The 72,089-nt window shown below is 37.5% G+C and overlaps 1 protein-coding gene across 1 annotated transcript; it reads left to right on the forward strand.

The window, feature by feature from the left end:
- Positions 1-12,849: 12,849 nt before the first annotated feature.
- On the forward strand, positions 12,850-18,057 carry mycn (MYCN proto-oncogene, bHLH transcription factor). The gene is made up of 3 exons (XM_048207022.1): positions 12,850-13,219; positions 13,891-14,548; positions 16,338-18,057. Exons 2-3 carry the CDS (start codon positions 13,900-13,902, stop codon positions 17,048-17,050), a joined length of 1,362 nt encoding a protein of 453 aa, XP_048062979.1. The 5' UTR covers positions 12,850-13,219; positions 13,891-13,899; the 3' UTR covers positions 17,051-18,057.
- The last annotated feature ends 54,032 nt before the right edge of the window (positions 18,058-72,089 follow it).

Below are 72,089 nucleotides of genomic sequence, written 5' to 3' on the forward strand. Positions count from 1 at the left end.
TTTAAATCAGTACAATCCAGCTCTTAAACTAGGCCTTGCGGCATCCAGTCAGGTCAGGAGAACAAAGGGCGTCCTTTGCCATATAGGAGAGGACACAGTCTGACCTTCATCTACATTCTAATGGCCATTCAGTCAGGTAGTTTGTGTGTGTGTTGAGTGGAAAAAGTCTTGGACACATTCCTGTCAATACTCTCATTTCACCCAATACATCAGAGACCTTGTACTGACAACAGTGGGGTGTCACTTTGGAAGAGAAGAACATGATGACAACAACTGCACTTCATTGACACACACACACACACACACACACACACACACACACACGCACACACAGGTTTGTTTTGCTATCTTAGTGAGGAAACTGTACATTCTATCATCCTACATTACCCCTACCTCTAAACCTACCCATCACAAAGACATTCTGCATTTTTACATTTTTAATAAAACATTGTTTAGTATGATTTTAAAGCTATTTTAAATATGAGGACTCATGAAATGTCCTCATAAAACATGTTTACCAGTGTAATACCCATGTCATTATACAAATTTGTGTCATCATAAATCATGAAAACAAGCACACACACACACACACATACAAAACAGCATATTAGTTACCATAATAAAGAAAAGACATCTCTTTAAAGCTGCAGTCTGCCATTTTTCCTCTTTGTCGCCATCTCTGTTTGAAACCTGTAATTGCAGTCATATGCGGAATTGTTATCATTATGTGCGTTGTGCATCGGCACGGCTCCTTAGCGCAGATGAATCTAATGTTTGCTGTCAGTCACCGCACCGGTGTGGATACTGTACTTCAGAATCACAGATTCTACGTCTTGAAAGTATGACCAATATAAGAATTTTCACTGGAAAATGTCATCTTTACAAGTAAGTAACACTTCTGCTAATTTTGTTCTGACCAACTTAGCATTAGGCCTACAATAAATCGTGCTGTCAATGATGATTAAATCTAACGATCGCTTAGCCTGAATTATTATTACTGCGCTACAAATTATTATTACTGTTATACTTTGTTTTCAAATCGTTAATGTTAACAACATCAGCATTGCGTGACTGTGTATTTAGTGTATATTAGCGTTACCTGTAGATTTCAATTTGTGTAACCACTCTGCCGTCTGAAGACTTTTGCTTTTGACTACGGGTGAATCTCCAGTTGATGATTGTCAGTGTCAGATTGACGTTTAATTATTCCAGCTGCTCTGGGAACAGGCTATAAATGATCGCTACAAGCAGCATAATATAGTCGATAAAATCGACTAGCCTGGACTCCTTTTTTCTGTTTACAGACGTGACGTAATGATGCAAAGATGAACGGCTGCACGCTCGATTTTTGCACGCTATTCTCTTCCGGAATCCTTTCCATTGAATTGATTCCACTGAATTGATTCCATTGAATCCTTTCATCTGTCGGCGTTGGTAATGCACTTTTACGTCGTTGTTTTTGGCGATTAGGACATCCGTGACATGCACACTTACGCACCATTTTAAAAAAATAGCTTGAATACAGCGTGCGTCTCCCTCAGACTGTAAACGAAATTCTGGCGCACCGGATAACACGTCAGCAGCGTCTTACGTCAGCAGTGCGCTGCGGTTCACTGAACCCGAGTCGTGAACCCGGATGAACAACAGACCCGGAAGAGAAGACAATGCTGAATAAAGTCGTAGTTTTTGTTATTTTTGGACCAAAATGTATTTTAGATGCTTCAAAAACTTCTAACTAACCCACTGATGTCACATGGACTACTTTGATGATGTTTTTATTACCTTTATGGACATGGACAGTCTACCGTACATACATTTTCAATGGAGGGACAGAAAGCTCTCGGACTAAATCTAAAATATCTTAAACTGTGTTCCGAAGATGAACGGAGCTCTTACGGGTTTGGAACGACATCAGGGTGAGTCATTAATGACATAATTTTCATTTTTTGGGTGAACTAACCCTTTAAAATAAAAAATAAAAAAACATAATTTCACAATTATTGATTTTACTGTATTTTTGATCAAATGTTGAGTATAAGAGACTTCTTTCAAAAACATGTAAACATATTACCGACCCTATGTAAAAAATGGTCACATTTGCTACAATTACAATTTTTCCCAAGGAGAAACATCTGAGAGAAAGCTGAAATTTCAACAAAACATACTCCATGAGTTAAGAAAGAGCCATCACAGAGCAAAAATATTTCCCCTGGGGCTCATACAGCTGAAAATATTGTTTTCAAAATGAAGTCATAAACATCAGACTTCAAGCCAAAAAATGACATGACCACTCCAATTCAGTATTTGGTATGGTGCAATGTTAACCATAATTCAGCCTGAGTCATGACTGATAATCACACTCAAACACCAGCATGCCCAGAACATCTAGTCAGTCTTGTTCTTTCACATCTTATTTGCTCGAATGAGTAGAGACAAACAAGCAAGCGTTTAATCTTTAACACTTACATAAAACACTCACCAAACCGGCTCATTACTTCTGCCTCTCTTGTGCTTGTGTTCAGCAAATCTTTGAAGAGAAAATGGAGACTTTTACTTAAACCTCCTAAAGAAAAGTCCCATGTATTCTCACATGTCTCCTTCAGAGGAGATCTCAACAACATCTGCAATCAAAAGTCAGAGATTTCAATATGAACTTAATACATTTTCACAACATACTTTAAACGAAATCGAAGAACAAACTAGTGTGAGCTCATTTTGAACAAAATCAGACCAAAATGAAGTTTGCAGAACTTTGTGGAAATCTTCTCCTGTTCATTTGTGAGTAAAAACATGAACACATTGGAGAGCTGCTTTATTGTAGAAATTGAAGTTATAATTCTAATTGAAAGTGACACTGACACTGTTTTTTCATGTTAAATACTGTAAAGCTGCTGGCTTTATAGCAATCTATTGTATAATAAACGTGAAGTGCTGAATTGCAGAGCTTGTGCAAACATATCCAAGTCGCTATGATATGATGCTTTCTTAACTGCTGTTTTCTCACCACTGTCATTTTTGTTGTGTTTATTTTGTTATTGAGAGAAAAGCATGCAGCACATATTTACATATTCATCTAAACACTGCTCTCAGCAGTTCAGTAACATTATAACGCAGCTCACGTATTTCTAACTTCTTTTTATCCCTAAGCAAAGACTGAAAAAGAACTTTGCTGTGAGTATATCAGGGCCTTAAAGGTGCAGTGTGTACATTTTAGCGGCATCTAGAGGTGAGGTTGCGAAATGCAATATATAGAAGCTATGGTGGCCAACACAGGACAAACATGTCATCATCTGAGACAGCAGATTTATTACAAATGGTTAAAAACGGTTTATTATGCAAGGTCTTTATACACCACTGAAAACAGTTATGTATATTATATTGCATTTCTGTCAATAGATCCTCCTAAAAATTTACATATTGCACCTTTAAGTACGCTTAAGTACCACAAGGGGAGCTATAGCTACATATAAGCTATAGAAACTGATGAAATGTATACCTTGAATCAGTGTTGCCAAGTCTGTGATTTTCCCGCGGAATGGGGCTATTTTAACATTGTTGCCGTGGGTTGTTTTTCATTTCCGTGGGTTGAAGCGACCCCAAATAACATGATATTTAGCCCCTGGAATGCGAATATTACCTGGGGAACCCTGTTAAAAATGCGGATTTTGCGTTTGGGCTACTTTTGGGCTAGTTTTGAGAAGCAATTGGATGGGTTTTGTTGTGAAAACCTGCTTTGAATACAATGGAAGTTGCTTTAGATAAAAGTGTCAGCCGAGTGCATAAATGTAAAATCAGTGCAAAGCAACAGTTGGAAGAGAATCTTGCTTAGCAAGTTAGTTAAACCGTCAAGCTGAATAATAATACACGCAATTTAACAGTTAACTCTATATCGGCTCATTGAGTACTGAGGTTTTGTTACGGCCACATCAATGCAAGCTTGCAACGAGTTGTTTCAGGCTTTAGTGTAATTGTTTCAAATTGATTCATAAGGAAAAACAGGCGACCAGACCAACCTTCATGTGCTCGGTTTCTCTTTCATGTCTTGTCTCTGCATGTTAGTTCTTATTACAAATTGGATACTGATTCTGAGGTCTTTGAAGAGATTGAAGAATTAAAAGATAATTTAAGATCATTTCTGAAGATTATATATTGGATCTGTTGGATCCTTATTATGTCTAATAAGGTAATTTTCACTTTCAACTTTGTTTTTTTGTGTGTGTATGTGTGTGTGTGTGTGTGTTTGGGTTTTTAATTGTTATTATTTTAGGTTTTCAAATACTTTACAAACTGTTCCAGTGGAGTTAATCTCCCTCTGTTTCTCACAGACACACTCACATTACACACACACACACACAAGTCCTATAAGAGCTAAAATTATGGCCGTTATTTAAAATTAAAATTATTATACGTTAGCTTTTAGAGGAGATCAGAGGTGGCAGGAAGGTGGCAGTCAGTCCAGACAGGAGTGGAGTTCTCAAAAGCCAGATAACCCGACACACACACACAATCTTCCTGTTTATGCATGTCCTCACATCCCATTCACAGTCTACCCAGCCCAAACCCGTAACACTTTCCTCTATGTGGACAATCTGCTCGGCACTCACTGTGTCTTATCTCTCGCCTCCTCTAAGTTTTTTTTTTCTCTCCTCTCTCTTTTTTTCCGCTCCCACTTCCCATAAGCGAATAAGATCTGATGCAGGCAAGATTGGGCACGTTGGCAGGAAGTGTTGCAGTTCTGGTTTGGGCTCTTTTTCCTCTTCTCTCTCCATTTCTCAGTTTAAGGTGGTGAGATGTATGTCGGTGTGAGATGTACAAGAAGGGGGACCCTCTGTGTGCACAATGACACACACTAATGGAGGCGTTGAAACATATTAACCATCCCTGCCTTTGTGATCAGGCAAATGTTTAGTCCCCTAATGACCCCCACTGATCCAAACAAACACACTCAGATAAAGAGAGAACCAGTGGGAGGACAGAGAGAAAGAAAGAGAGAGGGACTGCTCCTCCATGACCTCTAGGAACAAGCCACTGGGTTCAAGTGAGTCGCAGCAGAACATGGCCTGTTTGAGTCCATGAAAACAGAAAAACTGGATTATTGCATCCTTAAATGGCACACGCAAACATAGCAACTATTTCCAAAGGTCTTATCTTCACCTCTTATCCGTAGGACATGAAGCCATGTCTTTTAAACCATATCATCAAAGCGAAGCACTTACTCATAAGTGGGGGGTTCCTCTCATATCTAGACAGGTCTTATCTATTGGAAAACAAACATCTGTAATTGTTAGCGATGTGCGTCCAGCTATTAGTTAATAAAAAAGGAAAAATTAAAGGAAAAAATCTGTCATCATTTACTCACCCTCATGTCCTTCTAATCCCATATGACTTTGTTTCTTCCACTGACCACAAAATAAGAATTGTTGAAAAATGTCACTATTTTCCATGCATAGTAATAATGCCTAGAGCTTAAAAAAAGATGCAGAAGCACCAGAAATACCAATGATGATGTTCCCTCTTTGAGCTGTTAACGAATAACAGTGAGTATGTGAACAAATCAGACTGGTTTATTGAACTAAATCAGCTGATTCATTGGTCTAACTCAAAAAACTTGAGTTTTCATCTGTTCCTCATGCAAAACTGTTGTATGGCTTCAGAAGACTTACCTCATTTATGATACTTTCATAATGTTTATTATCAGTTTGGAGCTTGAAATTCCCTTCACTTCATTGTTTGGAAAGGAATATACAGGATAGGCTTCAAAAATTCACATTTTGTGAATTTTCACAACATGAAAGTGAGTAAATAATTGCATTTCATTTTTGGGAACTATTATACAATTATTGAATGAATTACTGTTTGTGTATATTTTTAATGATATTGGTTAGTGGTATTTAATTCAAATGTTATGAAGGTATGTAGGTAAAAGCACATCAAAAACAGTTTGAAATTTCTGTCATTAATTACTCACCTTCATGTCGTTCCACACACGCAAAACCTTCGTTCATCTCCGGAACACAAATTAAGATATTTTTTTGATGAAGTCCGAGAGGTTTTTTAATCTCTATTGTTGAATAAAGTCGTTATTTTTGTTTCGTTTTTGTGCACAAAAAGTATTCTCGTTGCTTCATAACATTAAGGTTGAACCACTGTAGTCACGTTGACTATTTTAACGATGTCTTTACTACTTCTCTGGACCTTGAATGTTGTAATTTCGTTGCCTTCTATGGGGGATAAAAAACAAACAAACTTGGATTTCATCAAAAATATCTTAATTTGTGTTCCGAAGATGAATGAAGGTCTTGCGGGTTTGGAACGATATGAGGGTGAGTGATTAATGACAGAAATTTCATTTTTGGGTGAACTAACCCTTTAAGAATATTTTGCTTTTAATATGGTATAATTGACATGAACATATATACATATGTAGACTCACAAAATATAAGTTAACCAACATTGACAAGAGATTCGTGGCGAGTCAGAGGATTGTGCCTCATGGTTTTTAGACTGCAACAATAGGGTCATTAACCTGCCTGTCCAAGGCCAAATTTACACACACTCAGTTTACACGCCGCCTTTAAAGCTTTCCGCTCTGGTCTATCAGGGCCTCTTAAACTGAACATATTTCGCCAGAGCTATAACTCAAGCTGTCAGAGTGGCTGGACAAACAAGTTTCTAAAATGACTGACAGGATTACTCAAGGGCCTTGGTTTTGTGGATCCACTCTCACAATGTGAAAGAAACGGATAAGATTGTTCAAAGACAGACAAAGATAAACACAACAGAGGCTTTCGACATCGACCTCCAAGCATCCACTATACATTTCAGTGTAAGAATGGATAAACAAATAATTTACATCTGAGCATTTGCCATTAGTTCTTGAAAAGTCCACATGTGGCAAGTGAGAGCTTGTATTTAAACCCATCAAAGCACAATTGATGTGACAAACAAAAATGTAGGATTATTTGTGTTTCTTTTACGTGGCTGATTTATGTGAATGTTTGCATGAACGAACTGGCTATGTGCTGTGCTGTAGGGAGGTCCATTATGTTAGACGCCAATGACAGTGCTACAGGTAGACAGGAAGGACAGCTGATCGCAAACGCAGTGCCAAACCATGTGTAACCATATGTCACCCCAAATGTGTTCGAGAACATGCAGGTGATTTGGTGGAAGAGTGGATTAACATCTCACAGAACTGGCAAATCTGGTGCAGTCCATGATGATGAGATGCACTGTAGTACTTAAAGCAGCTGGTGGCCACACCACATACTGACAACTGTTTTCAACATTGATAATAATAGGAAATGTTTCTTAAATCAGTATATTAGAATGAATTCTGAAGGATCATGTGACATTGAAGACTGAAGTAATGGCTGCTGAAAATCCACTTTTGCCATCACAGGAATGAATTACATTTTAAAATATCTAAAAATTGGTCACACTTTAGTATAGGGTCCAATTCTCACTATTAACTAACTATTAACTATGACTTTTACTTCAATCAAATCTTAATTAGTGCTTATTAATAGTTAGTAAGGTAGTTTTTAAGTTTAGGTAGGCTATTTGGTAAGATTAAGGGATGTACAATATGGTCATGCAGAATAAGGCATTAATATGCGTTTTATAAGTACTAATAAACAGCCAATATCCTAGTAATTTTTGAAAATACAGATAAAACGCTACATCAATGCTGAAAGGAGCCATTGAAATTATAGCCAGAATACTCCCATCTCTAAAGAGAGGTAAACTAAAGGTAGTCTCAAACTCGAAAAAAAGGGATAAGAAGTAGAATTGGTGGTCTTGCACCTCCTCCACAAATATTTCTGCTCTGCTCAAATAAACTAGCTGGGGGTTCATCAAAGTCTCATCTGGGATGAAAACGTCTGTTCAAACAGGCCTCTGTGGTAATAAATCATTCTCAAACTGTGTGATACAGTGTGAAATACCAAGCACAGTGCAAGCAAACCAATGAGCTTTTACACGGTCAATCACACACTCGTCAGCTCTACCTGCAGTCTCAAATGTAAGGCAGCGTGACCCGTGGAAATACCAACAGGAGCATAACTGCCTGGTGCCACAGGGTCGTTTAGGTTACATGCTTGTTGCTAGCCTGTCTTCAATTGTTGTTTGGATAATGGCTTGAAAGATCTGAGCAGTGGTGAGAAAATAGATGCCTCAATGAAGCCAGGAGTAAAAAAAGAAAGAAAGAAAGAAAGAAAGAAAGAAAGAAAGAAAGAAAGAAAGAAAGAAAGAAAGAAAGAAAGAAAGAAAGAAAGATCTTATGTTTAAAAAAATTTTAACGTCATGTTAGAACAAAGTCCATTTAAGACAAGTCATTTCACTAGGTGGCCATCTTTGAAACGCCTCTCAGGCATCCTGGGCATCATGCAATCTCTTTGAATGGGGAAACATCAAATTCTCCAAAACTGTTCGCCAACCTTACGATTAAATTTCATATTTAAAATCACCAATGAACGCTCGAATCATGACAAAAAAACTATTTTTCAGGCTGGATCAAGCTAATGCGCATGCGCAGACCTAAATGCTCGTCTCTTCGGAGGCGCGCGTCTGACTGTTTCTATAGAAACCGGTAATTCTAACGGCCGCTGAAGTGACGCGATGACTTTACCAGTCGGCGATTGGCTCTTATTTAGAAGGCGGGACTTATTCCGCCATATTGCGCTTTACACTTTCTCCCATTCAAAACAATACGAGTGACACGTCTTGTGTTATTCTATAGTCTTTGGTTAGAATCAGGGCTATTTACATGGCAAACACAAGGTCAATATCACAATCCATAAAATTTCAATTATTATATACAAATTTCAACTTGACATATGATAGAAAATCTAAAATACATTCAGGTGATACATTCTTAAATATTCAATTTAGACCTGTTTCTGAATAAAAGCGTTTTCAAGCAGTATAATAAAAATTACAGTCCAACAGAATGTGTTTAACAGTCAAAAGAACTTGACACGAGGGACATAAATCAATAGAAACCCATGTGTAAGTCTTGAGTGACCCAGTCGCACATAGTGAAGATGACTTGGTCATGTCTTGACTTGAGGTTATTGAAGACACTTCTTTTTATACTGGGGTTTATTTCATACAGTTTATTATTTTTAATATACCACTGATGGTGTGGTAAAGACAGGAAAGAGTAGCAGAGATTCTGGTTACTAGTTCAGTCCGCTTTGCGGAATTTCCCTATAAACTAAGAAGGGCTGAGCTACTCTTTAGCTTTATCTTTTATCTCTGCCCACTTCAACCAGAAGGGAAATCAAACAAAAGCACACACCATATGTAGTAACATAAACACTCTAAAAAGACACCCACTCCTACGAATGTACATACATATAGACACCAAGAGAGATACAGAAATATTTGTGAGTTGAAAATAAGACCATTCTAATATGAACCATTGAAATTATTTAAGAGGGAAAAAATCCTTCACAAAGCCTTGTTTGACACTTTAGAACAGCAATAAATAGAACGGACGGATGGACAGACAGAATGACAGACAGACAGACAGACAGACAGACAGATAGATAGATAGACAGATAGATAGATAGATAGATAGATAGATAGATAGATAGATAGATAGATAGATAGATAGATAGACAGATAGATAGATAAGGATTTGTTAAGTCAATAAGAAAGTTCATGACACAGGAAACATTCTATCCGATCGACTAAATTCCTTTAGCAGTTGCTCAAACTTGCACTTGCATCCAACTGACTCATATGCAGACCTCTGCCAAACAGCTAATGGTAAAGGATGAAAAGATATATGATGACAGAGGGAGGGAAGCATGCCAGAGAGATGATATCTACTTTTATCCCCTTCACTATACATTCATTAAGTAGCTCTGATGTCTCCATATCCTCATTGACCCCACCACATCGAAACCCAATGCTATACATATCCTTGCAGGTATGATGAGTTTCTTAAAAAATGCAAATGGTCATAATTTCCTCAAATCTGTAAGACTGTCTTGCTTCAGCTGGACACAAAAGGATAATCTCTGTATAACTATCAAGCTATTCTATAGCTTCAAAGAGGAGCTTGACAGCCTCAGTTCCCATTCACTTTCATTATATTGAAAAGAATGGCCAGAATATTCACCTTTTGTGTTCCACAGCAGAATGCCATACAGGTTTAACATGAGGGTGAGTAAATGATGACAGAATTTTCATTTTTGGCAGAACTATCACTTTAAAGGGTTTAGCGGAGACACTTTAACTGTGTGGGGTAAGAGGGTGGAAGGTTGATTACTAGTTGAATTCCGCCAAGTTGAATTTGTATGTCATTTGTTAAGGAATTATGCCATTGTGGAATCTGCTATGATTGACGAGTCTGCTGATTAAAGGAGGGGCTCTAGGGTAAAGCAAAGTCTACAGAAGTTCAGAATGCATGTGTTCATTGAGAGAAAAAAATGAAAGATCTACACAAAGGTGAGAGACATTAAAGGAAAACATTGCAGTTTGCAATGTAGAGAAAATGGATACACATTAACGTGCATTTAAAGAGCATTAATATGTCCAAATCACACATCTAAGGCAAAAATGTACTTCTGACACCTCTGAAGCCATAAACCTGCACATTTTGTGCACACTCTGCATACCAGAGCTGAGGAGCAGGCGCCCGGGCCTGACTTCCGATCGTGTGCACTATTGATGTCCTGGCCTGTGTGCGCTCATTGTCTCCCGCTGTGTTGTCATTGAGGCTTTATGCTTTGCTTTTGTATTTTCTCTAAATATGAATGTTTTATCCAAACTGGCCCAATTGCTTAACCATCCATACTCTACTCCACCCACTGCTTCAGTAAGACAGGACAACATGAGACTGAGCTGGATGAATGCACAGACAGACGTTCTCTTAGGCATCTCGACAAGTATGTAACATTGGCAATTTCACATGTTTTAATGGGCAGATATTAAACTGCTAATTTGTAATGAAATAATAAATATAGAGCCAAATATGAAGCCATTATCACAAACGACTTACGTTGAAAGCCATTTAAATGTTTGAAAACGAATTCGTGAATCACCTTGATGTTTTTACTTGCAAATTTATAATAAGAAAACTATGCAAATCCAACTGAAGCAACAAAGCCGGCACAGACAAATCAAAGGCTGACTGACAGTACCAAACATTCACTTTGCGACAAAAGTATTCAGCTTCCCACTCCCCCTCACTTTCACACAGGAAGCTCTTCCTGAGCTGAGGTCATAGAGATTGGGCTCTGGAGGAGCGCTTCAAATCCCAAACCCTCTCTTATGGTCTCTGTCTTTCTCTCACTGAGTTCCCACAGCAAACTGTTCACAAGAGAAGCACAAGTCTTCAAGTATGTTAAAGGAAGCCGGGGCTAGATGTCACACGGGGAAGTGATCGCAAAAAAAAATTTGAGTCAAGTTTAATTGCACAAATGCATTTTTCTAGGAGTTTTATAAGTTTGTTTCAAAAATCTAGTTCAGAGAGTTCTGGGATAATTTTCATGGATTCTGTCCTCCGATTTCAACAATATTACATTTTAATAGCTTAAATTTATTCATTACATTTATTTATTAAACTTAAATTTATTTTGAACTATATGGGTGATTTTAACCAATGTTTATACTATTTGTTTTAGAAATGTCAGGTTGATGAAAATTGTTGTTAATATTTTTGTGTTAAAGGTCCAAAGTCTTTAAGGGAAAGCTCTGAAATGGACTCAAAAATAAACCCAATATGAGAAATATTCACTTGATTTTTAATGAATAAACAATGTAGAGAGGACTTTAAAGACATATCTGACTTAGTGTTTAGGCTACAACATAGGAATATATTACAACAAAATTATATATTTAGATTTTTTTTAATGTTACCTCCAAATGTCTTTAAGACAAAGTCTGTTTTATAATTCCAACATGAATATTTTAATTTGTGACAATTACATTTTAACACGTTGTGTATTTTGATATGATTTTTTTTTTTTTTTTTTTTTTTGTCAGGTCAATAATTTTTTTTTTTTTTATGGTAAAATTCCAACCTTGACTCAAAAATAAACCCTGAGACAAACTCAACTGATTCAAAAGTGTGACAACAAGCCTTTATCTCCCCTACTTTGGGTCAATCTGCTAACTAAAAGATGGACGCAATATAAGAAAATTAATATCATTGGAATATTATTTGAAACTCACCCCCTTTAAAGAGTGTGATAGAACAAAACGCCATGGGTTCAAACGGACAACCACATAACATAATCTCCTCCTATCATATCCAAAAAATCGTACAAACCCGCTATAGAATTAAATCAACACAATCTACTATAAAGCTTTTATGTCGAGGGCTAACTGATAAGCATTTTCGTGGTTGAGCATCCAGCTACACAAAACATACATCGTCCCCTTAATGCAAACACTGAGGGGCGCATCACGTGTCCACATGGCGGCAGAAGTGAGTCGTCACTGTATGTTCTGCGGATCGGCCGTTACCTCACTGACCTAAACAATGAGGAGAGATGCTGCTGACTCGCTCCGATTCATTCACAACACAGTTCATCCAGTTTGAACGCATATATATTATACAACTACATTTATATTCTGAATAAAACAAGGTTACACAGCAGATTAAAATAAAACATATTTAATCAAATATATTTCAGTCATTTACTTTACATTCAATTTAAATTGTTCCAGGCCCTTAAAGGGACAGTTCATCCAAATATTAACATTTTGGCATAATTTAACCCACCAAGTCGTTCTGACATGTCGTTCATGAAACACAAAATATGTTTGGAAGAATATTGGAGACTGAAAGTCGTCGTTTACTTTCATTGCCGCTACCCACACAATGAAAGTGAACGAGGACTGAGATCTGTCATTCACAACATCTCCATCTGCGTTGCATTAAAGAAGTCAGTGTTTTGTACATGATGATTTTTTAATTTATGAGTGAGCTATTCCTTAAAATTAAACACCTTAAACAGACCAAAATGATGCCCTTTCCAAAGAAATTCACACAGCAAATGTCCCACAAATACAAATACCTCGCCCAGCGCTCCGCCCACTGTGGGAGGAGCCAATACATCTCCTAAACGCAAGCAGGGAGAATAATACTTCAGAGCCCGAAACACAGAAGAGACAGAACAGTCTTCAGTCACCGCGGTAGATGTGCGACTCCAAACGGGAGGCACAGTGACTGCGATAAAGAAGGGACAAGAAACTCTCAGAGGTAAGACGCCCAGGTCTTTTAGTGTCAACTAGTTGGTTTCATTGACGCGAAATACTATTTATGAGCTATTTACCTTTCTGCAAGACTTGCTACAGAAGGAGTTTGTGTCTCGTGCTACAATTACAGTCCAAAGTTTAGTGAGTTAATGAACCCCATCACAGTAAACAATGTAGAGAGGACACTTCAAAGACATCTTTAACTGAGCGTCTACTGTATTACAACTAAATATTGTATTTAGTGATTTTTTTTGCATATTAACTCCAAATGGCTTTGTTAGGACAAAAGCTGTTATTAGTATTATTAGTATTATTATTCTAACATTATTATTATTATTATTATTTAATAATGATGATGAAAACCTAATAATAATAATAATAACTGTTATCACGAATCTCCATATTGAAAGAGTTTGTGTTTCATGCAGCAATTAGGCTACAGTTCAAAGTTTAAGTGAGCTAATGAAAATTTTCACACTACACAGTGGGGACGGTGAGATGACACCTAAAAGACATCAGGATGAAAGCCATTAATAAAAAGATATGTTTGCCATTTTCCCGTGTTACCTCACCAGGGGCTTTTGGGACAAAAGCTTTTTTTTTTTTTTTTTTTTTTTTTTTTCCTTTTTTGGAAAGCTGTGGTGATTCTAACACTTCAGTTTGTGTGTCTCACAGGGAGAAAGAATGCCAGCTAAAACCATGAACTCTGATTTGGAGTTTGACTCCTTGCAGCCGTGTTTCTACCCGGACGAGGATGACTTCTACTTCTGCAGACCAGACGCTGCACCGCCTGGAGAGGACATCTGGAAGAAATTCGAGCTGCTGCCCACTCCTCCTCTGTCCCCGAGCCGGGCAGCGCTTCCAGGGGATCCGGGGGAGCTGGGCGCGGTGGCTGGGGATTGCTCGCTGATGGGCTTTGGATTAACGGACCCGTTGGACTGGGCTTCTGAGCTTCTGCTCTTACCGGAAGACGACATTTGGGGGGCGTCTGACGGAGACCTCTTCGGCTCCGTTTTGGATACTACGGACAATTCCATCATCATTCAGGACTGCATGTGGAGCGGCTTCTCGGCACGCGAGAAATTGGAGCGAGTGGTGAATGAGAAACTCGGGAAAGCAGTCTCTGCTCCTACCGGTACTGAAGCCGGTAAAGACACGACAGTCAAGTCGCCGGAAATTAGCCACTCTATACCGGAGTGTGTGGACCCTACCGTAGTTTTCCCTTATCCAGTCAACAAAAGAAACGGGAGCAGCAGCAGCAGCCAAAGTGTGACACAGCTGAGGAGCCAACAGCTGCCTCCAGTCAGTGCAGACGAGACTCCAAGCGACTCTGGTAAGTGTCTACTTAATGTAAAGTTAGTAAGTGAAGTGTTCACAAGAAACTGTCTATAAATTAGTTATTAATCATCATCATCACCACCAAATTATGATGATGGTGATGATGCAGGCAAAAAGTTTGGCAGTCTATAGTTTGGCCTAGTTTGTAAGTGGTCATTGGGGTAATTGTTGAAGATCATATGACAGGCCCTGAATCGGATTAGTGTGTGACATTCCAGACTGTCGGTCACACACAAGCGCGCGCACACACTCAGTAGTAGTAGTGGGCGGTGATGGGGAATTTATGTAATACTAGATCTGCATACCCAGTAGATGGCGGTAATATTTGATGTTGTCGATGATGTCGAGCCATTTGGCTGAATAGCTCTTGGTTAGAGATTTAATGCAGAGAATAGCGTCACTGAGCCATATTAAATAGGAAAACGTGCCCTTATCTGCCCTCCATTAATCTGGCTTTAGGTATGGAAGTAGAATCTAATTTGGGAATTTATTAAGTCATAGGATTAGGTTTCTTATGAGATGCAAGATTGTTTTGAAACATAAACGTTATTTTAATAATTCTTATTTTTATTTAATTATTTTTCAGATTGAGAGCTCTTGATGGTGTAAAACCACAGGCTCAGATGTTTGGGGAGTGTGAGCGAGGGCAGATTTCATAAAAGCCAAGCCCCTAAATTCAGTGCCCCCCAATAAGTCGCTTCCCTTCTAAATGAGGACTTGTTTCAAATGCAAATCCCAAACGACAATCACACGTGGGTGAGAGAATAAGAGCTGGCACTGGGCACCAGCATGTGATAAAGGAGGCATGCGTTTGCATCTACGAGAAAGGCAAACCCCCCCTTTCCTGCCCAGTGGGCAGAGCTTGGCAGGCCGAGAATCTTCCAGAGAGGTGCAGTGAATGATAATGACAACAACAACAACAAAAAAAAAAGACGAAGGAAAAAAAGAGACGATGGGTCATCTCTCTTTACAGGGTGACGGCTTTGAACAAGCAGAGCCTTTCCTCCAGCTGTCTGCTTGGCACCTCTCCAGGGCAGCGGCTTAAGACGGCATCAGATCAGTGTTACTCGGCAAAGCCCGCGAATAATTGGACCACACGATTACAACGCTAGTTTTTCCCGCCTGTGCTGTTATCCCTTTTCGCGGCAAACCAGTGGAAAAGGGGAACGCACTGACTGTCTGCGTTCTGTTGGAGACTAAATTGCCCCGTTTGGTCTCTCCTTAATGCTGGCAGACGGTTTCCTGTAGGGAGCTTTTGAAGTGAGAGGCTGTGGGCTCCATTAAATGCCAAACAGTCTTCATGTGTGGCTTAGCTTATAATCACGTCCATTATCTCATAAACATAGCTCTCGGGCGTCACACTGAGGACGTCTTGCCATCTAAGCTTAACTTGAAATGTGTCACCAGTTGAAAAGGCACCAAGTGAAATGCCTAACTTGACAGCAAAACAGCTTTTGTAAGAAAATATGACATGACGAAATACTCATGTGCTTGGAAACCCTCTTATTAGATGCCGTAAATAGAGGGTGTGTGTTAAAGTAGAAAGTCAAATCCAAGGTGGTCCAGTCTGGGGAGAAACCAGCTCCTCTGTGTTTGACAGAGCGTGTTCAGATGATTGCATTGTGCAATTGTCTCATCTGCCCACACAAAGGCATTAACTCGAGCACACACCCTGAGAAAACACAGGCATGTTTCCGTTAAGAGTGCTTGTTCATACCTGTGTACTTCAAGAGGAATGGTTGCACAACAAACCTGCTAACCTAAATCTCCTTCTCTTCCTCTAGATGATGATGATGACGAAGATGACGACGACGACGATGACGATGAAGACGATGAAGAAGAGGAGGAGATTGACGTCGTCACGGTCGAGAAAAGGCGTTCCATCACCAGCAAGATAACCGGCACTGGTCTGTCTGCCGTCTCTAACTCTCAGGCGTCCACAGGAGGGCGGTTGGGCTCAGGGGTGAGCAAAGCTCCACAGGAGCTCATTCTGAAGAGGACGGCGGCAGCCTCTATCCACCAGCAACAGCATAACTACGCAGCCCCATCCCCATACTCCGAACAGCAAGACGTACCCAGCGCTCCTCCAAGCAAGAAACTCCGAATCGACAACAGCACTACAACTCTACGCACTGGCAAGAACCAGAGCTCTTCCCCGAACTCCCCTACTAACAGTGTACCAGGACAGCGCATGAGGAAGAGCGATTCCAGCAGCCCGCGATGCTCCGACTCGGAGGACAGCGAACGCCGGCGCAACCACAACATCTTGGAGCGCCAGCGGCGAAACGACCTGCGCTCTAGCTTCCTGACTTTGCGCGACCAGGTGCCCGAGTTGGCGCACAACGACAAGGCGGCAAAGGTGGTCATCCTGAAGAAGGCCACCGAGTACGTCAGCTCCCTTGAGGCCCAGGAGCTCCGACTCCAGCAGGAGAAAGACAGATTGCAAGCCCGAAGACAACAGCTCCTCCGCAGGCTCGAGCAGGCCAGGACTCGCTAACACTTAACGCTCATTGGCTGAACGCCTCACAGCTAACGGTCGGCGTCAAATGACGGACGACAAACCGCTAAGGCTAACGGCCCAAAATGAATACTAGGGACACTCACTGCTGACACTTTTTTGCACATTTTTTGACGTCAAGAATGTTTCAGGTTTACTTTGTCACCCCAATCACGCTACAACGATGAGGGAAGGTGCTTACCTGTAAACCCAACTTCCCCTCAATGACAAGACCCTTATGAACACAGTCTTCAATACGCGATTGGGTCGATGAACTTTGCGTTCACGCTCTTCCTGCAAAATGGACACTAAACAAATGACACGAGACACTTCGAATGGCTATAATCTCTCACACCTCACTGGTGCTGAATCTCATGGATGTACCTCTGCGCACCTTGATGTCAGACACTTTTGTAAATAGATTAGATTTTAAAAGAACATACACTCAGTCTGCCTTGTTTTTGTATACGATTATTGTCTTTTGGTTTTTTTTATAAAGATGTCAAAAGCTGCCAATAACTAGACTGGAAGTTTATATACCTTTAACAAGTACTGTAAGACCTCCATTTTTGAGGATTTTTGTAATATAAGGACACATTGTTTTGTTTTTTGGAATCTTTTGTCTTATAATCTCTCTGTTATGACACACTTTACTAATTCCTACATTTATGCTTTAGTGTGCTTCTGATACATACTAAATTTGATACTTATATTTTCGTATGAAAATGAGTTCTGAGTAGATATCACTTTATCTTGTTTTTATTCTTTTTTCTACCTTAATTTCTTTTGTACAGAAAATTCTTTCTATCTCCATTTAAAAGGCTTCTATACTTTGCTGTCTTTCTCTTTCTTTGTTTATATATTTGTAAGTATTGGGTTCATAGAACTGGGTCATTGGGAAAAAAGTGTTTTTTCTCCTTTTCTATAATGTACATTGAGTGCTGCGACTCACAGCACTTTGAAATACCTCATTTTGAAAAATAAATAGACATTTTGAAAACAAAAGAGCTTGTTGTCAAAAGATGAGTGCTTCTGTATCGCCTCTAGTGGGTTTGAGTCCTGTCAGGTATTGAGAAACAATACGCCGAACTGCATTTCAGACATGCTTGAAGCCCCTCTGTGGGCGGCAACATCCACATTTCAAACAGCCCTGAAACAACTCTCCTAAGTTATGACTTTCAAGGGGATTATGACTTTGAAAGCAAAAAAACCCACAGTTAAATCATTTTGTCAAATAAAAATACCCATGTCACTCATTTGAAGCATAAATAAGGAGCTGGGCAAGTCTAGTTTTTCTCTAGGATCATGTTTTTTTACTACTGCTTCCTCAACATAATGTCAAAGTAGTTTGGTTACTATACTTAAATTGACGAAATTTGAATCAAATCCAATATCTATATATATTTGAATTGATTTTCTACATGTTTTGGACTTTTTTTCCCCTCTTTTCTATTCAACCTTTCCTGTTTTTCATTCGCCAAGCCTTTCTCCCTCCATCTGCCTCGCTATGAAGAGAGATCTGGTTGACCAAGCCCTCTCTCACAAAAGAGAACGAGTATCTCCCTCGTAATTCACTCTCTCTCCCTCTTTCAGTTGATTTAGAAATCGGCAGGGCACATCCACATGTACTTTCAGGCACTCATACACAAAAACAAACGCTGGCACACACACTCTCAGCGCGAGTGGATATGAAAGCGTGCGCAGCGCACACTCAGACTGGCCCCCGCAGCTTCTTACCTCATTGTTCTGCACGTTACCATGGAAACTGGAGCAGCTGCAGCGTGGCAGACTTCAAGTGCGAGTGTGTTTTATTCTATTTGTGCATGCGTGTGTACGTGCGAAGGGTGTGGGGGGCGTCTTTTGTGAGGAGGGCATCGTGACCTGTACGTCTAATATCCTGCTGGACTGAGAAACGGGTTTGTGTTTACTAACTTCAGTCACATGGCCTGAAAGCTGACTGAAGCCCCGCCCACCAACGTGTCACAATGAACGATTTTCTTTGGTCCAGAATAAACAGACAGAATTAGAATTCTGTCGCTGCAGTACAGGAGAAACAAGGTTTGGAGGGGTGCACAGAGAAAGAGAGACCTTCGATTAAAAATTGGACCGTCTAGACATAACAAGGTTACATAACAGTCTGTGCTGTATATGTGTGCGTGTCTGCGATGTTTGGTCCCCAGGATGAGGTAACCATGGGAGACCCCACTGTGCCATCTGGCCGATGGCTTATCCTGCCTGGTTATAAAAAAACAAAAACAAAGCCTCGAGCTAAGACAATAACACATCGCCATGTGGAAACTGATAGAGCTGGCCACCATACAAAGCACTGTTTGTATCTTATTTAATTTTTCAAACCTGAGATTTTATACATATAGCCTAGGTTGAATATGGGTAAAATGGGACATTTTCTGATAATTTGGAATTTTTTTAATATGATGCTAAATTAACTCCTCACATAATACAATTTCTGCTCACAATAATAAATATTTTAAATACTTCAATATCTCCACTATACACTGGGTTTTTTTCCCCACAAGGGGCTGCAAGGGAATGCTAGATCTCTGAAAAAAAAAAAGTAAAAATATTTGATTTGATTAAATAAAAAAAAATAAAAATAAACAAGTGAATTTTTATATAAATAAATAAATAAAATTATATAAAAATAAAATATAATAAATGTATATATTTTATTTAAATAAATAAATTAAATAATTAAAATAAATCTGATTTATACCTAAAAATAAATAAAATTAAATTGATTAAAATTAATTTAAATAAAGAATTGGTTAAAATCAATAGACAAAATTTAAATAAATAAATAATATATCTAAAGTAGTGTGGTGTTTTAAAAAAAAGTAATATAAAGTAGGTCTAACTGAAACTGAATATTTTCTAAATAATATTTTGCACATATGTGACCCTGGACCACAAAACCAGTCATAAGGGAAATTGAGATTTATTCATCATCTGAATACTGAATAAATAAGCTTTCCATTGATGTATGGTTTGTTATAATAGGACAATATTTGAAAATCTGGAATCTGAGGGTGCAAAAAAATCTGAAAAGTAATCACCTTTAAAAAATCACCTTTAAAGTTGTCTAATTGAAGTTCTTAGCAATGCATATCCACTCACATAAATACATTTTTGATATATTTACAGTAGGAAATTTATAAAATATCTTCATGGAACATGATCCTTACTTAATATCCTAATGATTTTTGGCATAAAAGAAAAATTGATAATTTTGACCCATACAATGTATTGTTGGCTATTGCTACAAATATACCTGTGTGACTTATGACTGGTTTTGTGGTCCAGGGTCACATATTTATAATATAATTTTGTCACAGTATTAATGTCTTTATGCATGAAAACATATAGCTGCCTTTTACATTTTAGGATGGGGGTCGTATGAGAATGATCATATTTGGGGGTCTGTGGCATCAAGAAGTAAATGAAAAAATGTTGAATGCTTAACTGAAAACATACTAATATTCACCCATGTGTTAAAAATGTCACATGTATGTTCTTCTTTCTTCCTTAAACATGAGTTATTCCTCTCTGATTGGTGTGGCTGCAGACATCATGTTGAACTATAATAAACTCAGAGAATATAGCTCCATATTATGTGACTATATGATTGTTTATGGTATGGTTAAATATGTGTGTCGAAGTTTGAATCAGTCTCAGAAGGGGTTATGAAGTTCAGTGAGGAGAAGGGTTTGAGTTCAAAGCACAGATTTTAAAACACCTTCAAAACCCATCTGCAATAAAATGCTCATAAAACAGGATTATGAAAATAATATAAAATGCAATTAATATAATTGATAAACTGGAACTTAATGTGCTCTAATGCGTAAATACTTTGACATTTCATATATTAAAGTTTATGATCTATATACAGACTTGTTCGTTCCCTTTCAGACATAATCTCACATTCCAATCCAGATGGACAAGAGTTTTTGATACACATATTTGTATTTATTAGAAAGTTCAAAAGGAATTGTATTGTCACTTTTGATCAATATAATGCATTCTCACTGAATAAAAGTATTAATTTCTATAAAAATGCTGACACTAAATAAACTAATATAAAAATAAACAAGTAAATACATACATATATACATACATATATGTCTCCTCTGGAATGTTCACACGCCAGCTGCATTCAACAGATTATCTGTGCCGTGGAATATTTCAGTGTCAGCCTGTCAATCAACCCTCTGCTATGTTCGGGGACCAGCGCTTGTTGTGGAGTAACAGGATGGACAGCATATGGAAAACTGGAGACAGACTAAAGACAGGGTTTAAAACAAAAGCCAACAGCATAACAACATGCTCTGATTCTTATCAACCAGCACTGTCAGAAATGTTCTAATCCTCATAACATGCAGAGTTGCCACCCAAACAAAAGGATGCCAGCTTTAAAAATGCCCCTCATTGGATGGGCACTGTCTCCAAGGGGGGCAAGAGGAGAGGGAGGGGGTGCCATCTGTTCTGGGTCAGGTGAAGAATGTGGTAATGTTATAGCATAGTAGTAGAAAGAAAATTCATGTGTGATCAAACTTTACCAGCGTGTAGCAATTACCATACAGATGGCAGTGCCCAAATGTCACGCACCTTTCTGTTTTCACCTCTCACTCTTTTCCCCTATCGTTCCTTCAGAGAATCATTCATTATGTTTTCTTTGTTGCTTTTTAACTCATTTTCATTTTAACCTCCAGCACGTGTGCAAACACAGCCTTTCATCCATGACACAATGAGTCTGACCTTAGCATCACACCACAAACCCACAGGAACACACACACACACACACACACACACACACACACACACACATAAAAGAAGCAGCACACCCTGCAAACGTGATTGATTTCAACTAAAACAACATTTTTTTTTTTTTTCTGTTTCTTGCAGAGCTGCACCATGATGATTATTAATGTTGATTTGGTGCTCAAGTATTGTCAATTAATTATTCAAGTATTGTTAATTAATTATTATTAGTAATGGTTTTAATTATTATTATCAATGCTGAAATTGTATATGATACATTTTTTTTTTAGGATTCTTTGAAATAGAATGAATAGAAATGAAATAGAAATGTCTTTACTGTCACTTTTGATCAATTTAATGTGTCCTTTCTTAATAAAAGTATTAACCCTTTCATGCATAAGTTAAAAATATTCTAACTGACCCCCGTCATGCTTATCACATGACACACCGCAGCCATATGTATCGCTTTTATTTCGTTTTTCCTTTTTTATTCAGAATATTCACAAAACTTTCTTACCATGTCATCAACTATCTGATATTCCGATTCTCAAATTTGTGTAAATGAGTGTGTTTTGTCATTTAAATGTTAAATCGTTTATAAATGATCTTGATCTATAAAGCGAGATGGGTGCCGCCACAGTTCAGAGAGTCCTGTCAGTCGGATTTACAGCACGGGAGTTCATCAGTTTCTCTCGAAAATACATATAAGTGGCCAGTGAACTGGGAGAAGAATAGAGTAAACTTTATAGTTACTTATGCCCACTATGTGTGTCTGATATGAATCACTTCAAAGTCTGCACACTCTACCAAAGAAGTCATAGTGTCTCACCTATTGGATTTTTTGTTTACACACCTCATTTGGACTTGTTTTAAGATGCAGTAAGTTCCTACTCTTCAATGTATGATATGAATAAAACACGTTAGCAAATTATATTTGAATGGATTGTTATCGCTGCTTCCATCAGGGATGCAAACAGGTAAGGGGGAAAAAGGTGAGAACATTTTCTTGTCACAGACACGCCAGGCTCCAACACCAACCAATCACAGCGCACGCCTTCCCCTGAGTACTGATCACGCATACCTGCACCTCATCATCACGCCAATCAGCACCAGGATAAAAGACACTCACACACTCACTCACATTGTCTGGTCTTGTTTGCATCAAGGAACTTACCTCTATGCTTATCTCAAGGACTCCTGTTGTTACCTACCTGTGTCTCCAAGTTACTTCCAGTGTTTCCAGTCCGTGTGTGAGTGTCGTCTGCCTTCCTCATCTCCAGTTTGCTACCGCCATTTCTCCATCGTCACCCTGCAACCACAAAGGACAGTATCATTTATCTATCATTCATCATTCACTGCCATTGCATCTACTACTCATCTGTTGTCACCATCTTCTCTGCACTCTAAAAACTAATTCAGGGGACCTTTAGTCATTATATAGATATATAGTTGTGAAATAAAACAAGTTCTGCAATGCTGTTAGACTTTTTACTTTTGTAATTGTTATTTTATTGAGCTTGGATGACACACAAGTTATGCCTATTGATTCAATATATTATCATGACTTGTCATAGTTTAACATTTTCAGTTAATCAAAAATGTATTTAAAGTTCTGTTAAAATAAAATGCAATCTGACTGTTGTATGAACACTACTTTTAACTGGGCTGGGATTTATATTTCCCATCATGCTTTGCCCATGGCACTTGAAAGGGAGAGTAAATGCTAAAATTAAGTGTTATATAATGTCTTTTGCACAAGATTAATGGTAAGGGAGATTTAGCAGTAATTAGGGTTTTGTTAATTCAGAAGTTAACGTGGGTTTTTGGAGAGTTACCATCATGGTGACAAGCGGTGCTTCGTAAGATCATGTTACATAGAAATGCATTTTTGTGTCCAAAAAGCGTCTTCACCTTACTTATAACATTATGTTAGATCAACTTAAATAGTTGCATTCATGTTGACCATTAAGTTCATGTTACTTAATGTGTTTTTATTGTGGCAAAAAACATCTTCACCTTACTTAAAACATTATGTTGGATCAACTCAATATTGCTTTGAATTAATGTAATTCTCCCAGTTGGCTTAAGTTTAAAAATTCTAGTGGAAAACATTAGTTTTTTTTTTTTTTGTTGAACCAATGTTTTATTTTAGAGTGTGCTTGTGTTCAATAAACTACCTGAATTGTTATCTCCTGTCTCTGACCTGTCTATACTGTAACATTTCTGGGGCGGGGGTTTTTTTTTTTTTTTTTTTTTTTTTTAAGATATTCTCTTTACATGCTCTTTTGTAGTTACTTTAAGGGATTTTTATTTTTTATTAGCTTATGTCCAAAACTGTAATTTTTCACAAAATATTAACATTGTTGCAACATTTGGTCAATCTCATGTTATAAAACTGAAGTGCTATGCAGGCTATTTAAGACAATATTGGCTGATTAGAAGGCAATACTGAGCTAAACTGCAGACTTTTTTTTTTTTTTTTTTTTTTAAAGTAAAATTTAATTAAATTAACCCTTTCTCATTGGATCTATGCAAATTCCATAGGTGACTTATAAAGTCACCTATGACTTACAAACTCCTCAAAGGTGAGGAGTTTGCATCTGTTCCATAGACCTCAATGTGTATTTTACAAACTCTAAATGTATTGTTTTACTAGTGCTTGTGTGTCTTTAAATGTCTGAAACCTAAAATATTATGTGGTTGAAATCACACTGCATAGTTGTGATAGATGACAAGCGAAATCTGGCAGTTACAGTGACGTCACTGAACATTATAAATCCCAAATGTGGGACTGTACTCAGGGTCACAGAAATAAAAAATCTCATGTGTGGGACCATGTTGTTCAAAAGGTTAATTTCTTTCTTTTAGTCTTACTTACCCCAAACTTTCGAATGGTATCACAGTTTATAGAGAAAATATTAATCAGCAAGTTTCTGGGCAATGAGCACCAAATCATTATATTAGAATGATTTCTAAAGAATCATGTGACACTGAAGACTGGAGTAATGATGCTGAAAATTCAGCTTTGCCATCACAGGAATTTGATTTTAAAAGATATTAAATCAGTTATTTTAAATTGTAATATTTCTCAATTTAACTCAATTTTTTTTTTTTTTTTTTTTTTTTACATATTATTAGATGAAAAGTACAGTCTTTCAACATTTAATGCCATAATTGCTATAGCGATTATTATTCCATTAATTGTGCAGCCGTAGTTTCTCCATACACTAGGTGTTATTGATCACTTTGTTTTCGTAACATTTTGACAGACTAATTTAGCATTTCTGTCGTAATGATGACCTCATTACACCATCTAAACTGTGATCGTGTCCGGTACTGGTTGGTCCATATATGTAGTCCAGATGTTGCCAGGGGATTTTAGGGTCATAACTCAAACTACCCTGTAAAAAAACTCTTACCTTTTGCCCTGAGAGTAATGAGCACTGTATGCATGTGCTTTGTGTGTCAACCATCGTTCTTACACAAAAGTTTGTGTACAAATGTGCTTGACCTGATTTATTATTATTTTTTTTGTCACTGTATAAACTAAACTAAACTTATCATTGGAGAACATTACAGCAAATTACACATAGCCGGGTCCTTGACTAGCTTAAATAAACCACCGGGACAAATTAGTTTTTTCAGCAGCACATGCTAAACGAGGCAGATTATGAGCCACAAAATGAAAGATACAATTTCTAAATATGTTTTGTCAGTTTAACCAGATATTTTTAAGATAAAAAAACATTTTGAAGCAAACATCTGTACATTTTAAAAAAGAAAGAGGGAGACTCCTGAGAGGTCTGACCTGTCAGAACTAGAGATGAAATGCCCATTTCATGCTAGTTAAAGTCCCAACTACTAGGTTTGATCTCCGTGACCTAACAGAATAGCACCTTTAACCTAGTGAGACACACACACTTATGAACACTCTGAAGCTGGATGATATAGCGGACTAGAGATGGCACAGGCCTTTCAGCATTACAGGAGCCTGAAGAGAAGGGCAGAGGTTAGGAAAGCAAGCGTAACAATTCAGGGCTGGTAGGGGGCGGCGCTATTGTTCAAATGTCCTGATCTCTCCGGCTCTGACAGTTATCTGTCTGTTTGATCACAGAGAAGAAGTTGGAGCTTCTCAGACAAATGTAGGCCAGCCCTCAAAGGAAATCAGCTTAATGAACCTCAGTGAGGCGACTAACTGCCATTAGTTTAGTTTAGTGTGTGTGTGTGTGTGTGTTGTGGATCTGGTGCTTTATATGTTACTTTTGATTAGTATATTGTAGTCATAAACAGAATTTGCAAGCAGAAAGACTGAACACCTCTCTAGAGAGGAATCCTTTTTTTTATTTAATAATATTAACACGGCCTTTAAATAACAAAAACATAAAATAAAATAAAAAATACTGCGGCATTGACGTTTTCAGACCAGCATGCCCATGAGCGAACAGATGGGCGCAAGTGCATTTGCTATTTAAACAACGTGTCAAGTCAAGTCACCTTTATTTATATAGCACTTTTTACCATGTAGATTGTGTCAAAGCAGCTTTACATTGATAACTGGTACATTATTTTGGCTGCACAGCAGCTCTTAAAGAGTGTCAATGCAAGCAGATCAAAGCACTGTTGAATGTCAAATGTCAAGTGTCCCCAACTAAGCAAACCAAAGGCGACAGCAGCAAGGAACCCAAACTCCAACAGGTGGCAAACAAGTGGCAAATAGGTGTTAAATGGAGAAAAAAACCTTGGGAGAAACCAGGTTTAGTCAGGGGGCCAGTTCTTCTCTGGCAAACAGTGCTTTGTTACGACTCAGGTTGCTATCATAAGTCTGATAGGATCGCAACATTCAAAGTATTTATTTCAGTTCCATCCAACTGAGGATCGCATTCATCACGCCGGTATGGACGGTTGTTGAGGAGCTGTGCCAATGGTTGTCGTGTCGATGAGGCCTTCACAGTGGATGATCTAGTTTACTTAATTTCTGCTGATACTTCAGGGCTGCATTGTGGTCGTGTCAATGCGCAGGTCCTTGGTCTCACCTGGATACAGCCTGGATCCGGTTGACTACGGTAAACCTCGGGATAAACAGAAAGACTAATATTAGCGTAGATGCCATTCTTCTTCTGATGTAACGAGTACATCTGGTGTTATAGGAAGTGGTGCAGGACGTGAAAATGACAATTGCGGCAGGCTGAAACTAGCAAAAAACAATTGTGTCGCACCTGGCGTCGCATTGCGTGGGTCCATAGTAATGAAGAACATTTGAAACTTATCTAGCTTTTTTTGTTTTTGATTTTTGAGGTAGGGTTCTGGGATCAAACAGATCACAGGGGTTAATTTTTGAAATGTGAAATGTGTCTTTGCATGTAAAAGTTTACAAAAAATTTTAAAAGAAAAAAGAATAAGCAGATCATCACTCAAAAAAAGCGTTTTTATGATATTTTCAGTTTATTTAAAAAATATTTTTTTATTTAACACAGTTGTATTAGGATTCTCATTCAAACACATTTGTATGGTGTTAAACTGACTTGAAACAGTTGCGTTTTGGCTCAACTCAATATTTTAATTTTGAAAGAATATGTTTCAATTAAGTAGGCCAGAAATAACATTTGATGTTATTTTTGAAGTAAATAAAGTTAATCCAACACAAATCTTTTTTAACCACATTACTTAATCAATCTGAGTTGAGAGTACATTATTTTAGTTGTGTTAAAATAGCACTGTAGAAACTATACGAACAGGATTTCCCCTTCCCATCATGCTTTGCACAGGGCTGGATAGGGAGAGTAAATGTTGAGATAAAATTTTATTTTATGCATTTTTTATCAAGATGATAAAATTGGGAGACTTGTTAGTGATTAATGTTCTTTTATGTTTATATTTAAAAGAGTATGTTAGTGCTTTTGGGGGTTACCATTGTGGTGAAGTGTAGAGCATGCTTGGGGTGAGGACCTGCTAACAACGGTTGTTTTAATAATAATGATAAAAAAATAAATAAAAAAAAAAACTACTTTGGGCATGCCATGGATGTAACAAAACCATCTTCTGGCTAACGCCTAACAGTAAGAGTCTTTACAGAGTAAAGATTTTGTAAAAGGTTTTCTTGTTATAAAATTTGTAAAGGTTGTAAAAACTGTTCTTGAACACATTGACTGTTCAATTTAACAGGATTGCTTGTTTTAAATTTGTTTGAAATTAATTTTAGGATAATTGAACTTAATAGTTTTGGACAAAATTAAGAATGTTAACCTGATTCAATTAAATGGCATTGAATTAACCTTATGTAAATTAAATTTAAGTTTACTGAAATTAACAATGTTAATTAAATGCAACATAACCCAGTTACTTGGAACCTGTTGACATAAAGAGTTAAGTAAATCCAACTTATAATTTAGCAAATTGACGATTCAACTGATGCATCCAGTTCCGAATGTGTGAAGAAAAAAATCTATTTCAACTTCAAGATATTGGGTCATGGCAAATGTTTTGGTGTCAGAGTGCTGCCACATGGGGGTTGAGAGGAGAATATAGGCCATTACCAGCCTGTCAGTCCTTCTGATGGATCACAGCACAATCTAATCACAGACGCCTGGTGCCCTCACACATGACGCGAACACATACGCCCAATTAAGAGAACCTCAAACAAATCTTGATTAGTTCAAGTGCCTTATTTTAAGGCATCTGTTTCTCTTCCTGACCCCTGTTCACACAGCATCAAAGATTAATTCTATTCTTTCAAGGTGCACACCAGGCTATTTTGGTAATCATTAATTTGAGACAGAAGTCCAGGCCACAGAGGGCAATATAAGAACCAGCTGATAACATATACTAATTCAACTAATTAACTTTCCTTTCCTTTCTTATGACTATTGTTCAATCAGATTAATGAATTAGCATACTTAATTTGAAGCACACATCCCCTTTTCCCAGCTTGACAGCTGTTGAATGTGAAAACGACATTGTTGAAAATATAAATCAGTAGATAAAATCGAATCACAGTGACCTTTTTGGATGGAATTTGCATATTTCTCAGCACTCAGCAACTCCTCTTATATGACGCTCAAGGTTAATTGTGTTGGAATTGCAGTCATGCAAATAATTACTCTGAATTTATGCAGAATGAAGATATTCAGGCAGTGCTGCTTGGTTGCTTTGATGGAGAGAGTGAGATTCAGTAAGCGTACTTGAGTGAAATGAGCCATATCTCAAATCTATGTAGCCATTGATATAATTATAATAGATGATGACTGGTTCTTACTTTTGTGAGTCATTCTGGGGGAAAAACATCATCTGCTAAATGCCTTAATTATTCTTTATTTCTTTTTTCTTAACATGAATGTTACAATCAAATATTGTGTATTTATTGTCCTCCTGGCTCCCCTCCCCCAAATGAGTGTTGATTAGGTGTTAAACAGCACATTCACAGCTAATTGCTAAACCTGTAATTGTAGGCTTGTGAGGTTGTAAGGTAACACATGGTGCCATTAAAACTGTTGAATGTGCACTTGGATGAGCACTCTGAAAGGCAGAAGGCAAAAATGTCATTTAATTGGAAGGTAGTGTTTTTGCCCATGTTAAAACTAGTTCAGACTGGAGCAGTGTTGTTATTGTTAACTAAAAACTATTGAAAATCATTTTCTGTAAATTAAATAAAGCTGAAATAAAATATTAGATAAAAAAATGTAAACATAAAAACTTTTAAAAAAAATAGAAATGCTGCATTGGCAACTAACTGAAATAAAAGTTTAAGCTGACGTACTAAAATTATAGATAAATAGAAAGATAGAAAGATAAATAGAAATATTAAAAAACAAACTAATAAAATTGACAAAAGCACATGACAAAACTACTAAAACTTAAATTAAATTTAAATTAAAATGAAAACTGATACTATAAAAATAAAATTTAATTCAAAACATTAATAAATACTATAACACAGTGTCAAAAGACAATAGAAACCATTATAATCAGTGATACTGTCTACACTGGATGCAGCGCGGCACGACGCAACACGACACAACAAATTCCCAACAGTAAACGGTCTGACGTAGTCCAAGTGCTTTGCAGCGGTCGGTTTGTCGCGTTTTGTCGGTCGCGTCTGGTGTAGACACAGTGTAATAGAATATGAATCATACTAAAATAACACTTGACCGGAGATTGGTGTCAATTAATTATTATTGCAAGCAATGCATACTAGTAAATAAGAAGCAAAAATGCCATATACTCTTCCATTTGTTTATGTAAAAATAATTGTTTATAAAGGCCAAAAGTAGCAAAAATGGACAGTATGTGAGCCCTTTACAATGTTAAAAGGAAAAGTGATATAAAGACATGGGATAGTTTTAATGTTTTCTTCCTCTTCTTTTTTTTCTTTTTTGTGACTGGATATTTATGCATTAACCGAAGTAATAATAATAAAAAAATAAAAAATCTAACAATATGGATTATAAATTCAATATCTCTGTTTCTTACTTAGTGGAGAAGTATCCTTAACTGTACAGAGCTGGTCACACTTACATGTTCTGTTAAACTAAAAAGAGAAAAAGACATGACTGGTAGGAAACCAGTTACAATTTTGAAAGTTAAAATGTATAGACACTTTAAGAAAGAAATAATTTACCTGTTGAGATTGTGTTGTCTGGATGGTTGAGCTCCAAAAAAACAGTTATGAGGTGGCTGTGACCGTTACAGATTTAAAAAACAAAAAGGCGGGAATAAAGAACCCTAAAACTCCAACACAAAGAACAGTTTTAGCATAAAATGTTTTTTCAGGATGATATGGTTCTAAATAGAACTGTAACTACATGTAAAGAACTTTTAAAAAACATCTTTTTTAAGAGTGTAAATGTTTAAACTGTGCGTTCATCTGCATTTTACAGGAGGAAAAATGTGTCTCTAAATTTATTTAATTTATGCAGTGATACCTACTACCTCCTCAAAATCTACAATAGTGAAAAGTCTTCCTCTCTCAAACAGTGAATGTTAAAGGTGCCCTCGAATGAAAAATTGAATTTATCTTGGCATAGTCAAATAACAAGAGTTCAGTACATGGAAATGACATACAGTGAGTCTCAAACTCCATTGTTGAATCATCAGACTAGGTAAGCAAGCAAGAACAATAGCGAAAAATGGCAGATGGAGCAATAATAACTGACATGATCCATGATATCATGATATTTTTAGTGATATTTGTAAAAACGTTAGCATGTTGCTAATGTACTGTTAAATGTGGTTAAAGTTACCATCGTTTCTTACTGTATTCACGGAGACAAGAGTCGTCGCTATTTTCATTATTAAACACTTGCAGTCTGTATAATTCATAAACACAACTTCATTCTTTATAAATCTCTCCAACAGTGTAGCATTAGCCGTTAGCCACGGAGCACCATCAAACTCATTCAGAATCAATGTAAACAATATAACAGTATACAATACTCGCATAATCCGACGCATGCATGCCGCATGCACGACGAACACTTTGTAAAGATCCATTTGAGGGTTATATTAGCTGTGTAAACTTTGTTTATGCACTGTTCAAGGCAAGCACGAGCTCCGTGGGCGTGGAGCACGAGAATTAAAGGGCCAGTAGCCCTGAATCGGCTCATTTATAATGATGCCCCAAAATAGGCAGTTAAAAAAATTAATTAAAAAAAAATCTATGGGGTATTTTGAGCTGAAACTTCACAGACACATTCAGGGGACACCTTAGACTTATATTACATCTTTTGAAAAAAAGTTCTAGGGCACCTTTAAAATACGTTAACTAAATATAAGATATTTTTGGAAAAAACAGTGTGTGGACTTTTTGTGCTTTGTTTTTTACTGTTTTGTGTTTTATTAACATACACACAAGTGGTCACAGTAGATACATTTAAGACTCATTTCACTTCCAAGTGTGAATGGTGATCTGTCTGGGCTGACCAGTTATGTTTGGATCATCTGAGATGGATCTCAAAACCAAGTGTAAACAGGGCCATATATTATGCGTATGTGCCATAAAAGTTTATAGCGACACAATTGGGTATTCAGACCGAAAACGAAGAGTTGCTGAATAAAAGGCATTTTAAATAGGCTACAACTCCACTAGGCCCCAGTCCATGCTAGAAGACTTCAGAGCAGATGTCACTGAACTTACAAGGACTACAGAGCAGGTGAAAGCAGAAAGAAATCCAATCCCCTTCAAAAACACCTCTACGAAAACTCCCCTCAGAAATGGGACACCTCACTTCAAGTCTGTCATATCGAAGTCCAACACTCTCCCTGACTCACCATTTAAAACTTAAAACATCAAAGTCCCTCCTTAACAATGAGGCACAACAGCTTACCCTTCAAAAGAACAGCAGAAAGTTTTTTTTCATCTTTTTCCTTGCCTTCGTCCCAAACAATGGCTTGTAAACGACAAAAGGGAAGGAAAAATAAAGGAAGGTTATGAGGAGATTCGCCCTTCACCTGCTGGGAGTAATACAATCGCTTAACGACCACGACAGGCATTATAGGCCACGCTTTGGAGAAAGAAGACCACATGCTTTATGTCCGACAAAGACCTTAGATCCCGTCTAGAGTTGCACGGCCTTAAATGTACTTCCCCCCCACTCCACCCATCAGTAATAAGTGCCCTCAGCGCTTTCAAAAGTCAACAACGGCGAGCATTGCTGTGATAAAGCACACACTTAAAGGGACAGTTCACACAAAAATTAATAATCACTCACTAGTCATCATTTGCTCACCTTTGTGTTGTTCCAAAACTCTGTGACTTCCTTTAATGTATGGAAAACAAATATCCTGGCCACTCTTTTCACTATAATGAAAGTGTATGAGGTGTCAAGATCCAATGACTATAAGAGCATTATGGTTAGTTCATATTACTGTATACTGCAAATCTTCTAAAGCCATTACATGAAAAACGGAAATTCCTGACATCCGCCTTAACTTTTTTTTGGCACATTCATAAGAGTGAAGTGATGTCCGACCATTCATGAATATATCATTATTTTGATTAAGATATTTTCAGTGAACTGGTTTGAAAAATTTGTTCACAAATTGGTCTGATTTTAGACTAAATTTCAGTCTGTTTCTCACAAAAAAAAAGTTTATATGTGAATAAAAGACTAAATTAAATCTGTTCATCAAATGAAGTGATTGTGTCTCTTCAGAAAAGTTTGACTAAACCACTCAATTAATATGGATACATTTTATGATCTCTTTATGAACCTTTTGAAGCATCAGAGTGTCAGTTGCATAGCTGTCTATGGAGGGAAAGTTCTCAGATTTCATCAAAATGATCTTTATTTGTGTTCCGAAGATAAAGAAAGTCTCACAGGTTTGGAACGGCATGAGGGTGAGTAATTAATGGCAGAAATGTTCCTTTAATTAACTATTTCTTCAAAGGATTATACAAAATGTGCCTAAATTTAGAAGTCTGAGAGAATGACAAAGAATGGTTGTAATGGAAGATGGAGTGTGAGGAGAGAAAATTGTTGAGGATGGAGAAATGAAAGACACTTAGATGAGTGGAGATAAAAGCGAGGGAAGGAGAGGAGAGAGGTTGTGGTGTCAGGGTTAGGTGTGCTTAAGGGCACGTTAACAAAGACTCAGCTCATTTAACAAAAGTGTGTGACACCCACACATAAAAAGCATGCTCATGCACACACATAAATTGTGCAAATAAACCTCTTTAATTATCTATTTGGTGTCTTGAGTTATAGGCACAATAGAGAGATGAAAGGAAATTATGGGAAAATATTCCAAACTTGATCTGCCAAGGTTCAATGTGTTATGTCTTTTAACCATTCAAACCCCAAGTTTTTCTGCACCACTTGGAAGAACCTTGGATTGTTTCCAAACAGGTTTCTCAAACATGAACCACAAACACCTTTAGTCATCATCACACAGGTTTTCCCACCCCAAATTGGTTGAGCTAATTTTGCTATGTCTGTCCACTTTCAGGTATATTACTTGTAGTTGTCTCTACAATAAAGTCATGATGTCACTGAAGTAGATATTTTCTGGCATATTGTGACGTACATCCGAGTGAAACAGATTATCGAAAAGCAAAAAATGTGGTTCTATCCATCAGTTGATGATTGATGGAGACAGATTTTTTTTACTACATTACTGTACTAAAAACCTCTGCAGTTTAAACTTCAGCAGAATGTCTTGACTATGTCTACATGCCTGTTGTGTGACTGAGATGAATTAACGGGGCAATTTTGGAAGGAGTTGAACAGTAACTTAGGCCAATTAAATGCACGTTAGGCAAATGAATACCTTTGTATTCATAGATACAATCTTTGGCATCAAAGAGTATATGGCTATTGAACGCCTCAAAAGACCTCAATTCACTCTAGAATAATGTGAGCACATTTCTAATCAAAACAAACATATGCATACTACCATACAGACTATATATAGATAATATAATATAGATACTATAGATAGATAATATAATCCCTATATATATATTACTCCCTGTTGCTACGCTACCTCAAATTTCTGACCTGTCATCTACCTTAACCTCTGACCCACGCTTGAGGGGAAAATTACCTTTAGCCATGGCTAACACAAGCCTGCGCTACCGGCGGCCCTGAGAGGAGCCCCCAGCAGCCTAGCGTGGTGGAATAGCAGCATTAACTCTACTCTTTGTCCACAGAATAGCTCCATTGTGAGGGCCCCCTATGAGCATGCTGACTAAGGCTACAGAATGAGTCCTCTTCTAAGCCTGACCAGGGGGGCAGGAGAGGGATGGGGGTCCAGCTTAACTCTCCACGCCCCCTTCCCCTCCCACCTGGAGAGTTCTAGGAATTTCCTGATTCAATATAACTTTCTAAATACCTCCCCTTCATCTCTCCCTCCCTCTATATGTCCAATCCTCTCATTCATGCAGTCACTCATTCATCCACCTTTCCATTCACTCATTCATTCACATGCCCTATGGATTTTTTGTAATGTAGGTCAATGACATATAAGAGCAAACATGAAAAAGAAAACGAGAAATCATTTAAAGTCTATTGTAGAATGTGTGAAGTTCTTAGAGACGTACTCTTTTCTATATATATACAGTATCTCACATAAGTGAGTACACCCCTCACATTTTTGTAAATATTTTATTATATCTTTTCATGTGACAACACTGAAGAAATTACACTTTGCTACAATGTAAAGTGAGTACAGTAGTGAGTGTACAGTTTGTATAACAGTGTAAATTTTCTGTCCCCTCAAAAAAACTCAACACACAGCCATTAATGTCTAAACTGCTGGGCACAAAAGTGAGTACAGCCCTAAGTGAAAATGTCCAAATTGGGCCCAAAGTGTTAATATTTTGTGTGGCCACCATTATTTTCCAGCACTGCCTTAACCCTCTTGGGCATGAAGTTCACCAGAGCTTCACAGGTTGCCACTGGAGTCCTCTTACATTCCTCCATGTCGACATCATGGAGCTGGTGGATGTTAGAGACCTTGCGCTCCTCCACCTTCCCTTTGAGGATGTCCCACAGATGCTCAATAGGGTTTAGGTCTGGAGACTTGGAGGTGTGTTTGGGGTCGTTATCATGTTGGAATACTGCCCCGCGGCCCAGTCTCCAAAGGGAAGGGATCATGCTCTGCTTCAGTATGTCACAGAACATGTTGGCATTCATGGTTCCCTCAATGAACTGTAGCTCCCCAGTGCCAGCAGCACTCATGCAGCCCCAAACCATGACACTCCCACCACCATGCTTGACTGTAGGCAAGACACACTTGTCTTTGTACTCCTCACCTGGTTGCCGCCACACACGCTTGAAACCATCTGAACCAAATAAGTTTATCTTGGTCTCATCAGACCACAGGACATGGTTCCAGTAATCCATGTCCTTAGTCTGCTTGTCTTCAGCAAACTGTTTGCAGGCTTTCTTGTGCATCATCTTTAGAATAGGCTTCCTTCTGGGACGACAGCCATGCAGACCAATTTGATGCAGTGTGCGGCGTATGGTCTGAGCACTGACAGGCTGACCCCCCCCACCCCTTCAACTTCTGCAGCAATGCTGGCAGCACTCAAACATCTATTTCCCAAACACAACCTCTGAATATGACGCTGAGCACGTGCACTCAGCTTCTTTGGTCGACCATGGCGAGGCCTGTTCTGAGTGGAACCTGTCCTGTTAAACTGCTGTATGGTCTTGGCCACCGCGCTCAGTTTCAGGGTCTTGGCAATCTTCTTATAGCCTACGACATCTTTATGTAGAGCAACAATTCTTTTTTTCAGATCCTCAGAGAGTTTTTTGCCATGAGGTGCCATGTTGAACTTCCAGTGACCAGTATGAGGGAGTGAGAGCGATACATCAAATTTAACACACCTGCTCCCCATTCACACCTGAGACCTTGAAACACTAACGAGTCACATGACACCAGGGAGAGAAAATGTATAATTGGGCCCAATTTGGACATTTTCACTTAGGGCTGTATTCACTTTTGTGGCCAGCGGTTTAGACATTAATGGCTGTGTGTTGAGTTATTTTGAGGGGACAGCAAATTTACACTGTTATACAAGCTGTATACTCACTACTTTACATTGTAGCAAAGTGTCATTTCTTCAGTGTTGTCACATGAAAAGATATAATAAAATATTTACAAAAATGTGAGGGGTGTACTGACTTGTGTGAGATACTGTAAATATATATATATATATATATATATATATATATATATATATATATATATATATACACACACACAATGAGGTCCAATGAACATGCAGAAATAAAATAGATTTGATGAGGTTCTTTTTCCTTCATTTCAATCTTTGACTAACAAAATGAATTTTGATTCATAAATTAAAAACATGCCCATAGAGGAGGTACATTCAATTGTTTGTGTATTTTAATGTATTTTTTAATAAATTAGTAGGAGTGTTATGTCATTAACCTATACGAGTCCAAATGGGAGTATGCATATGTTTGTGTTGATCTGAAAACAACATCTGCTCACATTATTCTAAAGTGAATTGAGGAGTGTTTCTGTTGGTCTTTTGAGGCGTTCAATAGCCATAGGTACTCTTTGATGCCAAAGGTTGTCTCTATGAATACAAAGATACTCATTTGCCTAACGTGCATTTAATTGGCCTAAGTTACTGTTCAACTTCTTCCCAAAATGCCCCGTTAATTCATCTCAATCACACAACAGTCACGGGTCACATAGTGTTTATTGTAGGCCGCTCGCTTTAGCAACGACTCGGCTACATTTGCATCCAAACTCGAAAGGCCAACAGTTCAGTCCCATAATAGTCAAAGAAATGAGAGTTACAATGTAGCCAAACGGCTGTTGTGTAAATCTAAATCACCCCCTTCACTCTCTTTGTTTCTTTGATTAGAGTATGGAGATTAATTCATCCTCTTATAGTGGTCAGTTTCTATAAATAACAAAATTAAACAGTGCATTCGCGGAGGCCTCAGATGCACGTCTTGAATCCAAATGTACATGCATGTTGTTCCTCACTTCGCTGTGGATAAAAGCCACTGCTAAATGGATAAATGTAAATGTGCATGCAGCCTTTTATTTAGAAACCCATTCAAAGGGTTCTCGCGCTGGAGCTTTGGATACATGATTCAGTTTGGTTTAACTCTAATTACATGCCTCTGAAAGGCCGTCTTCTCTGATCTTGAATACCACTGTGAACTGAATTGCTCCAGAAGATCAACCGAAACACTTTTCAGCAAATGCTTCAATTTCACAGCCTTATTGTTCGAGTCGTAGCACATTTGTAGATCCCCCTAAACTTATGTGAAAGCATTAAGGTTGTCTAAAGGGAAAAATGATTTGTGGCTCATGATTAAAACCACTTGAGATCAATGACATGGTTTATTACGTTGATCTGTAGCAGCACCTCCGAACGGCTCGAGTTTGGATCATACACAGTAACTAATCCCAGACTCACACACAGTCATCAAGGTTCACACAGAGTCGAGCCATAAAACCACACTTCCGCTCACTAACCCTGAATCACTCCCTCACTTTGTTGACACGTACCTGTTGATGACCGTGCGATGCGTTTCAGGCACAAAAAGCTGAAAAAAGAGCCTATGAAACAAGAATTGGATGAAGCTTGTGTCTATAACGTAAGATTTACTGAGACAAAGTGCTCTTGTTTAAATCGGCGGCTTTTTTGAAATGGTTGCGGCCGGGGCGCAGCGGCAGAATTGGAGGCATGTGTTGGTGCAGCGACGGGGCGGGTTTATGGTCTCTGCTAGTGTTTGAAGTGCTATAATGAGGAAGTGAGTGACTTCCTGTGGTTAACGGGAGCGAGGGAGATGGATGACGGGGGAGGCCGTAAATGAAAAGCAGCAGTAGCGCAGTTAACAGAGGCCGGGGTGTGCGGGTTAAACGTTTTTCAAATGTTTTAACTGCGTTCTCTTCGACGCGATGGGGGGTGAGGATATGTCAGGGTCAAGAGGTGACAGGCGAGATGTGTGCAGTCCTACATGTCATTATTTCCTGGAAGATAGGGTGCACTTGGTTTAATTATGTGGGCTCAGATCCAGATGGATCTGGTTGGAAACTTTTGGAGTCCGTTTAACTTTTACTGTCATCGTAAGCTTTGTGTTGAGTTCACGGTCTTCTGCTCTTTTCAGGGAGATGTCAAAGACGGCAGCTTTCGCACATAAGAGATAAAGTTGAGCTTATCTTTTAACTTAAGTCTAAGTTCAAAGACAGATATGAAGATTAAATGCATGCACATAAATGGTCCTAACTGACCAAGTACTCACTAACTTCCTGCTCCTGACATTTTCAAAAAATGCAGTGTCTCTCTTTGGTTGTCGTCAAGACAACCCAATCACCCTGTTGCTTTCCAGAACACCATTGCTATTGTATATGTCGTTTCAACTTTGACCTCTGTGGTGGGAGCTGAGACCTTTCACCAGGCCCACACAGAATCCACATCCACACAATTTCACAGATCCTTTCCCAAAATCATAGCAGAAAATACAACAAAAATTCTTTTTCTGGGCCTGTTTTTACTAGCTTAAGAAGAATGATTCATCAGAGCACTTATTCACTGGGTATTATTGCACATTTCCTGAAGAGATCTCATTTTGGTTCACTTGTAATTTGATTTAATTCTGATACATTTGGGTGCGTTTCTGTTACAATGCCCATTTTGTATAGATCAAATTCAAACAGAAATGTAAAGAGGTGTTCATCCCAGCTAGAAATTTTACGTTCCCAGAACATTCTCAGAACCTTAAAAGAACTCCACATCGCGACCATCTATGAACGTACTGGGAACGTTACTAGACAATGTCCTTAACACCAGTGGGGACGTTCTGAAAATGTTCTGGGAACGTAAAATTTCTAGCAGGGTAACCTGTCACCTAGTAACGTTCCCAGAATGTTCACAGACGGTCAAGATGTGGAGTTCTTTTAAGGTTTGGGGGACGTTATTTGGTGGACCTTCACAGAACATTCAGGACGTTCTGGGAATGTTTAGGGGACAATTACTATAGGACGTTCTGATAACTTCCCAAATGTCATCTTTGTAACGTTCTTGCGCGACCATAAAATAACCAAAATAGAACGTCCCCCTAAACTCATATCGGGAACGTTATTAAATGACCAACAAAGGACCGTGTGGGAACGTTCTGTTAATGTCCCGAATGTTCTCTTGGTAACGTTCTTTTTTGACCATAAAAAACCTAAATGGAACGTCCCCCTAAAGTCATATAAGGAACCTTAAACTGCAGCACTTTCATTATCAAAAGAGGACGTTTTAGGAACTTCTCGAATGTTCTGTAAAGGTTCAGCATTTAGAGAATTTTAGGAAACGCTGCGCAAGGTCCTGAGAACGTTGCCTTCTACGTGGGCATCAGACTGATTCAAACAGTAACTCCTGAAGTCCTTTTGAATGATTCATTAAAAGGGCTGACCCAGAAGAGTCATTTGTTCATGAATCAGAATACATTGGTTGTGTTGTATGCTTTTGATTCACTAAAAAGAACTGGTTCATAAGAGTCATTTGTTTGTGAATTGGACTACACTGATTATGAGTCTCTGACTTGCCATAGAGCTATAGATTCAGCAGTGGCTGCAAAAAAACAAAATAAAAAACAATATTAGGAATAAAAATTGTTCAAATCAAGATTGTAATTGATTTGAAAACCAAATTTTACCCAGATTTGAACTATCCAAAATAACAATTTCCCATATTTCCTATCTAATGGAATTAGAGAAAGTGAAAATCTGTAATCACACAGAACCCTTGCTGATTCTCATTACTTATCAAGCCACACCATGAGATAACCTCATTCATACTCTTCAGTTAGTCCTATTGTCCTCACTGGGTTTTACCTTCTACAACAGTGAAATGAAGTGGAATGCAGCAGTGAGACGTCATAAATCTCTTCAGGATGATAACAATGTGTTTTTAGAGTCATAAAGTGGCCTTAAGTATCTCCAGCACCACTGAGGATTAGCCTGTAAGCATCAGATCCCCTGAGGCCCAACTCATTCATATGCAATGAGCGAAGACCCCTTACTGAACACACACACTGTGCTGAAGGGCCCAGCAAGAGGGTATGAACCCTTGAGCATTCTTGGGCTGGTCAACCGTGCAGCCAGCCAATCAATCAACCAATTACCAATCAATCAATAAATCACATATATGTTTTTATGCAGTGTGTCGAGGAGACAGCCATGGAATTCACTGTGTCATGGTGCTAGTGGGACATGATGCGATAAATTGCGACAAATGCACATGAACACTATGACCGAGAGCTGTGGGAACTAACGGGCCAAATAAACCAATCAGATTAGTGTGTGAAAGAGAAAGTGCTATTTACACTGGGCACAAAAGTAAGATTAACTCTTGCCATAGATTTACTCTTTGCTTGTGTTTGTGTGCGCTCTCTTTGTTTACACATTGATTTGATTAGTGACCTTACAGATTCAACACGACTTATCCCTCCTCTGGGATTTCTGCATACTCAGAGTCAGTAGTGATGTCATTGGAATGTGCAGAGCTTTGACCAAACATTACGAAATAACAGCAGATAACATTCTTCAAACGTCGTCCTATCATCCAACATGGGAATTGGCAGGGAATAATGTAAAAGCCAACAGACTGTTTTGTTTTGAGTAAGAGAGGGCCGTATCTTGTTATGCTTGCCACTGATTCAGCTGACGCTGAAATTCCAGACACCCTCCCACCGGGTCACAGAACTTATGTTTTCCATGCTTTAATACCACACACATGGACCCGTTGATATTTACAGAGATTTATAGAGATTCAGTAAGGAAGAAGAGCAAAATACAGTATGATAATCAGAGTTGAAGATACTCTTTAACTGTTGTTCACCAAGCTATAAACTACTTATTTTAAGTAGTTAAATAACAATCAAGCTACTCTTTAAAAAAAAAGATCTAGTTAGCTACACTACAACCTAGACTAATAACAAAAAGTAATTTAAAAGGCAATATTTTAAAATGTATATACAGTCAAACCAAAATGTATTCAGACACCTTGAACATTTAATTCATTAATTCAGTTTATTCACTATAGCTTAAAATAATGTAATAAAATATGACAAGATCTCAGAGTTAAACTGTGTCAGAAAAAAATCATCTTAATTATGTCAGATAACTCTTAAGCAAAACATGGTCAGGTCAAAATGTCAGAATAATTTTTGGTTCCAAATTGTTATCAATTTTACTGGTAGTCCACTGTATGAAGAATTTTTGAGTATAATATGTTTACTTTATTTTGCTATCCTCACTTACATAAATGAACTATAGTGTCCTGCACCCACTAGTAAAAATATATAAAAAAAATATAAAAAATAATAATCTGAATAATTTTTGCTTTGACTGTGTGTGTGTATATATATATATATATATATATATATATATATATATATATATATATATATATATATATATATATATATATAAAATTTTAAATAAAAGCTGTAATTTAATTTTCTATTCCAGTGAAGTCAAATAAATAGACAGACAAAATAAACAGATAAATAAATTATAAAATTAAAAAATTAAAAAATACAGCAATGGATAAAAAAAAAATAAAATAAATAAAGATATAGATACATAATTAGGGGTTTTGAATGAATCTCATATCTAGGAACATTTACACTAATTACAACAACAACAAGAATAAACCGTAATTTATTCATAAGTTACTCAGTTGAGCAATAAAAACAGCATTTAACTAAATTAACATTGTGAAAAACACTTTGAATCTCGAATCATGAATCATTTCATGATGAATTCATTTTTCCAAGAGCTCATTGCTTCTACCTTCAATTAAACTGCTAACAGTGATTGTAAATTAATTGCCTAAATTATTACATTATTTGCTAACTGCATTATTTAAATTGCAACGTTGACATGCATTCTCTGTAAAGCTGCTTTGAAACGATATGTATCGTAAAAAGCGCTATACAAATAAATGTGAATTGAATTGAATTTAATTAAATTGAACCAATTCACTAGAATGAATCACTATTTTGCTACACATGAGAGAGCAAAAGGGAAAGGTCAGTTAAATCAAAGGAATAATTTGCCCAAAAATGAACATTCTGTCTTCATTTACTCAAAGCTATTTGACTTTTTTTCTTCTGTGTGGAACACAAAAAGGAGATATTTCAAAGAATAACAGAATAAACAAAAAAAAGACATTTCCAAAATATCTTCTATATTCCACAGAAGTACGAAAGTTACACAGGTTTGGAATGACATGAAGGTCAGTAAATCATTTTTGGGGTGAACTATCCGGTTGGCAGCAATGTAGTGCTGCGATACACCTCTAGTGGCCAACCTGTGTGAAAGGCTGCTTTTTTGATTAATGACATGTGTTCAAAAAAGGTGTTGTGTTTAGAGTTTAATATATTACATAAACTCAGTTTGGTGCCTCAAAGTTAAGTGAACGGCTTTCATGACTCCCCACATGATCAGACATTGACACTTGACACTGTGAATGCCGGCCACTCCATGTCTTTGAAAAAGAGCATCAAAAAACAGCCCATCACATCCCTTTCTTTCTTCTGTCCTTTCATTCTCCGACATAGCAACTTTTTTCCCCTTTCTCTATCTCTGGATCTCTCTCTCCCTGTCTGATAGCTTGCTCTCTCCCCCTCTCTGGACTCTGTGCTGTGGGTCCTTCTGACAAAAGGAATTGTAAAGATGAGCCTAACCGGTATTGGCCCACACAATGGGCCCGAAGAATGCGGAGAGGGACAAAGGGTAGCCATTGGCTGTGTTAGCCCTGGGGTGACAGATCCGAATGGACGGATGAACACGGGGGCTGCGCTCAGGTCTGCGAGGGACCGGCCAACCCCCCGCCAGGCTTGCCCGAAAAGCACCGCGGTCAGGGCCCGCAAACAATCGACCAGCGCTAACTAGCCGCCCCGCTTGGCTCTCCCCCACTCGTGGTGATTGATATGGGAAACGCAGAGTGCACTGTCTTGTTATTGTGCTTTCAGCCTGCAATTATCGCCTTCGCCTCATGCAAATATCAGAGATTAGGTCGCTAGCATTTAACACTGATTTTGTATACATAACAGGTTTAGATGGGCCTTCAAATACCACGGTTATGCCCAGCACCCAGCGAGAACATCTGAAACGAATGCAAGAGACTAATGAAAGCGCTCGACTGACATAACTATGGAGGCATGGAAATGAATTCATATGTGTTGCTGTAAGAGTGAATGGCTTCCCTCATGGGATGATAAATTAAAAGAGAGGTGTGGATTTGCGTGGTGATCAGACGTGTGATGTGTGTGAACATTTTTTGGCCAGCACATGTGCTGTTCTTCAGGTTTTCAACAGTGTTGGGGAAAGTTACTTTTAAAAGTAATCCATTACAATATTGCGTTACTCCCTAAAAAAGTAGTTATGAAAAATAATGCGTTACTTTACTTTTGCGTTACTTTTTCACACCTGGGCTGGGCTGGGCTTGCTTGTTTGTTTTTTAATAACAACAAAAAAAGTTATATTTTAGGCAAATGTTAACGCCCTTTCACACCAAAAGTGAAATGTTTACACCTGTACAGTAGAGAGCACAGCTCAAACAAACCTTTCAGCTGTGCTGCCATTCTGGATTAAAGAAGAATAGGATACAGGAGAAGAAAGTTCAACACTCTTGTTTCTAAATCTAATATAAAGTTATTTCTGCTTATTAGTATGGTTGAAAAGTATCATTGAAGGCCAGCAGCAAAGACACTGGTTAATAAAGTGAGATTAAATACATAAAGTATATTTGTGTAATTCTAATTATTACAGGTTTGCGTAAAATGTAAAATGCACTTTATTTCTCTCAACAAGGGGTGAGGAAAGCTGTCAGACAATAAATGTGAAAAAGTAACTTGCATTACTTATTTGAAAAAGTAACTTTTGTTGTAAATTGAAAAAGTAATACGTTACTTTACTAGTTACTTGAAAAAAGTAATCTGATTACGTAACTCAAGTTACTTGTAATGCGTTACCCCCAGCACTGGGTTTCAGTGTACCTGTACAAAGCCAAAACACCATTAAATCAGATTTCATCCATCAAATGCATCAATATAAACATTACTCTACAGCAGTGATTCTCAACCAGGGGCCCACAAGGTGACTTAAAATGATTTAAAATAAGACAAATGTCATGCATGGCTGCACGACGAAGAAGAATTAAAGGTGCCCTAGAATTAAAAATTGAATTTCCCTTGGCATAGTTAAATAACAATAGTTCAGTACATGGAAATGACATACAGTGAGTCTCAAACTCCATTGTTTCCTCCTTCTTATATAAATCTCATTTGTTTAAAAGACCTCCGAAGAACAGGCAAATCTCAACATAACACCGACTGTTACGTAACAGTCGGGCTCATTAATATGTATCAGAAAAATGTATATGTATATGTAATACGCCCCCAATATTTGCATATGCCAGCTCATGTTCAAGGCATTACACAAGCCAGTATTAACGTCTGGATCTGTGCACAGCAGAATCATCAGACTAGGTAAGCAAGCAAGAACAATAGCGAAAAGTGGCAGATGGAGCGATAATAACTGACATGATCCATGATTACATGATATTTTTAGCATAGCCTCAAACTTATTCAGAATCAAATATAAACATCCAAATAAATACAATACTCACATAATCTGATGTATGCATGCAGCATGCATGACGAACACTTTGTAAAGATCCATTTTGAGGGTTTTATTAGCTGTATGAACTTTGTTTATACAATGATAGAGTCGAGAGCTCGGGAGGGGGCAGAGAGCGCGAGCAATTAAAGGGGCTGCAGCCTGAATCGGTGCATTTCTAATTATGCCCCAAAATAGGCAGTTAAAAAAATTAATAAAAAAAAATCTATGGGGTATTTTGAGCTGAAACTTCACAGACACATTCAGGGGACACCTTAGACTTATATTACATCTTGTAAAAAAACGTTCGATGACACCTTTAAACAGAAAACTTTTATTAACACTTATAAACTAATAGCACTCAGGAGATCGCAGAGAAATACAGGAGAACACAACCACTACACATAAACAAGACCGAACAAAGAACTGAGAGATCTATGGGCTTAAAAACAAAGGGAGACATAATGAACTGAACAGAAACAGGTGCCTTCTGTAGAGCTTCTTAAAGCTGCAGTCCGTAACTTTTTTGGTTAAAAATGATCCAAAATACATTTTTGAGCAAGTACATAACCAGCCAGTGTTCAAAACTATCTCCTTACCTTAGCCCGATTCATAATGGTAAGCTTGTAATAATGTTTTCTAATTCGAGTTGTACTAGTAGGTTTCTGCGGGAAATTCAAGCATGCCGCCGTTCATCTTTGCGTCATTATGTCACGTCTGTTTACATAAAGATGGAGTCCCAATTTGGGAACAAAGTATAACAATTATTTAATTCCGCAAATAACTGCAATTGCAGGTTTCAAACAGAGATGGTGACAAAGAGGCAAAACTTACAGACTGCAGCTTTAACTGCTGAAATTGAATTTGTTTCATACTGATTCATTTTAAAACATTCGGCTTATCAGTTTTTTCCTGTTTATTAAAGTGAAGCTGCTTTGAAACAATCTGTAAAGTGATTGTAAAGTGCTATATAAATACATTTGACTTGACTTGACTTTACAATGGGTGGCCTTGGAATCAAAAAGGTTTAGTACCTTTGCCATTTATAAATCAATTTCTATTATTCTCTGTTGCAATTTAAGCTTCATCACACCTTCACAGACTGCTAACCTGCAAATACCACACACAGGGAATAGTATCGACATGTTCACACTCATATATGGACCCATCTGCTACCAGAAATTGTAAACATTTCTACATGCACATGGGCGAACATCTTATGAAGAGCATTTTTACAGTAGCAAAGCTGGTGAGACAGATCCAACTGGCATCATAGCTATACACAGAACAAATCCAGAAACATCCTCCAGTTACATAATTTTAGAGGAAGCATCTGCAGATGGACTTTTGTTCCAGTGTCTCTGTTGTTTCCTTTAGCTGTGCTTAAAGAGGGCAACAAGTCCAAATACACAGAACTCTGCCAAACAGCACCTGGAAATGACATTCACTGCACTACAGTCTTGCATTTCAGTGAAAAAAAAAAACGTATTTGAATGCTTATACAAAAGAACAATTGGTAAGGCATATTACATTAAACGCAGAGTCCGTTTGTTTGATATACCTGTAATTTGATCCTAACATCTTACGAACCGCATCACTAAAAGGATGTGCACGGTTTGATGCACACTGAGACCACATAACGTGCTTTTATTGTACACTTAAGGCATTGTCTACATGGATGACTGACCTCTGAAAAGAGGAGGTAAAGTTCTTGTATATAGACCACCATTTGCACTATCAGAAAGCAACTAATACCACCATATTGTATGTTTGTATTAAAATGATATTATTTATTAATTCAAAGTCACAAAAAATAGCTGTATTGTTGCAGTTAGGCCTATTATTTTTTGACATACTTGTGTATTTATTTTTTTATATTTAGTCTTTACTTATATAAAAATAAATATTATGTAAATCTAAATTAATTCCACTGGTTGAATCTAACTGTTCAAAAGTTTGGGGTCGGTATGATTTTTTAACAATTTTGAAAAAAGTCTGACATTCTTACCAAAGCTGCACTTATTTGATTAAAAATACAGTACAAGTTATATTAATATATAATATTTTATCAATATTATAGTAATATATTACTTTATATAATTATATAAAATAATATATGCAATATAATATCATTTAATATATATTATATATGATAAAAATATTATTTATAATATAAATATTTTTTTTTTAAATTATCAATTTAAAACAGTTGTGCTGCTTATAATTTTTGTGGGAACCATGATACATTTTTCTCAGGATTCTTTAATAAAAAGAAACTTCAGAAAACCACATTTATTTGAAATCAAAATCATTGTAACATTATAAATATATTTTCTGTCACGTTCAAACAATGTAATATACCCTTGCTGAACAGAAGTATTATTTAACATTAGTATTAAAGGTGCCCTCGAATGAAAAATTGAATTTATCTTGGCATAGTTGAATAACAAGAGTTCAGTACATGGAAAAGACATACATTGAGTTTCAAACCCTATTGCTTCCTCTTTCTTATGTAAATCTAATTTGTTTAAAAGACTTCCGGAAAACACGCGGATCTCAACATAACACCGACTGTTACGTAACAGTCGGGGTGTACGCCCCCAGTATTTGCATATATGCCAGCCCATGTTCAAGCATTAAACAAGAAAAGGCAGTATTAACATCTGGATCTGTGCACAGACTAGGTAAGCAAGCAAGAACAACAGCGAAAAATGGCAGATGGAGCAATAATAACTGACATGATCCATGATATCATGATATTTTTAGTGATATTTGTGAATTGTCTTTCTAAATGTTTCGTTAGCATGTTGCTAATGTACTGTTAAATGTGGTTAAAGTTACCATTGTTTATTACTGTATTCACGGAGACAAGAGCCGTCGCTATTTTCATTTTTAAACACTTGCAGTCTGTATAATTCATAAACACAACTTCATTCTTTATAAATCTCTCCAACAGTGTGTAATGTTAGCTTTAGCCACGGAGCATAGCCTCAAACTCATAGAGAATCGAATGTGAACATCAAAATAAATACTTTACTCACATGATTCGATGTATGCACACAGCATCATGACGAACATCTTGTAAAGATCCATTTGAGGGTTATATTAGCTGTGTGAACTTTGTAAATGCGCTGTAATATAGTCGAGAGCTCGTGAGGCAGGGGGCACGCGATTTAAAGGGGCGGCAACTGAAAAAAATCAGTGTATAGTTAATGATGCCCCAAAATAGGCAGTTAAAAAAATGTATTTAAAAAAATCTATGGGGTATTTTGAGCTGAAACTTCACAGACACATTCAGGAGACACCTTAGACTTATATTACATCTTGTGAAAAAGCATTCTTGGGCACCTTTAATATTTAAAAAAATAGTATTTTATTAGTATTAATAAAAAAATCTTACTGACCCTAAACTTAAAAAAAGGTTCATTGTTGTAAATAGAACCCCAGAGTTCTTCACTCAATTTTAAAGAACCCTTCAAGGTAAGGAGAAATGTCTTAAATGATTGCAGATTTCATTTTTTTCTAGTGATAAAGTAGGTTAAAATGATAAATTAATTAAAACAAAATTAATTAATTTAAACTGAATCCATAAAATGATCCCATGATGGGAACCCCTAAAAGGTTCTATATATGAAGCGACTGACAGAACCCTTTAAGATTCTGTTTAGAACCTTTTCTATAAAAATAATATTACTATTAATTATAAAAGTAACATTTTATTGCTCCCATAGTCATAACATCTTTGTAGTCAGCCAATCATGCTTCAGAGAGTCAAAAGAATGCTATTCTGTAAAAAAAAAAAAAAAAAAAGGAACATTGAATTTTGTCAAATTTCAATACTTTCACATTCAGCATTTTGGAGGAACAGCTGCCTCTCTGGAGAAATTGCGTCAGACTCACACGTACCTTCCCTGAAGCAAGCAGTAAAGGAAATGCTTGGCTCTTTGTTTGTCCTGCAGGTTATGAGAGATAGTGAATGTGGGGACGGAGTCGTTCACTCATAAAGGAGCTCCCACATTGTTCTTAACGGCAAGGCAGGTGGGGGTGATATATCAGTAGGGTCCACTCTTATTCTCCCCTGCACAAGAAAACAGAAGGACGGTCATATATTTTTCTCTTGGACACTTTTACAGCCTCCGTTATGAGAGAGGACCAGCCTGTTCACACAATGGACACATACTAATGTCATATGTTAAAGCACATGAGCGATCTGTTAAGACAGCATGTAGACAATATAGTGCATAAAACTGTGAGTAAGAGTGTGTTTATAGACACACATGCAAAAACATGAGACAACAGCTTCCATATCATGGCAGATATAGATGAAAATATAAACTGCATAAAATAAATTCATAAATTAATAGATAAATGTGAATGATAAACATGATAAGATGTAAATGTATAAATAAATTAGTAATGATAATAATTCATAGATGCATAAGCAGTTTTAAAATAATGTTGTGAAGTGTATCTATCCAATCAATGTTATTGACCTCATAAATATGCAAATAAGAATGCTAATCCAGGGTTTACAAATGTACTGTGAAATCTTGACTACCCAGGACTAATTACTTATCCAGGATGAACAATGTGAAGCATGTAAAAAGATAACCCAATTTTTAGAATGAAGCTTTTCAAGTGTGAAAAAAGGCTCATTATTGTCCTTTTCATGCGCATCCTTTAAATAATTCTAACTTCTCAATCTGATGATGCTGCAAAATGTTCATTGATACTTTCTTAAGGTCTTATCTAACAGGTCTATCCAATGTCTTGAAGCAAAAGCAGCACTGCATTTAAAAGGGAAATACCAAGACAGTGGGCCAGACGATATCAGCCTAGAGCGCAGCAAGTGAATGTGTGGGATAACCGCATTAGGGAGATTTGATACCACTGTGGTTTGTAATCCTTTTGAAGTGAGATCCTTTTTCCAGCAGTGGTCGAAACACAATCCTCAGTTACAGACCCTGGAAGTGATGGTCTTTTTTACCCTTATTCAGTGAAATTTTGGAATGCTATTCAGAATGAGGAGGAAAAAACTGACGAGTAGAGCTCAACTTCAACAAAGTGAGAAAAGAGGATGTGTTGCTGTTATATAGGAAATGAATGGATCAGAAGGATCAAAGCACTGTAATGTAGAGTTGTTGATTTCATTTAATTTATTGTTGTACTTTTATTACCTATATTTCATCTCTTTAACATTCACTGCAATGCATTTTTTTGAAACACAAGAAAACTAACCTTGTTGAGTCGAACTTAGTTGAATTGAATTGAAAGGAATTATATTCACTTTAAAGGTGCCCTAGAATCAGAATTTGAATTTTCCTCGGCATAGTTGAATAACAAGAGTTCAGTACATGGAAAAGACATACATTGAGTTTCAAACCCCATTGTTTCCTCCTCCTTATGTAAATCTCATTTGTTTGAAAGACTTCCGGAAAACACTCGGATCTCAACATAACACTGACTGTTACGTAACAGTCGGGATCATTAATATGTATGACCCCAATATTTGCATAATGCCAGCCCATTCGACGCATTAGACAAGGAAAGGCAGTATTAACGGCTGGATCTGTGCACAGACAAGGTAAGCAAGCAAGAACAACAGCGAAAAATGGCAGATGGAGCAATAATAACTGACATGATCCATGATATCATGATATTTTTAGTGATATTTGTAAATTGTCTTTCTAAATGTTTCATTAGCATGTTGCTAATATATTGTTAAATGAGGTTAAAGTTACCATCGTTTCTTACTGTATTCACGGAGACGAGAGTCGTTGCTATTTTCATTTTTAAACACGTGCAGACTGTATAATGCATAAACACAACTTCATTCTTTATAAATCTCTCCAACAGTGTGTAATGTTAGCTTTAGCCACAGAGCATAGCCTCAAACTCACACAGAATCAAACGTAACCATCAAAATAAATACTTTACTCACATAATTCGAAGCATGCATACAGCATGCATGACGAACATCTTGTAAAGATCCATTTGAGGGTTATATTAGCTGTGTGAACTTTGTTTATGCAATGTATATATAGTCGAGAGCTCGTGGGGCAGAGAGAGCGCATCTCTTAAAGGGGCGGCGTGCTGAAAAAATCAGTGCATAGTTAATGATGCCCCAAAATAGGCAGCTAAAAAAATTAATTAAAAAAAAATCTATGGGGTATTTTGAGCTGAAACTTCACAGACACATTCAGGGGACACCTAGGACTTATATTACATCTTGTAAAAAAACAATCTAGGGCACCTTTAAATTAAATTTAAGTCAAATAAATTAAATTACAAGGAAATCACATTAAAATACAGTTTTTCTCCATTGGTTTGGCTCATTTCTTCAAACAGAAATTACATTCTCAAAACAACATGGACAAACCTCCAAACCACTTGGCAATTATTCACAACAGAATTGATTTTCTCATTCATTTCATCAAATTGCAAATGTCTAAGTACATGTCTCAATGTCTCAGTACATCTTTGCAAACGATTAAGTACAGGTAGCCTACATTTAGCACAATTTCCAAGTGAATAGATCTTGTTGATCTAAACTGATTATTGATTCTCAGTCTAATGGTTGTTCGCTCCAAAACATGTCAGCGTCATTTCAATGCATAAGTCATCACATGCACAATAGTCTGAATTAGTCAAGAACATACAGTTTTTTACGATTGCTTACACACTAAAATTAAAAATAACACACAGTTACTGAAACTCTACACTCAAGGAGCAAAACCTTAGCCCAGATTTGCACAACTATAAGCACATTCTCAGCCTCACACTTTTTGCAAAACACTACACACATTGTTTTGCCCAACACTAAACACACGTCTCTACATTAGACACAGAAATCTAACATAATGTCACTTCTTTGCCATTTCAAGACACTGCTGTCCAAAATACCACACATATAAACCAATTGATCAAACGCAGCCGTCAGGTGTGCAGACACTTAGGTGCTTAACTGTAAACTCAACAATCAGGTCCAAGTAGTACTATACAAAGGCAAAAGGTGAGTTTATGTGTCTTCAACAAAATGGAAGGCAATGTTGCAGTAAGAGGGAGAGGGAGAAACATCATTTTGAATGTCCCGAGCCAACGCGGTGGTACATCACAATGGATGTTGCAATCACGAAGAATGTGGTCCTCCACCAGCATGTCAACTTAGGCCCTTACAACACGGCCCACATATTCAGATTTTAGACAGACTGCACAAAATCGTCACAGCAGGAGACCAAATGGATGTAGAGCAGATGAGATACATTGTCATATGGGACAATGTAAATTTCCACCTGCTCTGGACCAAAACTGGTTTCATTAGCATCTGCAATTTTCACTCCAATACCTCCCACCATACTGTCCCTTCCTTAAACCCATTGAGGAGGGTTTTTTTTTTTTTTTTGGCATGGAAGGTTTACAATCTCCATGTGTCAGGATGTGTCTCATTCAAGCCATGGAGAAGGCCTGTGACCTAATTGATGTAGGGTCTGTCCAAGGATGGATTCGCCTTTCAAGAAGATTCTTCCCTCGCTGTCTTGCGAGAGAGGACATCGCCTGTGATGTGGATGAAGTGTATGGCCAGAGATGATGCTTAGGTGTTTTTTCTATTTTTTTTTTTTTTTCATTTACAGTTTTTTTTCAGTTGCCAACAAGCATTGTTCAATACCGAAACCACATTTTCAAAACTCTTCACACAGTCTGCATCTACTGTAATCTCACCTACAAAACTCACTCAGACCAACATAACACTGGCAACAATTCTCATTCAGAAAACACACATTTCATTCACAACACACTGACCTAAAAAACACTAACAACAGGAAGCATTACATAATTGATGAACTTTTCTTTTTTAAAGTTTCAATGATTTTCCACATAAATCAGTTCTTCATATAGAATACTGTAACACAATTTCACTTTATTGAAAGCATTTGTAATACGAATGGATCGGCAATTAATCAAAATTTCATTTTTTTATATGAATATAGTATATGAAAATTATAACCAAAAGGTGAAAAAAGAGGGAAAAAACTCCAGGGCTGCAATGATAATAAAAAAAGAATAAATAAAATACATTCTACACATTACTGTAATAACATGTGTAGTTGTTCATTATAGTAAATTACAGTGATGGTTCTAGTCTGCTCTGTCTCTTGCATTGGAGTGGGTGGAATTTCAGCTAAAATTGCAATTAGCTTGTAATGATTATTTTTTTTAATTTTGGCTATAAAATTGAGAATATTTTAAAATTACTGCATAAATGCTTGGAATTTGCCATCATTCTGTTTTGAATGTGTTTTTAATCATTTTGAATGCAGTGTGTTAGCATTAGAAAAATGTGCTGAAAATACATAGTATTTTGCATGTTGTGGAGTACGAATGGGAAAAGAGTTCCTGAATTTTGAAAAGTGTGGTCACTAAATGCATTTTGTCTGAAAGCAATGAAAAATGGTTCACAGTTTGGTCTGCATTGACTTCTGTTTCGCTGACTGTGTGAAGAGTTTTGAAAATGTGGTTTCGGTATTGAACAATGCTTGTTAGCAACTGAAAAAAACTGTAAAATCATGCTTTTGTTTTGTCTCCACAAATGTTTTTGTTTGTGTAATATATTGTATTTAGAATATTATTCTAATAATCAGAACTAATATAATTAGTTCTGATTTTCAGTGCAAAATGTAACCTTTGGAAAGGCATTGATGTATTGAATGGTTTTACAATGAAATAAATATTAATATTATTATAAATATTTTCATCAATGTGCAGTGCTGGTCTTGTGTTTTTTTGTTTGTTTGTTTGTTTGCTTTTTGTCAATATATTCATGTGCATTACAATATCTCTGAAAAGAATCAAACCCAGACTATATCATTAGAAAAGTATAAAAGTTACAAGTGTTTAAGATTGAGCATAGCAATGTGTAAATGAATCAAACAGAATCAGAATGCATGAACCATGTGTGTTCTAAACAGTGTCAAAGTTGGGTTTTGTTAAATGAATGTAAAGTTTTGAATGAAGTGTTTCATTTTGCAAAATAATTGAGGTGTTCTGCTACTTGTGTGTGTGGATCTGTGAATTGTGTGTAGGTGTTTTGACAAAATGAGCCTTGTTTTTAAAATTGTGCTAAAGCAATCGTAAAAAACTGTAATACCATGAATACCATATATGAATCCTTGGAACATTTGATAAATTTATTACAGCAATTGAGAGTCAGGTGAAACTAGAACTTAACTAATGAAGGAGCTTTATTTACAGCACTGTAGGCTGTATATAATTTTCATTGTTTTTTGTTTGTGTGTTTATATTACAGTATATTATGCTGTATACATTTTATTTTTACTCTGATGTATGGAAGTTACTTTATGTGTGTGAATGATAATGGTTACAATTTCCTTGGCAGTATGAGTGCAATGTGTGATGTCAAACCTTGGAGGCTACTCTTACCCTAAAATCCTATTTCTTTTTGTCAGTTTTATACACAATTGTATTCTGTTAGCTAAAAAAAATAAAAAAATAAAAAACAGTACAGTAACCATTGTCAATGAAGGACTGGGCTAAGACTGAAAGGTGGACATGAGGGATATTTCAATGGTCCTCTGCCATAGTGACAAAACATCTAAACATTTTGACTTGCAGTGCTTACACAATGCCAAAGGGACGAAGCATTTTGGGGGCACTGACTGTTTAAATGAGAAGGAAATTTAATTTTGACACATGAGTGAACTGTTTTGGGAGAGGTATGAGCTTTTGCAAGTGAGCTATAGTGTTGTGCTGAACTGTAAGACAGTTTTGCCAAATTATCTTAGAGTTTTGAGAATGTAATTTCTGTTTCAAGAAATGAGCCAAACCAATGGAGAAAAACTGTAAAATAAAATAAAATAAAATAAAGCAGTTTGGATGGATGGATGGATGGATGGATGGATGGATGGATGGATGGATGGATGGATAAAATAAAATGTGACCCTACAGAGGATAAGCGGTTTGGATGGATAGATGGATGGATGGATGAATGGATGGAGTAAAAAAAAATAGGATGTGACCTTACAGAGGATAAGCAGGTGGATGGATGGATGGATGGATGGATGGATGGATGGATGGATGGATGGATGGAGTAAAAAAAATAAGATGTGACCTTACAGAGGACAAGCAGGTGGATGGATGGATGGAGTAAAAACATAAGATGTGACCCTACAGAGGATAAGTGGTTTGGATGGATGGATGGAGTAAAAACATAAGATGTGACTCTACAGAGGATAAGTGGTTTGGATGGATGGATGGATGGATGGATGGATGGATGGATGGATGGATGGATGGATGGATGGAGAAAAAAATCAAATGTGACCCTACAGAGGATAAGTAGATGGATGGATGGATGGATGGATGGATGGATGGATGGATGGATGGATGGATGGAGTAAAAAAAAAAGATGTGACCTTAAAGAGGACAAGCAGGTGGATGGATGGATGAATGGATGGACGGATGGAGTAAAAACATAAGATGTGACCCTACAGAGGATAAGTAGATGGATGGATGGATGGGTGGAGTAAAAAAAATAAGATGTGACCCTACAGAGGATAAGTAGATGGATGGATGGATGGATGGATGGATGGAGTAAAAAAAATAAGATGTGACCCTACAGAGGATAAGTGGTTTGGATGGATGGATGGATGGATGGATGGAGTAAAAAATAAGATGTGACCCTACAGAGAATAAGCAAATGGATGGTTGGATGGATGGATGGAGTAAAAAATAAGATGTGACCCTACAGAGAATAAGCAGATGGATGGATGGATGGATGGATGGAGTAAAAAAAAAAAATGTGACCCTACAGAGGATAAGTAGATGGATGGATGGATGGATGGATGGAGTAAAAAAAAAAAAATGTGACCCTACAGAGGATAAGTAGATGGATGGATGGAGTAAAAAATAAAATGTGACACTACAGAGAATAAGCAGATGGATGGATGGATGGATGGATGGATGGATGGAGTAAAAAAAATAAGATGTGACCCTACAGAGGATAAGTGGTTTGGATGGATGGATGGATGGATGGATGGATGGAGTAAAAAATAAGTTGCGACCCTACAGAGGATAAGCAGATGGATGGATGGATGGATGGATGGAGTAAAAAATAACTTGTGACCCTACAGAGTATAAGCAGATGGATGGATGGATGGATGGATGAATGGATGGATGGAGTAAAAAATAAGATGTGACCCTACAGAGAATAAGCAGGTGGATGGATGGATGGACGGATGGAGTAAAAACATAAGATGTGACCCTACAGAGGATAAGTAGATGGATGGAGTAAAAAAAATAAGATGTGACCCTATGTTACAGGTAGTTGGTGCAGAGACGAGGCAGATATGGATTTCCACAATAATAGTAGTACTTTAATAAACACAGGTAGAGAACACCAAACTAACACTTAACACAACAGAGAACGGACCATGAGTGAAGGGAGTGAGTGCAATATAAAGGGAGTGCTGATAATCAAGTCCAGGTGCAGGTGATCCGTGATGATGGGGAGATGACGAGGGTAGTGAGTGCAGGTGAAGAAACAGGAGGATCATGGGAATTGTAGTCCAGGGAGACAGGGGATCTGTGACACCCTACAGAGGATAAGTAGATGGATGGATGGATGGAGTAAAAAATAAGATGTGACCCTACAGAGGATAAGTAGATAAATGGATGGATGGATGGATGGATGGATGGATGGATGGATGGATGGATGGATGGATGGATGGAGTAAAAAAAATAAGATGTGACCTTACAGAGGACAAGCAGGTGGATGGATGGATGGATGGATGGACGGATGGAGTAAAAACATAAGATGTGACCCTACAGAGGATAAGTAGATGGATGGATGGAGTAAAAAAAATAAAATGTGACCCTACAGAGGATAAGTAGATGGATGGATGGAGTAAAAAATAAGATGTGACACTACAGAGAACAAGCAGATGGATGGATGGATGGATGGATGGATGGATGGAGTAAAAAAAATTAGATGTGACCCTACAGAGGATAAGTGGTTTGGATGGATGGATGGATGGATGGATGGAGTAAAAAATAAGTTGCGACCCTACAGAGGATAAGCAGATGGATGGATGGATGGAGTAAAAAATAACTTGTGACCCTACAGAGTATAAGCAGATGGATGGATGGATGGATGGATGAATGGATGGATGGAGTAAAAAATAAGATGTGACCCTACAGAGGATAAGCAGATGTATGTATGGATGGATGGATGGATGGATGGATGGAGTAAAAAAAATAAAATGTGACCCTACAGAGGAAATGGATGGATGGATGGATGGATGGAAAAATAAAATAAAAACTGACTGACTGTTGTAGAGACAAATAGTGAATATAAAACAACAAAGAATAGCAATAACTTAGTATTGAGCATTGGATACAGATTAGAACATACTGGATATTTTTCCCATAAAACGTATACTACAGCATAATTAAACTGAGAACAAGCGCTCTACCTACTTCAATTAGCACACATGGGCCTCACCTTACATGCAACCTAACCTCAGTGCCCACATTTGAGTGTGTGTGTGTGTGTGTGTGTGTGCATGGAGGGGGCCTACTTTAGTTGAGGTGCACATGACATTCACAAAGCCCTCAACACATCAAGTAAAAGAAAAAGGCCACCAATGCAGAAATTGGGGACCATGGGAGTTTTTGTGGGACTTCGAAATCAACACCCCCCACCCCCAACCCGTTCTTCTTCAAAGTGCACACCGGCAGTTGAGGGGCGTGGCCCATTGAGAGAGGGCTGGATTTAGGCCTTTGTCCCTCTGGCTTCAGGGGCGAATGACATCTTGAACGCTTCAAGAAGATTAAATAGCAAAGCCCAGTCGGAAACAGAGAGAGAGAGAGCGCAAGGGATAGAGAATAAAAGAGGAGAGAGGTAGAGAGAGGAATGGTGAGGGTGGGACCCAAGGGTTTGTAAATGTCCGTTGGGGAAATGGAGATTTGGAGAAATGGATTCGGAGAGGAAAAGGGGAATGTTGAGGAGAAAAGAGGATAATGAGAGGAGGAGAGGAAAAGAGTGGCCTCAATGAATAGGATTAGACTGGTCTCACCGTAAGGAGAGAGAGATGGAAAGAAAGAATGTAGGAAGGACACCGAGAGGATGGAGCACTATGTGTGTTCATCTCATACACTTCAGATCACAGATACAATGCATGATGGGAGGTACTTGACACAACGGTCTACACCATACTAAGTCTTTAATAACAGCAAGAGTTGTTTTTTTGTTTTGTTTTTTTAATACCCTGCGAGAAACAGCTGCTAATTAATCAAATAAGGAAGGAAGAGATTTCTGAAATTTAAAGAGCATAAAGTATGCAGTCAAAGTTACGACTGTTAAAAAATGGTGATCGTGAACTGGAAAACTGTTACCCGCAACACAACGTGATATGCTGATTTATTCATTACACTGATAATCAGCATATCATGCATTTATCCTGCCTAGTAAAAAAAAAAAAAAAATTCAATAATTAAATCGTCATTTGGAATACCTACAAACTGTTAAGAATCATTTTTTAAATTTAGAAAAACAAAATACAGAAGCTTCTTTTCAATTGACCCACAGATTATATATAAGAAATATTTTTAAATAGTATTTTTAAACATTTGTACTAATTAGAGTCAGTGAGATTTTTAAGGAAATTTAATATTATTTATCCAACAAGGATGCATTAAATTGATCAAAAGTGACAGTAAAGACATTTATAATGTTGCAAAACATTTGTTTAAAATAAATGCTCGTCTATTCATTAAAGAATCCTGAAAAAAAAAGAAAATTGTAAGAATATTTCACAATAACTGTTTTTACCAACCCGATCTCACAGCAATTTGTACGTATTTTACGAAGTGGCTAATTTGTATGAATTCATACGACTTCACTCGTACGAATTTGTAAGTTTTTTGCTAAACTGTAGTTGCCAAATTTGTATGAATTTGTACAAATGACCTACCCCTAACCCCGCCCCTAAACCGACCCGTCACTGGGGTTTAGACCAAACAAACGAGTGACGAGTGACGAGTACGAGTGACGTCGTACGAATTAGCCACCTCGTAAAATACGTACGAATTGGTCATGAGATAGCGTTGGTTTTTACTGTATATTTTGATCAAATAAATAAAGCCTTGGTGAGCATAAAAGAATTCTTTCAAAAAATATTACATACCCCAACCTGATCTTTCACCCCAAAACAAGCAAAGCAAAACTCTTTTAACTCTTTCCTCCCCTTCTCCTCCTCTACTCTGCACTGTCTTCACTTGTATTTAAGAGAATGTCATTCAAAAACCATCAAAATTGCCACAATCTGCCACATTTCAATCTTACTAACACTGTATGTGGTTTTGTTCATTGTATGGATGTTGTAGGCTCCTGGGCCGTACTGTTAAGAACGCCCAATCCCATGGCAGAACACTTTTATCCTTTATGCGTGGGTCAGTGGGCGCCCCCTGGGGGGAAACAACCCCCAGGATTAATGATATGCGTGACATGCATTGTGTGACCCCCTTGGGGTGTGGGGGTGATGCGGGGTTGGGTTATCTAAACTCCCCCTCATCTTGCCCTCAGAAAAGCTAGTCAACCTGCTAAAGAAATTCAAGAATGTGCATCGGAATGTGCTGGAATATCTGTGTGTGACTGTTGTTATGAGGCGGAGAGAAAGCTGTGTTCAATAAATGACTGATGTTGCTCAAACAGGACAGAATCTGTCATTGTCTTTGCTATTGAGTCAAGTACAAGAAAAGTGGACAAGGAGAAGATGTCTGATGCATTATACATGATTGTTATGTTAAATAGCGAGTTAATTGCTTGGATATATTTGTATATTCATTGTGTTGTTTTTTTTTTATTAAAACAGAATTCATCTCATCTCTATGATTTATCCTCAGATTTTAAAAATAATTAAAACATTTATTAAAAATTATATTCTTAATAGTTATTATACTATTATACCAAAATTACACTTCTTATTAAAAAAATATTCATAAAATGATACCAGAAATAATAACTCACATGTCACCGTGTGAATTATGGGAAATGTCCCAAGGATTTATGCATTAATTCTATAGCTTTCATGTTTTCATCCCTTTAGAATAACCTGTGTGTCCCAACTGCATAGTCTGATTTTTTTTTTTTTTTAGTATGCATTGTACACCGGTACGCTGGTGCACATTATTAATGAATTCACACTTAAAGCCTTTCATGTTTTCTCCTCCTGTCACTCTCTCAGCATCCCTCCATCTGAGACGACGCGGTCCCTCGTTCCGGTTGAAAAAGAGGGGTAGGAGAGAAAAGGGGGCTTCACTTCACATCCAGTGCAGCATGAAAAACGGGTTCCTTCCCTTCACATGCAAATCTAGCATTACATAACTAGACAATCTGCTTGGGAGTCTAAAACTCACACGTAGTTTTGACGCGCACACACATACACACACAGTGAATGGAGAATGATGCCTTTATCCTGTATGTAAACATGGCTATTTAAGTTACTCGTAAAAGGTCAGACAAAGAAAATTGTGAGTTACACTGAGCTGAGATCAGCTTTAAAGCAGATTAATTCTATATACTAAATAAAAAAAACAGGGTGACATCAAAACAGAACAGATTTAATGCAAATTTCTATCACCTTATCCTAAGCAATACACTAACCATAACTCATAAACATTTTTCTGCATTTAAGATATTTTTTGGTATGTTTACTTAAAAAAAAAAATCAATATGATTTGGAGATGTCCTTAATTGGAAAAATATTCCAATAATAATAATAATCATTTTTATTATTATTGAAACAATTTTCCAATTGCACTGTAAATAAATTATATGATCAATAAGTCATGGCAACTTATATTTTTACATTATTGTAGCGCATCGAAATAATTTAAGTAATTTCAACTTTCAAAGTTAAATGAGATTCAACTTGATTTTTTTTAAAGGGGTCATAAATTGAGAAATCAACTTTTGACATGTAAGAGACCACTGTACAATAAAAACATCCTGTAAGTTTCAGAACAACTTCCTTGTTAGTCCAAAAACAGCTTTTACTGAAACCAATCTCCAAAAATGACTGGTTTCAGATTTTTTTCACATTATGACATCATAGTGCGACAAAAGACCGCCTCCGCAGAAGAAAATTAACGCCTACTTCTACATCATCACATCTTTGGCCACGCCCACTGGTGTGTTAGTGAGATAAGAAGGAGAGAAGAGAGATACAGGATCACGGGACTAAAATTAACATTACCTTCCAAAAGATCCTAATGCTAGGAATGTACTTATCCTCAACTATGTGAATGTCTCAGTAGAGCATTGTTTGTTTGTTTGGTACATTTGACATTTGACATTTGACAAACAGACTTTTACAGTAAGATATGGACCCGACAGTAATGCCACAATATGTAAGTAACCGCGTTAATTCTAATGCCTAATCTGTGATTTCTGATATGTAATGGTTCATGTACAGTCAGACGTTCTTTGTCTCAAAATGGTTTATTGCTGTTTATGTGTCAGTAAATCAAGCCACTGACTAAATGGTCAACTTCACAGTTTTTCTTAGTAATCTGTTATTTAAATTTTGATTAAATTATATACAGAAAGCAATCAAAGAACCCTTCCTTTATAATCATTGGAGCTGTCAATCACACAGTGCTAGTTTATCTGTGACTTTCGACAAAACTTTCGCCGTTATAATCAATGACCCTGTCTACACTGCACATTGACTTAGGGCTGCACGATATATCGCATGAGATTGTCACGCGCATTTCGTCAGTAAAGCCGGTTCCCTGATTACCGCTAAATCGCCATCACCTGCTTTCAAATGGAGCGGCATTTAATAGACAGAACCGTAGATCACTGAAAAGCCACGCAATATCGCGTTCATATCGCAGATGAATCGCCTTCGATAATGAACGCGATATTGCGTGGCTTTTCAGTGATCTACGGCTCTGTCTATTAAATGCCGCTCCATTTGAAAGCAGGTGATGGCGATTTAGCGGTAATCAGGGAACCGGCTTTACTGACGAAATGCGCGTGACAATCTCATGCGATATATCGTGCAGCCCTACATTGAATCATTTCATGATTAGTTAATCTCAACAGCTGTAATAGTAAAAACATAGTAAATGTTTTCAAGAGAGTTCCACATGTAATAATCATTTCATATGTAAAGTTGTTAGCCAATCATAGCAGTGGGTGTTTACACTGAAGTCTCACAGCAGACACGCCCTTTCCAACAGAGTGTTTAAATCAGAGGGAGAAAAAAAATGGTATGGTAGAAAACTAACATAATAAGTGCACCTCAGGAAGCTAAAATTAAAAAATACAGTTCCCTTTAAGTCAGTTTAATATACTTTAAGTTGAAATGACTTATGAAATAAAATTGATTATACTTAATAATTTAAGCAGCAAATAAATTTAAGTGAAGTTTATTTTTTTATTTTTTTATTTTTTACAGTGTGAAAATGTCTGTTTTCAGATTTGGTGAACTTCTGTGCACAAATCTTTTCTCAAACTTTAGATACATAAGTACGTAAATGCACACGCACACACACACACACACACACACACACACATACACACACACACACTGGGCTTCTGGATGGGATGCAGTCAGGATGGAGAGAGTGGATAATGTGGTAATTGGATGAGTCAATGACTCTGCATGCTTTAAAAGAAGACGACGCCTCCCTCCACTGCGCCTTTCATCTCCTAATCATTTATTCATCCTTTTATTTTTGGATGAATGCTCATCTACCTCCTTCTTGTCTGTCTGTCTGTCTGTCTGTCTGTGTGTGTCTGTCCTTTGGCAGCTCTCATGATGAGATGGGACATCTCGTCCTCTCCCTCAGAACACACACGGAAGCAGACGATGAGGATTATGATGTGAAGGCGATGCTGATTATTGTGATTTCGGTTGATTTGAATTAGATTATGAAATTCTTGTTAATGGTTTAATACTTCATCAATCAGAGAAAAATGTGCTGAGAGTTGCCACATTTCAAATTCACACAAAGGTTTGCATGTATAAAAACACAAGCACTTCTGACAGTACATTGACAAAATGACTGAGCTGATCTACTTTAGCCACACAATATATGTTACCATTTGTAGAGTTCAGGCTCAATAGTTGATTGACAGGTAAGTAGGTGGTCTCTTGCTTTTGTCTGGGACGCATTAGCTTATCCGTTTATCAGGAAACATTAGTGTGTACACTACAAATGTGATGTGGCCATGTGTGGGTCACAAAACGTTTCAGACCAGATTTAAATTAGATGATCTGAAATGGATCTTAAAGGATTAGTTCACTTTCAAATAAAATTTCCCTGATAATTTACTCACCCAAATAGCATCCAAGATGTCCATGTCCTTCTTTCTTCAGTCGAAAAGAAATTAAGGATTATTCTCCTTATAGTGGACTTCATTGGACTCCACTGTTGAAGGTCAAAATGACAGTTTCAGTGCAGCTTCAAAGGGCTTTAAACGATGCCAGACGAGGAATAAGGGTCTTATCTAGCGAAACGATCAGTCATTTTAGAAAAAAATGTAAATGTATATGCTTTATATATTACTTTTGTGTTCTTCAAAAAGCTTACGCTGTATGTCCTACACCTTCCCTATTATACTTATGGAAAAATTGGAACTGGCACTGCGTAAGTAGAATAGGGAAGGTGTAGGACATACAGCGTAAGCTTTTTGAAGAACAAAAAAGTGCGGTTTTGGCAGAACCCCTTGGAAGGCGATCATTTGTTTATATAAAGCATATACATTTACATATTTTTTTTTTTTTTGCTAGATAAGACCATTATTCCTCGTCTGGGATCATTTAAAGCCCTTTGAAGCTGCACTGAAACTGTCATTTTGACCTTCAACCATCTGGAGTCCATTGAAGTCCACTTTAAGGAGAATAATCCTAGAATGTTTTCATCAAAAACCTTAATTTCTTTTTGACTGAAGAAAGGACATGAACATCTTGGATGACATGGGGGTGAGTAAATTATCAGGAAAATTTTATTTGAAAGTGAACTAATCCTTTAATATTTGGTGTAAACTGAGTCATGTTGAACTATGGTACATTTAATCATGTCGTTGAGTGCTTGCTTGATGTGTGAGAACCAATGAGGGTCATTTTCGCGTGTCATGCCAGCATGTTTAAGCTTCTCTAAGAACCAATGAGGTTTGTTCTCGCTCATCAAGCGAGTACGGTTGAGCTTCTGTTTACCATATTTGAGTGTTCTATGTAACTGTGCTGATCAGTGTTTATATGTGAATAAAAAAGCCTAAATGACATCTATTCATCACATAAAGCAAATGTTTCTCTTCAGAAGACTTTGATTAAACTGCTTGATTCATATGGATCTCTTTATGAAGAGTTTCAGATGAATAGACTTTCAATGGAAAGACAGAAATCTCTCAGATTTCATTAAAAATATCTTCATTTGTATTTAGAAGATGAACGAAAGCTTTATGGGATTGGAACAACATGAGGGTGAGTAACTGATGACAGAATTTTCATTTTTGGATGAACTAACCCTTTAAAATCCCACAGTAATTGTGATAAATTGGCACACAAGTCAGAAAATCAACAAGAAAACTCTCTCTGTCACTCATTGAGCCATTTAAATGAACAAGACTTTCTAGAGACTGACAGAAATGAGAGCTACATAATGTGTAAGTGTACACCTGTATCTAAATTGAAGAGTTTTGTGCTCACTATAGTCTGTGGATGAGTGTGTATGTGTGTTTACGCGAGTGAGTTTGTGCTTTCTCCTTCGTCTCTTTTGATCCGGCGTGTGTCAGTCTGAAGTCCAGAACGCATATCAAGTTACCGTGGGTAAGAGGAACCTCCTTCACACAGCGCCGTTCAAAGCGCCGTCGCCAATCAGCCAGCCGTTTCAGACCCCTCTGTCTGTGGCATCAGGAAATGGGAATGAATTTGATGGAGGTCTGATTTTTCCTCCCGCACTGCCTTTTATCTCCCCAAGCTTTGGATTGTAATCATTACACATCAGGTTAACAGACAGCACCAATGCACTGATTACACTGGGCAACGGTTAATAGAGAGAGAGATGTAGGGAAAGGAAAGAGATTGTGGCAAGAATGACTTTCTCATTGGTAAGTGACAGATGAGATTTTCGGGCCTCAGACGCACTCGCAGAAGACTAATCATTCTGACCGCATAAGCAATCCCATCTGACGAGACTTTAATGTGAAACACACATGGAGAACTAACACATAGCGCATGCAGAAAAATGCAGGAAAAAAAGCAGTGGGAAATTGTGGGCTGGTTGTGACGTCACAAAATGTGAACAAGATTTTATGTTTCATTTTCAACATAATACTGGGAATCAAGAACCGTTGTGTTGGTTCTTTTTATTGAATTAAAAACATTCAGCATATAATCAATGTAGTCCAACCAATTCTTGAACAGATGATTATTATGAGTCAGTTTCTTATAATGAATCAAAAACATATAACATGACTAGTCTTGAACGGATGACTCTTGTAATAATAATAATTATTTTTAGTGAATCAAAAGCATAACTGGTCCAACTGATTCTCGAACAGATCACTCTTATGAGTCAGTTCTTTTAACAGAATCAAAAACATATATAACGTGACCAGTGTAGACTAACCGATTTGTGAACGGATCACCCTTTGGGGACTTTTTTTTTACTATTATAGTCGAACCCATTCTTTTATGAGAATTTTTGAGTGAATCACACCCAAAACTTACTGTACAACCTTCATTATGTACTTAAAGCTTGTGTAGTTACTGACTGGTTGAACATATGATTATTCATTCTCAAAACATAAGCCTTACGCAGTAGGTTATAAGTTTTGGGTCCAAAATTCCCTTTGTGAAAACCTTTAACTCTAATATGTCAACAAAATGAAAAAAAAAAAAAAAAAAAAAAAAATTGAACCTGGCTTAATCCAGTGTTCAGATTTCTGTTCTGGAAATGGAGTATCATGCCTTAAAGGGATAGTTCACCCAAAAATGAAAATGCTGTCATAATTTACTCACCTTAATGTCATTGGGCCCTATAATACACCCGGCGCAATGCGACGCAAGGTGCAGCGCAAGTGTGTTTGCTAGTTTGCGTCCAGCGCCGTTCGCGTTTTCCCATTCAGCGCCACGTCCTTAAATTAGTAAATGCATTTGCGCCAGTTAGTGCGCCCATGGGCGTGCTGGTCTAAAAAAGAGGTGTGTTCAGGCGCATTGCCGGCGCATTGCTATTTTAAGGAGCTGAAAATAGACTGCGCCATAGACCAACTCAAACCTGGTCTAAAGTCTAAAGTCAATGGCGCAATATTTTTTTGTTAGAGCGTGTTGGTAGAAACTGCGCCTCTGGGCGCGTCCACAGTGCGCGTTGACTTTGTTTATTACACACAGGGATGCGCATCACACAAACATGCCAAATATTAAAAACAAAAGGATTACAGTGTAAAAGATTATTATTGTGTAGGCTACATAAATATAAAAATGTAATGATGAATAGTCATTGCGTGTATTAGAATTAGGCTACCTATTTTCAATTCAGCCTATTACTACTTATAATGATGGCTAATTAATTGAACAATCGTGCCAATACACACACATATATATTAACCGACTCATCGCGTGTACGCCATGTAAATAGCAATCCGCCATGGCGCAAGCGCATCTTGCTCTTAAAGGGAATGGGAGATGACACTGATTGGTTTATTGAATGTTACGCCCATTACTCATTAAGAGAATAGGGACAACCCATTTTAAAAATGCGCCCCCGCGCACGGACCGTTTTTCCATCGTTAAAATAGCAAAAGTGGATTTGGACACGCCCTGAGTGCACCTGCGCCGTGCGCTTTACACTTTGCGTTTAGATCGTTAAAATAGGGCCCATTATAAAACCCATCTATGGAACACAAATGAAGATATTTTAATGAAATCTGAGAAATTTCTGTCCCTCCATTGACAGTCTGTGCAACTGACACTTTGATGCTTCAAAAGTTCATAAAGAGTTCGTAAAACTAATCCATATGAATCAAGCGGTTTAGTCCAAATTTTCTGAAGAGACTCAATCACTTTATATGATGAACAGATTGAATTTAGGCTTTTATTGACAGATAAACTTTGACCCGCGAACATAAACAGAAGCTCAACCGAACTTGCTTGATGTGCGAGAACAAACCTCCTTGGTTCTTGCGGAAGCTTTGGAAACGTGCTGCATAACATGTGAATGAACCTCCTTGGTTCTCACATCGGAATCATTGGTAGATACCAATGATACCTCATTGGTATCTCTTTATGAACTATTTTAGAAAGCATCAGAGTGGTAGTTGCGTACAATGTCAATGGAGGGACAGAAATCTCTCAGATTTCATTAAAAAAATCTTCATTTGTGTTCCAAAGATGAACGAAAGTCTTACAGGTTTGGAGCGACATGAGGTTGAGTAAATGAAGACATTATTTTCATTTTTGGGTGAACTATCCCTTTAATATACAGTATTTCAAAATGTAATTTATTCCTTCTTAATATTTTTGGTTTAAAAGAACTTGTTTGTTGAAATCTTTGGCAACATTATAAACTGTCAAAGTTCAAGTTAAAAAAAAAACGAACTAAAATTTCCATAATTTGCAATTGCATTTTTTCCCAATATTTTTTAAATCAAATATTAAGGCACTAAAAGAATTATTAAATGGAATCTGCATCATTAAGAGGAATCCAGATCAATTCCCATGCCTAATTAACAACACACACAGGGAAAAAAATGCTTGAAAACTAGTAATGTTTCCTCAGTATCACACATACATCAAAGTTTCATAGACAGTTATTTGACAATCCCCGCTGCAAACCGTTTCATAAAGTGATGGGGACAAATTTACAAAAAAAAGCGGTGGGGACGTAAATGCGAGTGTGCCGGGTGTGTTTGTGTGTGTCAGGCTGGAAGCGCATCACAGACACAAAAACAACATGCCAACCCTGAGTGGCCGTATCTGGGCAACCCTGCCACACAGCGCCTGGCGCCCTCCTCCTCCGCTCCTTTGTGCCAGGGCCAGCGCCACGTCAACTTCACACCACCGCACACCATGGCCCGTGCGCCCTGCCTGCTGCGCCACCAGAGAGAGGGGCAATGTGGGATACGTCTCAATCCGCGGGATGGTGCCTCCCCCCTGCGCCGGCTCTCCTCCCTCCTCGTGGCTCCTGATCCCCTTCTCCCGCTGCTCTCCCTCCTCTCGTCTCTCCCACTGTCAATGTGTCTTAAGAACACCCTCATCCTCTCATCTCTTTCTTCCCATCTTGTTTTCTCACTGTCATTCACACTGTATCTCTCTCATCATCCCTCCCCCAACCTCCAAATGACTCCCTCTCTCCCTCAGCCTCCCACTTGTCTGACTCTGCCCCTCGCTCTGTCTTTTTATCTTCCTCTCTTTCTTCCATACCGTTTCTCTATCTTTCCCCATGTCTGTCTTTCTGCCTGACAGATCAGAGGGGCATAAGCTTCTTTCTTTCAGACCACAGGAGTCCTCAAAACCTCCCCTGCCAGAGAACAACGCAGCGAACCTCCCACCACACACACACACACACACACACACACACACACACACGCGCGCACGCTTTGTAAACCTGTCTAGAAAAAGGTAAAGGATTCACATGAAAGAATAAATGAGAACAGTAACTCAATTCGGAAAACAAAAACAAAGAGAAGTGAATGAAGAATAATATAATCAGACCTTGAGCAAGAGAGTTTGTAACTGTCAGTCAGTGTGTGTGAGGGCCATCATAATAACAGAATAAAACACAAAAATACATTTTCAGGTTATTTTATTCTTCAAATGGGCAATTCTTCATTTAAAGCTATGTTTTAATTAAACTTCTTCAAGCTGTTTTATCTATGTGAAAACATTAATCCAACTTTTTGTTTAAATTTTTTAATTACATTTTTAAGCCCAACGGTTGGGTTTGCCCAAATTTGACCCAAACATGCACTCTAAAAAATGCTGGGTTGTTTCAACCCATGTTTGGGTCAAATATGGACAAATCCAACTTTTTGTTTACATTTTTTAATTACATTTTTAAGCCCAACGGTTGGGTTTGCCCAAATTTGACCCAAACATTCACTCTAAAAAATGCTGGGTTGTTTCAACCCATGTTTGGGTCAAATATGGACAAATCCAACTTTTTGTTTAAGTTTTTTAATTACATTTTTAAGCCTAACAGTTGGGTTTGCCCAAATTTGACCCAAACATTCACTCTAAAAAGTGCTGGGTTGTTTCAACCCATGTTTGGGTCAAATATGGACAAATCCAACTTTTTGTTTAAATTTTTTAATTACATTTTTAAGCCCAATGGTTGGGTTTGCCCAAATTTGACCCAAACATGCTGTCTAAAAATGCTGGGTTGTTTCAACCCATGTTTGGGTCAAATATGGACAAATCCAACTTTTTGTTTAAATTTTTTAATTACATTTTTAAGCCTAACAGTTGGGTTTGCCCAAATTTGACCCAAACATTCACTCTAAAAAGTGCTGGGTTGTTTCAACCCATGTTTGGGTCAAATATGGACAAATTCAACTTTTTGTTTAAATTTTTTAATTACATTTTTAAGCCCAACGGTTGGGTTTGCCCAAATTTGACCCAAACATTCACTCTAAAAAATGCTGGGTTGTTTCAACCCATGTTTGGGTCAAATATGGACAAATCCAACTTTTTGTTTAAATTTTTTAATTACATTTTTAAGCCCAATGGTTGGGTTTGCCCAAATTTGACCCAAACATGCAGTCTAAAAAATGCTGGGCTGTTTCAACCCATGTCTGGGTCAAATATGGACAAATCCAACTTTTTGTTTACATTTTTTAATTAAATTTTTAAGCCCAATGGTTGGGTTTGCCCAAATTTGACCCAAACATGCACTCTAAAAAATGCTGGGTTTGGATCAAATATGGACAAACCCAACTTTTTGTTTAAATTTTTTAATTAAATTTTGAAACCAAACGGTTGGGTTTGTCTAAATTTGACCCAAACACGCACTCTAAAAATGCTGGGTTGTTTCAACCCATGTTTGAGTCAAATATGGACAACCCCAACCATTGAGTTAAAAATTTATTTAAAAAATTTAACCCAACTGTTGGGTTTGTCCATTTCTGACCCAAATTTGAGTTGAAACAACCCAGCATTTTTTAGAGATTCAATAACTTGGAATATGGATCTGATCATTTTGGCATAATATTTTTACTTTTTGTGGAAAATCTGGAAAAGTTGCACAAGTCTGCTAAAAGACATTTCAATTTATAAAAATAGAAAGAAATGGAATGTTTCTGAATGAAATTCACAAATACATAAAAAATTCATATTCATATGTACGTTGAATCAGAGTCTATGAATGTGTGTGAGAGAGAGACATCAGACTGTGATGTCAACTGTGATGTGACAGCTTCCAGCTTTCTCTCAGTCTCTCCTTTTGTTTCTCTCTACATGTCACTGTCTCCATAACTAAACTGAATCCCACACAGAGTCCTGATAATTGATTTCATTATTGAGTTTTATCAGAGACAGGGACTGCAGATGGGCTGATTCTGTTCAGTTCATTTGATCGGCGACGATGGTGGTTCATCGCTGTGCCAGATCCACTCTCACCAGATGCCACATGACAGTTGGCCATGAACAATACAAACTGGCAGCCAGGCCTAAAGTCTGTCTCTGTTAATTCAAAATGAATGCTGTCTGGAGGAGACACTATAGAAATGTGTTTGTTTGTGTGTGGTTCAGATCCACTTTTGCTCAAGGCAGAAAGAGATTAAGCTGCACTTCCTCTGTAAATGGCAAAAAGCTACGGGTCAAACACGCTCCTTGATCGATATCAGGACGTATCTGTCAAAACATACAGGTTAGCTTATGTGTGTGTGTGTGTGTCTGTCTAAATAGAGGATAGGCTAATGCGCAAAAGATTATGGGCTCTTTCTCTCAAGGAGGGGAAGTATTTGAACGACACACCCTTCTGACATGCTGACATTGAGACTGACCCCAGTAACCTCTGCTCTAGATGCCCTAAAGCATGCTGGGTGCAAAACAAGCAGTGACTTTTCACCATTTCATTTGAATTACCAAAAACAACAACAGAAACACTAAAGGGGGCAGAAAAATATTTATATTTATCTATAAATATCTTTAAATCCATCATATATAAATATCTTTTATTAAAGTGCCCTTATTATGCTTTTTTGAATAATACCTCTCATGTAGTGTGTAATATAGTTGATTGTGAATGTAAAAGGTCAGAGTGCACAATAAATAGTTATTGTCTCCCAAAAGAAAGAATCGATTCTGAACTGCTGAAATGAGTCATCAGCAATTCCAATCACACTTTCTGTTACATACCTAAGTAACAATGTTACAAATTTGCATAAAGCCAACTTATGGTCTTTATTGGCTACCCGTGATCAATGTCTCCTTTGACCCGCCCTCAATTACTGCAGTTGTAGCTGAGGCCTGGAAGAGTTTGGTTTGTGTTGTCGACATGTCAAGAAGACACTGTTTTCAGTATCGCATGCGCTTCAAAGGATGAGGACTCACGCTGGATAGATACGGGGGAAAATGACACCATCGTTACTATTCGTATCACTGTGTATACACGCGCTGAGGAAGCCTGAAATTCAGATATGGTAATAGGTGTTTCATTTCCGACAGGAGCTGTAAGCGGTAGACCAAATACAACAGACTGGGCCGATTGACCAATCAGAGCAGAGTAGGCTTGCAGAAAGGAGGGGTTTAGAGAGACTGAATCTTCGAACAAGCCGTTTTCAGAATCTTAGAGAAATGAGGTGATGTGCAATGTATATTATATGATAATTAAAGTGTTTTGTGTCTTTTGATGCATTTCTATTGTAGGAGACCTCCAAAACAAAATTAGGAACATTTAAAGGTGCCATCGAACGTTTTTTTTTACAAGATGTAATATAAGTCTAAGGTGTCCCCTGAATGTGTCTGTGAAGTTTCAGCTCAAAATACCCCATAGATTTTTTTTTATTAACTTTTTTAACTGCCAATTTTTGGGCATCATTAACTATGCACCGATTCAGGCTGCGGCCCCTTTAATTCCTCACGCTCCCCACCCCCGGAGCTCGCGCTTGCCTTAAACAGCATAAACAAAGTTCACA

This window comes from Megalobrama amblycephala, linkage group LG11, assembly GCF_018812025.1.
Source record: "Megalobrama amblycephala isolate DHTTF-2021 linkage group LG11, ASM1881202v1, whole genome shotgun sequence".
NCBI classification, from domain to species: Eukaryota; Metazoa; Chordata; class Actinopteri; order Cypriniformes; family Xenocyprididae; genus Megalobrama; species Megalobrama amblycephala.

Coding starts and splice junctions, on each gene's coding strand:
- mycn (XM_048207022.1), top strand. CDS start 13,900: ATGCCAGCTAAAACCATGAACTCTGATTTGGAGTTTGACTCCTTGCAG. Junction 14,549..16,337: donor CGAGACTCCAAGCGACTCTG/GTAAGTGTCTAC, acceptor CTCTTCCTCTAG/ATGATGATGATGACGAAGAT.